We start from the raw sequence: 72,089 nt of genomic DNA on the forward strand, positions 1-72,089 counted from the left end.
ACATTTCACAACTATAATAATTTGATTGTTTATTTGATCGATGCTTACTATTATGCTTTACTTCTATATACTATCATTTATAAATGATATTCATTATAGCGGTAAACTCACTTAATATTTTGTAAAAAAATATATTCTGTTTGTGTTATAGCATTTTAATATTAATATTTAACATATTAAATTGCTTTATTTTGAAGTTGTAAGAATGAACATTGTAATGGATGACTTCTACATCATCCATTAGCATTAGTTATCCATCAATGTATTTCATTCTTAATTCCTCCATTACTCTTTGTAACCTATGTAACTCCCATTGTAACCTATGTAACTCCCGTTGTAACCTAAGAAACTCCTAAGGCCATTATCTTCACTATTTACTATTAAAGATGGCATTACTTAGTTAGTTGAGGTTCATTATGTAATTAGTAGAAATTAGAGGAGTAGTTAGCAAATAGGTGGTTAAAGTAGTTACAAAATATTCTTCCCTTTCTTGTATAAATACCAACTAAACATGTTAGTTACAGGTAGAAAAAGAGTTAACAATTTACAGAATACAAAGATGAGTTTCTTCTTCTTCTAATCTTCATCTATCTGCACATTGCAGATTACTCCATTTCTCAAAGCTTTCATGGTATCAGAGTCAGTGAGGCAGTAAACGATTGTGCAAATCAACAGACGAATCCATGGCAACAGTTGATAATGAGCTGCCGGAAAAACTAAGCCATAATCATCCTCTGTTCTTGAACACCATTGACAATTCTGGTGTATTGCTCAGTTCAATTCAATTGACTGGAGCCGATAACTATTCAGTGTGGAGTCGAGCATTAAAGATTGCAATTATAGGTCGAAATAAGTTGGGATTTATCGATGGTTCATGTCAAAAGGAAGCATATGGTCCAAATCTGGTGAATCTGTGGGAAAGATGCAATGCAATTGTATTATCTTGGATCATGAATTGTGTTTCGGAAGAGTTACTTGGAGGCATTGTTTACTCTACAAATGTTGCATCTGTATGGAAAGATCTGGCTGAGAGATATGATAAAGTTGATGGATCTCGTATCTTCCAACTACACAAAGAAATTGCCACTGTGAGTCAAGGTACTAGTTCAATTTCAACATATTTCTCTAGATTACGTGAACTATGGGTAGAATATGATAGTCTAACTCCTGTTCCAAGTTGTGAGTGTGTAAATTCAAGAGAATTTGTGAAATTTGTACACAATCAGAAGTTACTTCAGTTTCTTATGGGGTTGAATGACTCATATGAACAAGCTAGAGGACATATATTGATGATGACACCTCTACCTTCATTGAACAAAACATATTCAATCTTAATTGAAAGAGAAAGCCAAAGAACCATGTCACAAGTCTCTAGTAGTGCTAATTGTTCTGAACTAAATGCCATGTTCACTTCTGGAAACAATACTAATGCTATGGTGCCTAGATCAAGACCCTACAACAGTTCTAGCTATGATCCAAATGCTTTCTGTGATTACTGTAAAAGAACATGTCATACACAAGCTGTGTGCTATCAGCTTCATGGTTTTCCCCCAGGATTTGAAAGAAAGAAGAAAAATCCCAACAATACATATCAGGGGAGAGGAAGATCAAGTAATGAGTATCATGGAAGAGGAAGGTTTAACAATGACAGGAGGCAAAATATTACTGCTAACAATGCAGTAAGTGATGGTGATATAGGTGTTAATAGAGGTGAAAATTCAAGAAGTCAGGGTTATGGAAGAGGAGCAATAAACACTGAACATATTGAATATCAAAAAGGCATGACTATGTTACGGGAACAATATAATCAGATTCTACACATGCTTGGACAAACTAATATGCAGCAAGAAAATTCAGAAGGAGCATCTACATCACACTACAATGCTAATGTAGTCCAAGCTAAGTGCTCCTCAGCAGGTGAATCAACAAGTAATGAAGCTGCTCTGATTGTAACATCAGTCAAGAATGGCTGGATAATAGATTCTGGTGCAATAAATTGTATGACTCATAACTCAGATATCCTTACTCATATGCATCCACTTCCTAGTAACAAACCTAGAAATGTTCAATTACCCAATGGTGAAACAAACCAAATTACTCATATAGGATCCTGCAATATAACTTCTCAAAACACTCTAAAGAATGTTCTTCTTATTCCTGAATTTAAATTCAATTTACTATCAGTTTGACAAATTACTAAAGATCTTAAATGTGTTGTGTGCTTCTTTCCTAATTTTGTTACTCTCCAGGACCTCTCCAATGGGCAGGTGAAGGTGATTGGTAGAGAACATGATGGTCTTTACATATTGCCTAACTACTCCATATCTCCTCTCAACACAAATGAAAAATGTTCATCACATTTAGCTCATGAAGAAAGTCACTTCACAGATACACAAGCTTTATTGTGGCATCAAAGGCTAGGACATACTTCTTCCAATGTTCTGGCTCATCTATTAGATATTTCACCCAGTAAATGTTCTAAAGATCTACATAATTGTATCATTTGCCCTTTGGCAAAACAACATAGATTACCATTTCCAAAAAGTACTACTGTTTCTACTACTTCCTTTCAGCTATTGCATATTGATGTCTGGGGTCCTTTTAACACTCCTACCTATGATGGACATAAATTCTTTGTTACTATAGTTGATGATTGTACTAGATTACTATGGTTGTTTCTAATAAGAATGAAGAGTGATGTTTGTGTTGTTCTGAAAAACTTCTTCATCCTTGTTAAAACTCAGTTCAATGCAGTAGTTAAAATGGTTAGAACTGACAATGGATCTGAGTTTGTAAATGCTGAGTGTCACAAACTATTTACAAGCTTAGGTATTATTCATCAGAGAACTTGCATACATACACCTCAGCAAAATGGTGTTGCAGAGAGAAAACACAAACATATTCTTGAAGTAGCTAGAGCAATAAAATTTCAAGGACATATTCCTATCAGGTTTTGGGGTCATTGCATAATTGCAACTGCTTACATAATAAATGTGTTACCTACCCAGTGCTACATGGTAAATCTCCTCATGAAGTGTTTCATAAAACTAAACCTACTCTACAGCATTTAAGAGTTTTGGGTTGCTTATGTTTTGCAAAGAATATGTATATACATGATAAGTTTCAACCAAGAAGTATTGTTGCTGTTCATATGGGATATAGTACTACTACTAAGGGTTATTTACTCTACAATATTAAGGAAAAACAGTTCTTCATTAGCAGAGATGTGGAATTTAGGGAAACCACATTTCCATTTGCAGTTTCTTCTACTACTGAATGGCACTTGTTTCCTTCTGTTAATGTTCCATTAGAAGCATCACAGGCTGTGTCCCCATCTGGTGTGGTTGAATCCACTGAACAATCTACAAAAATGTCTAATGATCAAATTTCTGAAGTCAGAAGGTCACAAAGGAGTACCAAAGCTCCTCTATGGATGCAAGATTATGTTGCTTCTGTTCATCTCACTCCTAACAGACCTCTATATTCTATTGACAAATATCTTGGCTATGATTATTTGTCTAAGTCCTATCAGGCATTTCTTTCCTCTTTTGGTCATGAAGTTGAACCTAGTACTTTTGAAGAAGCATGTAAAGATCCCAGATGGGTTGAAGCCATGCAGGCTGAAATCTCAGCCTTGGAAACTCATCAGACTTGGAAAGTAGTACCTTTACCTCCACACAAAAAGGCCATTAGTTGTAAGTGAATTTTTAAAATAAAATATCAAGCTTCAGGGGAGGTTGAAAGATTCAAAGCTCGACTAGTTGCAAAGGGATTTAACCAAAGAGAGGGACTAGATTATAAAGAAACCTTTTCTCCTGTTGTTAAGATGGTTACAGTTAGAAGTGTGTTGGCTTTGGCTGCTATTGAAAACTGGCATATTCATCAAATGGATGTGTCAAATGCCTTCCTCCAAGGGGACTTGTTTGATGAAGTTTATATGAATCTACCTCAAGGTTTTCAGCTTCTTAAGGGATTTATTGTGCAGGGGGAGAAACCAGTGTGTAGGCTCACTAAATCCCTCTATGGTTTGAAGCAAGCCCCTAGACAGTGGAATGTGAAGCTCACAGATGCACTCATCAGGTTGGAATTTACACAGAGTCATGCAGATTATTCATTGTTCATTAAGAGAACAAAAACATCATTGGTTATACTTCTAGTATATGTTGATGATATGATGATTACAGGTAATGACCTTAATCTTATTCAACAAACCAAAGAAGTTTTGCAGGATACTTTTAAGATGAAAGACCTGGGAGAACTCAGATATTTCCTAGGAATTGAATTTGCTAGATCACAAAAAGGGATTGTCATGCATCAAAGGAAATATTCTCTTGAAATCATTTCTGAAGCTGGACTTGAAGCTGCTAAACCAGCTTCTACACCTATTGATCCTTATGTAGAGTTGACTACAAAGGAGTATGATGAAATAAATGGAACAGGAAAAGAAGATAAGCTACTGGAGGATCCAACAGCATATAGAAGATTAGTTGGAAAATTGTTGTATCTAAATGTTACCAGGCCTGACATTGCTTTTGCTACACAGACACTGAGTCAGTTTCTTCATCAACCTAAACAATCTCATCTCAGTGCTGCACTTAAGGTTGTAAAATATGTCAAGGGACAAGCAGGACTAGGTGTATTATTATCCAGCAAGAACAACAAACAGTTAAAGGTCTGTTGTGATTCAGATTGGGGAGCTTGTTTACACACCAGAAGATCTGTTACTGGATTCATAGTTAAGCTGGGAGATTCACTAATATCATGGAAATCAAAGAAACAAGGAACTATATCTAGAAGTTCAGCAGAAGCTGAGTATAGAAGCATGGCAAGTGCTGTTGCTGAAGCAGTTTGGATAACAAAATTATTCAAGGAACTTAGAGCTGATGTAGTAACACCAGCCATCATTTATAGTGATAGTAAGTCAGCTATACAAATTGCTGCCAATCCAGTATTACATGAGAGAACTAAGCATATAGAACTGGATTGTCATTTCATAAGAGAGAAAATTCAGAATGGTCTAATTCAAACTGAATATCTGCATACCAAAGAGCAAGAGGCAGATATACTAACTAAAGGTCTCAACAAGTTTCAACATGAATACTTATTATCCAAGTTTGGAGTATTGAATCTGTTCACTCCTACAAACTTGAGGGGGAGTATTAAAGATGGCATTACTTAGTTAGTTGAGGTTCATTATGTAATTAGTAGAAATTAGAGGAGTAGTTAGCAAATAGGTGGTTAAAGTAGTTATAAAATATTCTTCCCTTTCTTGTATAAATACCAACTAAACATGTTAGTTACAGGTAGAAAAAGAGTTAACAATTTACAGAATACAAAGATGAGTTTCTTCTTCTTCTAATCTTCATCTATCTGCACATTGCAGATTACTCCATTTCTCAAAGCTTTCATTTACTACATCCATTATCTTCCTATTTATTGCTAGGAAGACTTCTTGTAGTATAAATAGTGATAGTCTTCATTTGGTTTTAGACACACACAATTCATAAGAGAAAACAAAGAGTGAAAGAGTTAGTCTAAAAGAGAGTTCTTATTAGTTGAAAGGAGGTGTTCTTTTTTGTGGAGCTTTGGACTCAACTCTTGTCCAGAGTTGTTAAGTTATACTTTGTGAAAGCTGTTGTATCCTGGAAGGGACAAGTCAAAGAGGACTACTGGTGGACCGGTGAAAACATTTGCTGCAGTGGGCTTGAATCTCCTTAAAGAGAGCGAGATATCCGCGCCTCAGCCTGAAGAGATTACTTTCTTCATTTTATTTTCAATTGTAATCTTGCAATTTTATTATCTTGTAATTTTTTTCACTATCAATTTAAAAATAAAATAGTAAAAGAGCTTTAGTTTCACAATGATCATCTAATTAAGTGTAGTACATAGTACAAACAAGAAAAAATGTATAATATATATAAATTATTTTTAACGTGATTTCAGTAATAACTATGATCGTTAATTTTGAGTGTGCATTAGTAAATACTTAAATTTGATAAAATTAAATAAATAGACACATTTCATCTTACATAACAATTTTGTATCATATGTGATGTCATACGTATACTATGTCATGTAGACCATGTGTGTCTATTTAGTTAATTTTATATAAATTCAACTATCTATTTATGCACACTCAATATTGAAGGGCATAATTATCTAATTAGACTAAATTAAGAATTACATTTATGTATTTTGAAGAAAAAAAAGTAATTCTACATAAACTCTAGCATGTACCCTCAAAACTTGGTTATGACAGCTATTTGTTGTGATAATATTGAAGTACTATAATAATTTAATTTATGTTAAACAATTGTAATGACATTACTTTTTTATAATAGTAGAGACATTATATTTATGAGATTAACTTATATCCATTGAAAATGGATAAAAGAAATTACATCATCAGCTTATTTTTAGAAATATTTTATTTTTTAAAATATATTATTTATTATTAATATTTAAATAATAATAATAATAAAAGTGTTATATGATAACTTGAACTCTAAATTAATTGTATGAAATTTTCTTGGTTGCCAAAGATAAGAAAAATTTTTGCTGTCTTTTCTTGTACTCATTATTTTTACCTCATTTCCTATTAACTCCATGAAGCAATTTGAGACAATTATCAAATGGTAGTTTTTTACTTTTTTCCTTAAAAAAAATCTAGACTACTGATTTCATAAAAAAAATTATTCATAACTTATTAAGTCTTCTTTCTAACATGAAAAAGTTTTTGAATAGATAGCTTCCATTGCTTCAACTTTTCTCTTCTTAGTTCATTTTATCGACAATACCAAAATTAATTGATAATAAACTTTGATCCATGTACATTCATATGTATCTCAATTTATTTAAGTAATACTAAAAGTCGATAGTATAAATATATTTGAACGTTATTTTGAAAAACAATCTTAAATTTATAGAGCGTCTTTATAAAAAAAAAAAAAAAAAAGAAGCTAGACGAATTATTAATCTTTAAATATGAAAATATGATAATTAAATTAAAAGAAATAAGTATTTCTAAAAAGGAGCTGATGATGTAATTTTTTTTGTCCACCATTAGTAGATATAAGTTAATCTCTATATTTATTATAGCGATTCACTATTTATGATATTTTGTTTTTGTTTTTTAAAAAAGAAGATGTTATTTATAAATAAAATAAAATAAAATTATGAAAAACGTCATTAAAGTTATGTATACAGTAAATTTCAAAAATAAATATCTAAAAGAAAAAAACATGTATTTAATGATGCCTATTAGTTTATAGTCATGTTATTCATGTTTACTTTTCCTTTATATTCAATACTCTTTATTTTTAGTTAAATTGGTTGGCAAATACCTTCATTCGTTTCAGTGTACAAAATTATTAAACAATTCTTTTACGCATTTTTAATTATAACGTCTGAACAAGATCTATACATTATATGATATCTCCTTATTGCAACAATAATAAAATTTTCAAACTAAAATTGTTACTTTAATGGAGTTAGATGTCATATATTCCCTATAAAAAGCCAAGGCAAGAGTTGCATGTTCACTTGCTCCTCCTTTCCATTCACGATCACGATTAGTTAAATTTTATTTAATCTACATTTTCTTCGCTTTATTAAAAATTAAATCACAACTTTTATCATGATAAAATTAGTGGAAAATTTAAAAATTCTAGGCTCATAAGAGAGTTCAAATGTTATTCACGCAATGTACGTAATAATAACCTGTTTTAAAATATTTATATTATATTATTTTATATTCCAGTAATTGTTTACCTTAAGTTTTGGTGCAATTTTTTCTGAACAGTTTGATATTATTTGACAGGTTATAATACGTAATTCACCATCTTTGAACCAGTTCCAACATATTATAGATTTATCTATTTTGAGTTACCATCACATACATAGAGTAAGCCTTTATATGCAATCATGTTTAAGTAAACGTAACTTAATTATATTTCAAGCAACTTGATTCTGTAAACAATATTAGCACTAGTATTATTGGATTAAAAAAATAGTACTTCATCCTACTAGATTTATATGTTTTTTTTTAATAATTGAAAATTTTAATTAATTTTTAATGTTAAAATTAAATTAGATTAATTTAATATTTAAAAATTTAAAATATTTAAAAATTATACAAAAAATACTATAGATTGTAATTTTTTTGATAACAACAATAACATACACCAAATAATCTTTAGGATCTACGGAGGGTAGATCGTGTATGCAAACCTTATTGCCACCTTAGATGTAGAGAGATTGATTCTGATAAATCTACAACTCAAGAAAAAATAATCCAAAGCAGTCCAGAAAAAGAAGTAATAGGGGTATAAGAAATAACATATAGTAACATGAAATGATATAATAATCGAAGAACAAGACAACAAATAATTATAAAAATCGAAAGGCTAAAATCTATCGGAGTTGTATTATAGTAAATCAACACAATGCTACTTACTAACCTTGTATTATAAGTTATGTTTTCTGCAACTTCCTATCTAAAACCATATCTTCGATAAGTTGGATATGTATCATGTCATGTCTAATCACTTTTCCATAATACTTCTCTGATTTACCTCTATCTCTTCTAAAATCTTTCATAGTCATTCGCTCACACCTCCATATTAGGGCATTCAAACATCTCCTTTCACTTGCTCGAACCATCTCTTTCTCACTTCTACCATTTTGTCCTCTATCGAAGTCATTTCCACCTTATCTCGGATATCCTCATTTCCAATCTTATTTTTTTTAAAATATCCACACAACCATCACAACATTCTCAATTCTGAAACTATCAACCTCTAAATGTGACACTTCTTAACCAACTAGTTCTCTTAATGTTAATTAAAATTCGCATATTCTAAATTTCGAAAAACAAAAAAGGGTGCTGGAGGAAGTATACAAAATTTTGGAGGTAAAACATGAGATTATTTCACTACACATTTGGTTATACCTATAAATTAGTTCCAGAATGCATTCTGTACTAAAATAATGGGATTAATTAATAAGAAATGTCCTTATTAATTCCGTTCTAACGATCAATATTTTTAAAGGCGGGAGAGTAAGACGAGACATTTTATATAAAATAGAGTGAGAGGTAAGTTTCGAGACACGAGATGTAAGTTCCATGGATCCTACGGGCGTAGTCTCATGTATATTTAATTTTATAGTTTTATTACTAACAAAACAAACAAAATTAAACCTCTTAATGATTTAAAAAATAAATATTTATAAATAGCCTATAATATATAGAAATTATACTATGATATTTAATTGAGATCAGTATTAATAATCAATAAATGAAGAAAAATATATATTATAATTACTATTTGAGAAATTTTATTAGACCAATAATTAAAAAAATATGATTTCAAGCCAAAAAGTTTTACAAAATAAATCAAAAAAATGTCCGTGCCTACATTTTTACACTCAGGACATGCATTTTTATATTCGAGGCTTACGTCTCAAAATTTAAAACTTACGTCTTATAAATCTATGCTCCAAAATATTTTTTATACGCCCCGCTTCGAAACTCGACCCAATAACATTTTTGAAAACACCGCTAATAACCAAAGACTCCCAAACTTAATTTAGAATATTCCATTTTCAAACTAAATAATTGCATTATTATATTTCAGAGACTAAAATTTAGTGTGATATTCAAAATTAAATTTAGTCAACTGACCCAAGTGAAATATTCAAAATTACAATTTGAAATTAAATTTTAGTGTACATATTATGGATTGGTCAAGTAAAAAGTGATTGTAGTAATAAATTACTATTGAAAAAAAAGCAAATCACATCCAACTATTTATGGGTGATGGAAGAATGCTTGTTACCTACTTCTCCTCTTTAAAGCCTTTTATAAGTTCCCACTCCCACTCTACTTCCTCAACTCTCTCTTCCCCATTCAACCCAAGATAGATAGAGAGAGAGAGGGGAACTAGAGAGAGAAAGCAACAGGTAATAGCTATACATACACATCTACATGTATCTATCTATCTATCTAAGTTGTTATGAACAGTTTAAGCTTTTGTTGTATATAGGCAGAGTGGGTACCAACTACTGAAAGCTTGATTAATCTGTGATCGATCTGTTGTTGAACAATCAATGAGTATGGAGAAGCATAAATGTAAGCTCTGTTCAAGGATATTCACAAGTGGTAAAGCTATGGGTGGTCACATGAGGTCCCATTTGAGGACTCTCCCACTTCCACCAAAAACTCCGCCGCAGAAACAGGATTCCGGTGGAGGCGGAGGCCGGAGCGAGTCAACTCTGTCGCTCTATTCGTTGAAAGAAGAAGAAGATGGGGAGGAAATCGGGGAAGAGAAACATTTGGGTTATGGGTTAAGAGAGAATCCGAAGAAGAGTTCAAGGATTGTAGATCCTGAGTTTTTGGATGCTGGGTCAGTTGTACATGACAGGGATCAAAGTGAAACGGAGTCAACAAAGAAGCCAACTCGGAGGAGATCTAAGAGAACTCGAAGAATGTTTGTATCAGATGAAGCTGCTGTTGATGATCATCCAGAGGTGAAAAAAGAGAAATCAGCTGAATTTGAACCTGTAAGTTCGTTTTCCGATACTTCCCCTGAAGAAGACATTGCTGTTTGTCTAATGATGCTTTCTAAAGATGTCTGGAGAAATTCGAAATTTAGGGATCAAAATTCTAAGGAGAAGTACCAATGTGAGATTTGTAACAAAGTGTTGAAATCATCTCAAGCTTTAGGAAGTCACAAGACGATCCACAAGAAGAACAATTCTGAAGAACAGAACCAGGGTAAGTCGAGGGAATTGAGATTGAAGAATGTGGATGAGAAATTGCATGAATGTCCATTTTGTGGAAAAATATTTGGGTCAGGACAAGCACTTGGTGGACACAAAAGAACACATATATTGAGTTCATCGATCACTGCTTCTTCTTCATCAAAAGTTGGTGATAGCTTAATGGATTCAAGTTCTGCTAAATTCCCATTTGGGTTTATAGATCTTAACATGCCTGCTCCAATGGAAGATGAAGATTTTAGCCATTAGAAAAAGCAGAGCGAAGATTATGGGAGGTCAAAGTTGTCACTCTCATTTTCTTTTCTTGTTTTGTTTTTACTTTCCATTAGTATTAACTTTGTTCGAATGGGTTCTGCTTGATATAGAAAAAAAAATATTGAATTTTGATCCATTTTTAGCTCCTCTATTTTAGCGTTAGTTGTAAGTCACATTGCTTTGAAACCTTCGCAAGCAATCTGAAATCAGTTGTAAAAACAAACTGCTGACAGAGATTGGCCTTGGGGCCCTAGTCTCTGTCTATGCTGGCCACTGGGGCTGAGGTAGGTTGGGTGGGTGAGCACCGAGCAGGGGCGGAGCTAGTAGATAAGGCGAGAGGTTTATGCAAACCCTATCAAAATCATCTTTTATATATATATACATAGTACAATTTCTGACTCCGCTATAAGGAGGTGGGGATCCAACTATTGTAGGGGTAACATAAAGTGATTGAAATTTTGGTTTGCCTTTAATTTGATCCCGACTTACATAACAATGATAGAATTAATTTGCGTGTAACTCAACTTATTTCTCTAAATAATTTGGCATGGATTATGTGTTTTTATCAATTTCTTTTAGGAATGTAGAAATATTCATTTGAATATATGTGGTATGGTCATATGAGTGTTGCTTGTGAATTGTGATAAAGAAAATCAGTTTTGGTCTGTGAAAATACAGCAAATATACTTATGGTACTTTTGGTGTTAACAGCTGGGCCTTGTGCTCTTTGAGCTTCTTCTGTTTTTTGCTTCTTTTAATAATGTATTTTTTTAAAAAATTATATATATTGTGCAATTGGTTTTTTCCTCTCTCATCATTGCCTTTATGGTTTAGTTAGTAGTAGTAGTTCTTCTCCATATGTGACTGACTACTAGAAACTACATCTAACTGACCACATTGCTTTTCTGTTTCTCACTACTGTTAACTTTTTGTATCAACATGATTTTTTCCATACTGTCATAATTGTAGCATCAATTAGTTAAAAAGCCTAAAGACAGTACATATATAGTATGAAAAAATAATTATATTATCAATATTGTTTAACTATTACTTCTATAACACATTGTTAGAAACATACAATACTGACATTGATGCTTAACAGACACAAAATAATACTCTAATTTTTTTAATCATAAATTATTATGTCATGACAAGTCTCTGTCTGGAAAACAATTTTGATACATAATAATTTCGATCGCACCTAAAGTTACATAATCACTTTGAAATATGTGTACTTGATGATTGAAAGTATGGAGTTTTGTATTAAAACTATTCTCCAGAAAAATAAAAGGAGAAGAATATCGATTAGAAATGGCTTTAATATTAATTATATTGATTAACTTTTAACTCAGGAGTAACGGATATTGACTGATTTTAATTACGAAGAATGAATTTGGACCTTTATCTTATATATATATATATATATATATATTTGGACTTATTTCGAGTAAGTACAAAATATCAAAAATATTTTTTTACAACACCGGAGGTAAATTAGGCCATGTAGGTGAGAAATCGTTCCATTTTGCCTAAGCCTACTTGGAATGTGCGCAAAATCGTTATCTTTTTCTAGTTAATTAAGACCTATTGATCCTCAAATTTATTAGTATTGGGGATTGGGTTGTTACATGAGAATTCAAAAGAATTTATTTATTTTATTCAAATCATATATATGTATATTATAATATTTGATCGTTATAATAATTCATAATCTTTAAATTTTGATATTATTTTGAATGTCAACTATATACATTATACTCATAGTTTAAAAATATTTTACACTACCAAATGAATTCTGATTAAATTATAATAGAGAGTGATAGATGATTACCATATCAAAAATTTATTTGTAAAAATATGAAAAAACTCAAGATTTAATAATTAAAATAAAAACAAAAATACAAAATAAAGAGCAAAGCTAGTGGCAATGACATGCAATTGTTAAGTTAGTTGTCTGTCACAATTTTACTTATTAAAAATTACCATTCATAAATGAATGAATTGAATGGCGGATTTTTCTAGTGATTGACTTATCTCTTTATATATATATATATATCTTCATGTGTTATGCAGTAATGTTATTAAAAAAATTATAAATTGTAATTTCTTTGATCATACTAGTTTAGTATATATATATATATATATATATATATATATATATAAAAATATTAATCAAAATTTAAATTGTCTAATTTTTAAAAAATATATAAAAAATATTTTAAAACGATGAGAATACTATTCGGTCAGAGAAAAAGGATTTTAAGTTTCTATTTGCTGTTATTCCTTTCTTTAATTGCATTTGCATGTGGTTGCTTGTTTAATGTACTAGTATTGTATTTCCTTAAATTAGGTCCCAAAGATTCTTTATTAGAAATTTGGAACCCATAAACCCCACAAGAAAAAAAGGATTTCTTTTATACAACTAAAGATTAAACAGTGTTGTTTAAGTAATGTGAGGTCAAAATCTCAATTTTTACCTTTTTCTGTTACACAAACTTTGTTCTAAAGCAAAGTCTCCAAATCAATCTCATGGAAAATTTTAGAAGTAAAGCATAAATAGTGTGATATTTCATCTCGTCGTGCCACTTAGATCCGGTCTAGTATAATTAAGTCAAGTAATTTTCAATAATCTTATAGATTCATGTTATCTGTTATATAATAATTTATGTTTGAAATCTATTTAAATTATATATTTATTCTAATAATAAAAACAACAAAATCATCAATTATTTATATTTTTAAAAGCTATCAAACAAAATAATTAAGTGTATCCAACCTACATTTTCAAGAAAAAAATAAGACCAGTGAGAATATGCGGACTTCCCAACTTTTTTACCTGCCAAACCTCGTACTTGTACTGAATTATTTAAATTAATACTAATTTTTAAAAACCCGACACTTTTGAAGAATCTGATTAAATATATATTTTTAATTATTTGAAAACCTCAAAATAATTTTTTTTTTTTAAAAAAAACCAAAATTGTATTACTATCATGTTCTTTGGTTAAATTTTTATTTATAACCCAATGGTGTTTTTAAGTTTGATCTATTTTGGAAATTGCTTCAGGATTTGGAAAAAGCAGTTGTGAGATTACGCTCGAAGAAGTTTGGCGGGTAAAAAAATCAGAAAGTTCGCTTATTCATGTTAATCTTAAAAAAAATTTCTTGAAAATATTAATTTGATATATTTAGTTGCTTTATTTGATTGTTTTAAAAAAATAAAAAAGTTGACAACTTTGTTGTTTTTATTATTATAATGAGTATATAATTTAAATGGATCTCAACCATAAATTATTCTATAGTACACATGTCATAAATCTTTAAGAATATTGAATATTACTTGACCTAATATTACTTAACTGGATCTTTTATCCCATGAATTTAATAGAAAAGTTTTTGAATTTTTTTAGCTTTATAATCTTTTTTAGAGAAAGACGCCAAATACTGATGTTTGAATTTACTAATAAAGTCTTTGAACTTTTTTTTATCTTCTAAGAATTCTAGTGAAAACTTATTATCTTGTAAATATGAAGCATTTGCAGACATATTTATTATCTTGTAAATATGAATCATTTGCAGACATTTTATTTGCATACTAGCTACTAGGAAACTAGTACATAAAGGAATACATTCATATATCACTAATTAAGTGAATTATTAAAGTTTTAAATAATATTAAAAGAATTCGTTGACAAATCTCTCTTTTCTTTCTTATTTAGCATTTTCACCAACTTTAATGCAATAAGATTGATTTGATATACATTTCGCAAATTGTATAAAATTGTAGCCGAGTTGTTAAATATCCCATAATACGACGCTTCGATGGAATTTAAAACTGTGACAAGGTGATATTGAAAAATGACTAATGCATATTCCTATCACAATATCATGTCACTTAGGCATCGTTAAAACAAAATAAAAAATGTTGGTAACTTTTAACAATCTTGGCCTAAGCATGCCACAACTCAAATTGACTTTGAAACACATAAATAATAAGGGTGAGGTCACATTTATCCTTAGTTAGAGTATATAATTTCGATTTTTTAGCATAAAAAAATCTCGTATGTTACATTAAAGTATCTAAAAGTGTTGACTCAATTTCTTTTTATATTTTTATTCTCTCCTTCAAATGCATTTGAATACGTAATACATATTCAAGAAAAAAAAATTGATTCATTATTGAAATATTCAAAAATTAAATTCAAATCTAGAAAAATTGAACTAGGCAACCTTCAACCATGATATTCAAAGGAATAGAATCTCATATTCTCTTTCATATATTTTTTTTTTTCATTCCAATTTTTTCTATTCCTTTCAATATGCCTTTCTAGAACAATGTGTTGCTATTAGTCTGTTTAATACATTAATATAAATTACCCTCGCGAGACATGTTCAACACAATTGTATACAAAAATTATTTTATATTCTTTTTAATAATTTATAAGATTGAAATTCTTGACCTCAAATTAATCTTATTCTTCCCACATCTAACAAAATAAAAATACAATTATTAGACTTAAAATCTTTGGCTGTAAACGTGTTGACTCTTAATTAGTTCAACTAAATATATGTAGTTCCTAAAGTTTGGCTAAAATTGAATTTTGTTCCAAAATTATGTTTTACTTGTTGGTGTCTGAGTGGTCCTCAAATCAACATTTTACAAAATATTCCATCTCGTGCAAGAATCATATGATGAAGTTGTAAGGGTGAATGTGGAAATAAAAAAGAAAAACAGGGAAAGTCAAAATAGCTAACAATGTTGTAAATTAGTTGGTGCAAGTTATTATTATTACAAGACTGATTAATTTCTTAGGATGTTCGTATTCATTAAAGAAATTTAAATTTGCAAATAAAGAGATTTTGTCTTCATACTTTTGTTTGAAAATAAAATAAATAATTTTATCTTTTTTTTTTCAACTTATATATTCCAAAAGGTTAAAATAACAAAATAATAAATATATTAGTAAAATCACTTAATTTTATAGAGATAGATAAATTGTTTTTGATAAAACCTTCGGCTCAAGTATAGCAATACTAAAATAGTAATAAAAAAAACATAACATCTAATAAGAAAAATATAGTAAAGTCTAAAAGAAATAATAATAACAATAACAAAATAGTGTAATAAGAATAATTTAGTAAACATACGTATCGTAAAATAGAATTAATAACTCGTATAGGAAAAAACTTCAGTATCTACTTTCTATTCTTATACATAATTTTTACGTTCTTCTATCTAAAGTGAGTATTTTTTTCAAAAAATAGTAATATAATCTTCGCAAAACTCAAAATCTCTAGGTTTTTTTTCGTCTTTTTATTTTTTTTAAGACATCAGAAAAAAAGCTGTCACACTCGTGACTCCACATTTGAGAACGCTCCACAGTGTGCGAGATTTGTGAAACCAGCTCCTCTGCTTCTTCTGCTGGGGAATTATTCAACATTCAACAGATGTAAAGAATTGATTTTGAGTTTTCTTATTGATCAGTCTACCCGATTTGAACTGGGGAAAAAAGGATTTGCACAAGGAGTGAATTCAATCGTTTTTAGTGGCTCTTGGACGGCCAACACCATTTATATAGACAGCAGAGTAGTGGGCACAGCTCTCTTTGTATGTGATGCTGATTACCTGTCCATTCCCTGCCGTGAGTTGATAGTATGAGAGCAAAAGGTATCATAAATTCAAAATTAAGTAGCTGTAGATATGGGTGTGGCGAAAGTTTGGAGGTATAGTTGTGGGGTATTGGCTAATACCCAGAAGCAGCATTTCTTCTTTACCTGTTGGTTATGGAGGCGATCGATCCCATATACCAAAGTTTGTGGGTTCATGCTGTTTGCCTTAGGTTTGATTTCCCTCTTCACCGGTTATGTTGCATCCAATCTTGAATTGTACTCTCAGAGACTCGCCAAAGCTGCTTGGTTTTACAAACAGGTAATTTGAACTCTTGGCATAAAAAAATGACCGATTTAACCTTGTTTTGACCATGTTTCTACAAAGTTCTATTTTTGTTAATGTGGAAAAGTTAGTGCCGCTGTTTTGCCATTCTCTTCATGTTTGTGAGAGGGTAATTTTAAGGGAAATAGTGAGTAAGTACAATGTACTCTGACAGGTAGCTCAGACTGTTTTACATATTATATTAGTAGTAGTGGAAAATTGTAAATGTGAAAGTTTAGTTTGATAGAGCAAACATCACATGGGGTTTCACTTTTGAATAGCTTAATGAATTTTAATTCTTGAAGGTTGTGTGAAATGGAATAGTGTCAAACATGTTGGGACATCCCAAAGGAAAAAGTATAAGTATATAGATTGGGACGGCCTAATATTTAGGCAGTTGACATGGTTGCACCCAAAGCTCTCGATTTGAACTTATGCATTGAATGTTAAGCAGTATTGAAACATAACAATATGTATAAATCTGTTACATGTTCTCATTATCTTGTAAAAAAAATGTTCTCACTATCCTAAAGTAGTAGTAGATGCATTGATGAACCGATAGGTTGAACCTCCAAAGCCACTCTGTAAAAGACTTCTATTCTCTTTGTAATCTTGCCAAAGGAAATTTGTTCTCTGTCAATACTTTTTTCTACCTGCAAAGTTAATAAGAGTTAGTCAAAGTTAATAAGAGTTAGTCTACCACCTAAACTGTTTTCTACCTGACAATTTTTTATCATACCTCTATATATTCTCTCCTTCCAAATTTCTTTTAATTTGTTTTTGGCACTTTCTTTTTATTTAGTTTTCTCACCAAAGGCATCTCCAAATATTTTGTAAAAACAACTCTTCCATTTTATTATTTTTCGCCAAATTTGACGTTTAATAATTTCAAAAAAAAAAGTAAATTGTATGAAACTGCGTAGAACAGTATAAATTCACTTTCAATTCGCTTTTTGCGTTTTGGAATTTTAGAATTAAAAAGAGAATTTAGAATCTCATCTTATAAATTTGCCAGTAATGAATGAGTTTTAGCGGTTGAGGCCTAAATTTTAATTATTATTTTTTAGGTGAGATTCAAGTTATTTCTTTCTTTTCAATAATTTTTTTTTAATTTTTTTTATGATCTTAAACTAAAGATATATATACCAAAATATTTTTTAATCTGGTGTGTTAAACATATCATGTGTGGAAGTTAAATTTAAAAATTGATCCATCAAACAGAAACATTCTTTAAGGTTTCAAAACAAATTAAAACATTCTTTATTTTTTAAATTAAAAAAAGCTTTAAATTTTATTATTACAAAAAAAAAGTTAGGCTTCAGAGTTCAGAGGAAAAACTAAAGTTTCTGGCGCCAACACTAGCAGGCTAAGCAGCTATGAAGTTGAAATATTAGTTTTTGCTTTGCCTCTCCAGGTATTTTGAAGCATCACACGTTCTGTTACTTGATATATTTTAGGATGGCGATGCACCAATTGATATTTGGAAGTCAACGTATTCAACTTCTTACTATGGATGCAGTGAGAGAGGCCCTCGTTTTGCTTGTACGTATAACGTAAATGCTTGTGCATGGTTTCTTTCAGATATTTACTGTCCTAACCGTTTATGATGTTGTTACTCATATCTTGTATTGTATTTAGGCAATGCTATCTTGGTTTATCATAATCTGAAAGTTAAGGGCTTTAGAGGTTTCGATTTCAATGCTTTGGACATCTTAAAGGGGCTATGTAAATTGGTTATTTACATCTTACGTTATGATCTTAACGATTATGTAATCATATGATCTACTGACATGTAGATAAAAAGTAGAGTATGTCTGATTGAAGGATTGAGTGAGAAAAGGTCAGGGAGAAAATTGGTTTCTCCATGCCAGAAGTATATAGCTTTTGTTTCTTATTATTTGGCATGGGAAGGATGTGAAAGAGAGTGAACCTGCCAGCATCCAACTTCTAAGGATTGATGGGATTTTAACATATTTACTTTTGTTTCGCACATTTTTTTATTCCTTAAAGGAGGAAGTCCTTTTTCGTCTTTGACCATGACTCCCCTGCCTTTCTCTTCAACTGCCTGGCTAAAGCATAAAGAAAAGTCCTGTTACTTAAGTTGGTGAATTTGAACTCGAGGTTGTGTCTAATATTGCTATTGAAGTGTAGATATGGAAGCCTGGTTAAGTTGGTGATCAAGATGTCTAAACAAACCCCGCCATGCCCCAATCTGGAATCTAGAACAAGAGAGAGATGGAGGGAGGGAGGAGGGGGGTTCGTTAGTAGTTTGCTGCCCTTACTGAGTCTAGAACAAAACCTCCGTATAACGTTAACTTGGGAGCATGCCACACCTGATACTGAGAAAGCATGTAAAAATTGTCAAGAAATGATAAATTTCTATTAAAATCTATTGCATGTATGTAGCTAATTTATGAATAAAAGTATCCTTATTCAAGGACTCGCACATATGTAGTAGTTAATCAATTACAGTTGGTCTGAACTCAGCAGTCTCTAAATGACTGCATTCATAGATCCATATAAACCGAAATACTGGAATGCTGCATTTTCCTCGAACTGTGTGTGCCGCAGAATTATATAACTTCAAACTGCGTATTTGACTTTGTGTCCATGTTCCACTAACAACTCAAACAAAGGTTTTTCATGGGGCTGCAACTATAAATACTTTGGTCTTTTCTTGTGCCTGTTCCATTGGATAATCATTGCATGTTACACCACATATGGATTTCATAACTTGGATGAGCCGATGACATTTATAAACCAAGCTAAACTTATTACCTCCAACAGCTAATTTCTTCCAAGCCATATGATACACAAAATGGTATTCCAAAGTCCAGCCTTGTGATCATTAAGTTGTAAGGGTCGTAAGTGACAAGTCATCAAGCAGTTTCTTGGTTACCAAAATGTTATGCTCCTTCTAGCAAGAGACAACAACATCAACTTCTCTGCCTCTATCCCAAACTAGTTGAGGCCGGCTATATGAATTGTCTACATTGCTCCACTCCATTTGGGCGCGTATTACGCTACTCAATAATTTGTCTTTTATGACAAGTCAAACATTCTGTTAAACTAGGGATCCCAAAATTGCACGACTATCTGTACATATCGTGCAATCTCTAACCATGCTTAAAATATTATAGTCGTACACAGGACCTGATGGAAGTGTGTCATTAACGACTATCTTTATCTCCAGCTAGTATGTTTCTTTATTTTCTTGTACCTTTTGTTGCGATCCGTTTTCGTTAAGTCCACAGGAATTCCGCGGATATTGTAGGTCAATTTAGATAACTTATTTCTATATAGTTTTAGGTCTACCACATTCCCTTTGACATCTTCAATAATCACGGGTGTTGCACAGACATCAGTGCATTTGTATGTCCTACTTAAGAGAGTTTCTCTCATTTTCTTTCTCTATATATCCTACTTGCACCTGTAGTCTGATTTTATCCTTTTTAATCTTGATTTAGTTTTCTTTCCAACAAGAAGGTGAACAGAAGGTAAATGATAAGGAGATTTGCTGCATTGCCTGTTCTAATGTGTTTTGTCCAATTTATAATCCGGCTTATCTTGTGTTCCATCAGTTTGTTAAAGCAGAGAGTAGCCTTATTGTCACATGTCATCCTCATAGATATGTAGAAGTGAATAGAATATTGTTCAGGTCTGCCATTGCATTGGATTATACTGTTTTGCCTTGTTTGATATGTGACACAAACAGGAGTTAAAACATAGTTTTACTAAAATTTGATGTGCACTTGCAATTGATCATTTGTGATAATTGCCAAAAGGCTTTCTCCTGCCTATTTAGCTTTGAACTTCACTTTTATTCTTCTGTATCTCATAATTCTGGTATACTTCAAATTTTACTGAGAAATTTCGGTCTGTAACTTTTCTCAAATGAAATGTAGCTGCTACGAATGTGCGATCTTCAAATCGATATCTACTTATTGCAACTAGCGGAGGACTCAACCAACAAAGAACTGGAGTAAGTATGATGTTCTTGACTTGATATCATCCATCAACTAGTCTTTGGTGTCTCTCAAACAGCTTATGTTTGCTCATTTAATATCTGTATCGTAATAGTCTAACATTTGGAGTCTATCTCGTGCTTACCAGATAACTGATGCTGTAGTTGTAGCGCGGATTCTTAATGCCACTTTAGTCGTACCTGAGTTGGATCATCATTCATTTTGGAAGGATGACAGGTTGGTGGACATTTTGTACTTATTTTGAGGAAGTTTATAGTGGATCGAAATAACAGAAGCAAGTTTGACTCTCTCTCTCTCTCTTTTCACTGAGATATCCTGTTATCCTGCAGTGATTTTTTCGACATCTTTGATGTTAAATGGTTCATCTCTTACCTTGCGAAGGATGTCACTATTGTTAAAAGAGTTCCAGAGAAGGTCATGAGGTTAGTGGGAAAACCTCCATATACCATGCGCGTTCCTAGAAAATCAGAACCTGAATATTACTTGGACCAAGTATTGCCAGTACTCTTAAAGAGACGTGTAAGTAAAAGAAAAGCAGAACAGTTGAATCTGTTTTTTAAATCATATTTGTGCAATCATTTACACACCTATACTATCTGGTTTTTATCCCAAACCTCATATTTTCCAGAAACTATAAGTGAACTTGAAGGGAATGTGATCACTCCTCTAGATCTCTTATTCAATTAGCTATTTAGGCAGTCAAGTCGCCGAAACCTTAGTTACGTTTTGTTTCAGGATTCTCGCATCTTTACTTTCCTAGAAATTAACTCGAGCACATGTTTGGCCTATCTATTCTCAATCTCAGAGATACCAGATATGGCACATATAAATCTGTTTGGAATCATTGTTCTGGCGAGTAAGTCATTTCTATGTTTTCTCTGGGAATGGCTATATCATGGTCCTGTTGGAGCATTTATCTCTTGTTCTAAAAGCTATATCAGATGGCTGGTGTTGAGGTCATAAATTTACATGATCAAGACATTTTCTGGTGTTTATAAAGGTCTGTATGGATAATGGTATTCTGGAATGGACGATAATTTGTTTCCTTGATAATTGAGGGAGTGAAGGAGGCAAAAACTGGGTGGAAAATTTATCACTGACATTGAAATGCATGTAATATATGTTTTACCAAACTTAGAAAGCACGTTTAGCGATCAACCAAATTTCCTCAATGATAGTCTCAAATCCATTTTTATAAATGTGTATCATACTTGTCACCAACTAGAAATTTTACAGCTTGACACAATCTTGTTAATGTTATTTAAATTTTACTGGAGCTTTCCTTGTTTTAGATGTCCTTCAGTATATTTTAACGACTTCAAGAAGTGAAATGGGTACAGTTCATGATACACACAATTTAAAATTTTATTATCATAGAATATACAAGTCAAAACATGATAGTAAAAAGTAGATGTTTATGCTCAGGTTTTATTGATGTTTGACCTCCAAATTGTTGTGCAGGTTCTTCAGTTGACAAAATTTGATTTTCGGCTTGCTAATGAACTTGACGAGGAGCTACAAAAATTGCGTTGCCGTGTGAATTATCATGCTTTAAGATTTACTAAGCCCATAAGGAATTTTGGTCAGAAACTTGTAGTGCGCATGCGAAAAATGGCAAGACGTTTCGTTGCAGTTCATTTGAGGTTTGTTTGACTTGTAGTGTTGCGAAATTAAAATTTGGTTTCTTTAACTCTGCTTAGCAATTTTCAAAGCAAAGCCAGAATTTTGGAACTCAAAATTAGTGCTGCAACTTTTAGGATTTTGTTCTTGATATGATGCCATAACAGGAGATACTTCATTTTCCCTTAAAACCGCCTTTTTGTGGTCAAAGTTCCAATTCTGCTTTATGATGGCAGTAGCATTAATTTTTTTTTTACAGGAACAAGGGCTGTATTGGCTAAATCTCCTTGTACCTAACCGAAAGAATGAACAATCCCATTTGTTTACATTTGAAGCTTAGAAGAAAAGAAACTGATGATTTTCCTATGTTGGTGGGCTTAATATTCTGAATAATTTTATTCATAAAACGAATCTCAAAATGCTGTACAGTTTCCTGACAGAGATCCTTCCGGCTCTAGTCATAATTTTAGGAAGTGCATATCAGCATGAGGTCAAGTTTGTGTGTTCTGGGGATAATAGAACACAGTCCATGGGGATAATAGAACACATTCCTGGTAATGAGAACTTGGACAATTGCAGAGTGAGCCGCAAAATCCATGTTTTCTTTTGTTGAAAGGAAAAAGCTATTTTGACCTTCTAACTTTTTTTTTTAACTGATAAGCTTAACCTTCATACTTTATAACTATTTTGACCTTCATACTTCATAAATCATAGCTATGTTGCTCAGACTCTTCAAAAATGTCGACGGGTGAGTGTCTGATCCTCCAAAAGTAGTGCATTTTAGAAGGATTTGACATGAGTGCGGCAATATTTTTGGAGCAACATAGATTCATAGAACTCAAATATTTGTGCTAGCTAACTAAGCATTAGATGTGTATTTAAATTATAATTTGTACCTTTTTCCTTCGGTAACATAGAATTTCAAATCTTTCTGATGTTATTCCTTATATATGTCTGTGACCCAGGATAACTCCTTTTACATTTATGCTTTCCATTGGCTTATTTATTTATTGTGAGAAATATATTGGAAGAATATTATTGAATTGTGTATATTAATTGTTACATTGAGACCCTATTTATAGAGACTACATTGGAACCCTTTTTCGACTAGGATTCCTATTCCTATTCCTATTCTTATTCCTATTCCTATTCCTATTCTAAGTAGGAAATACTTTTAAATACTTATTTCTATTCTAACACTCCCCCTCAAGCTGGTGCATACAAATCATATGTACCTAGCTTGTTACAAATGTAATTAATACGAGGACATGTGAGAGACTTGGTGAACATATCTGCAAGCTGATCATTTGACTTCACAAATTTTGTAACAATATCTCCCAAGAGTATCTTTTCTCTGACAAAGTGACAGTCAATCTCAATGTGCTTCGTCCTTTCATGAAACACTGGATTTTCACGATACCGAAGGAACTCATCATATTCAGCCTGAGCAATATGAGCACTATTGGATGGTTGATTAGGTTGAGCACCATATGCTACTGGTGAAGATGTCTATTTACTTGCGCAATTTCGAAGGAACTCATTATATTCCTTTAGAACAATAGGATCATAACTGGGTGGTGAATCATGCAAAATACGAGTGTGTCCAGGTTTATGACAATGACTACACTTGGATCGAGGTTTCCCAAAACGCCTTCCCCCTCGACGATTCTCCATAGAGTGGTATGTACGCTTTTCTGTGGTTTGAGATGAGAGAATAGAGGAGTCAACAATGGGTGATGAAACTTCTTTGTGACTGGGAGGTGCAGCAAGACGAAGCAAACGAGAGAATAATTCATCAATGGAGGGAACTGTAGGACTGGCTAGAATCTGCTCACGTACAGAGTTATGGTCAGTAGGAAGTCCAGCAAGTGTAAGAACTAGAAACAATGCCTTTGCTCTTGTTGCTTTTCCACGTTTGTAGTGATAGGCATTAATGTTTAAAATTCCTCCATGACTGCCTGTACTTGTCCCAAGTAAGTAGACATATCGGATTCTTGTTTCTTTAAGTTGGTCATCCGAGATATCACATCATAGAATCGAGATATGTCATTAGTGTATAAAGCACGTGCCTTTTCCCAAACTAAATAACATGTCTGGAATGGGCGAAACAAGGGCATCAACTTAGAATCAATAGAGCGCCAAAGGAAACTACATAATTGGGCATCCACTTTCTCCCATTGTGCTTTGGCTTTTGCACCATCATCACTAGACTTTGTCTTTTCATCTATGACACAAGCATTGTTTGTTAAGTGATCTTGAACACCTTGACCCTTGCACCACAACTCAACTAAAGAAGCCCAAGCTAAATAGTTTTAACTTCCTATTAATGGTTCTGAAGTGATTGTAAGGCTTGAACTTCCAATTCCTGTATTTTTGGAGCCAAAAACATCACACCCGGAAGACATTTTATTTATTTTTTTTGCTGGAAACTGCCGAATCTACCTACAGTAGCCTAAAAGTTCTGATTTTGCCGGAAACTTGTCGGAAATTGCCTGAAAATCACTGGAACCCTAACTCCGGTGATCGAAACTGGAGAAAACTGCCCAGGTTCTGGTCGGAAATACTGGGCGACCCAACGGGAAAAAAATAGCTTGAAATAAAATGACCGGAGCAGCACTCATGTGGCGGCATGAGCAGATCTCGCTGGAAATTCTTACCTCCGATCGGCGCGTGGGGGCGCGTGAGAGGGTATTTTCCGGTGGGTTTGGCTGGGGTTTGGTCGCCTGAGCTTCCCGAGCCTCGTGACGTTGTCTTTTGCACGACACCTTCAGAATGAAAGATGACACAAATCAATCCCACCGTCTTCACCGAAATTTGACACCGGTAATTTGAAATTCTCACCAATGCTGTGATACTATGTGAGAAATATATTGGAAGAATATTATTGAATTGTGTATAATAATTGTTACATTGAGTACCTATTTATAGACACTAAATTGGAATTTTTTTCCAACTAGGATTCCTATTCCTATTTCTGTTCTTATTCCTATTCCTATTTTAAGTAGGAAATACTTATTAATACTTATTTTTATTCTAACATTTATATTTCAGGTTTGAACCTGATATGCTAGCATTTTCTGGGTGCTACTACGGCGGGGGTGACAAGGAAAGATATGAACTGGCTGAGATAAGAAAAAGATGGGCTACTTTACCTGTAGGATTTCTTTCCTAAAGAATTATGACTTTGTACTTACTATTCAGCAATTTAGGTGACTTTTCCTTTATCATATTAGAGCTTGTAAGTGTTAAATATAATAAGAAGTGCGACTTCTGAAGCAATAGTTTTCCCAGAAATGCGAAGGCCAGAGCGTAATCTTCTCCCTAGGGTGGGGAAGGGTGGCCTACTCATTTGTGTACTATGGTGTCAATCTGGGATTTTTGAGTTGTCATTTATTGCCATACCAGTGAACTTTGTTAATCTGTCTTGCTGAGCAACTGTTTGCGGCACCTTGTTCTTCGTTATTCTATGTGAGTATTACACCGTTAGAGGGTACTGGGTTTCATTATGCCTTATTTTGTTAAGAGTAACTTGGACAGATGTTGTATGGTATTTACTGGATTAATGAATGATTGTTTTACACCTATATCTTTGTTGTTCCATTTGTAAAAGAAATATCCACTCAATTAAAGTTGTATGAATAGCCAATACCACTAAATGTGGGTCTTATTATTATATGCTTAATATAAGTGATCATATTACTTGAGAAACAAGAGAGGAGTGCAGACAGCTGGTAGCCCCCCCCCCCCCCCCCCCCAAGAAAGCCTCTCCATTATTTTTGATAACGGAAGTTCTATCACTTGTGGCCTTCAGGAGCTGATCCCTGATGAAGAGCGAACACGTGGAAGATGCCCCTTAACACCCCATGAAGTTGGACTTATGCTGCGGGCGCTTGGATTCAAAAATGACACATACCTTTATGTTGCATCCGGTGAAGTATATGGTGGAGAAAAATCTCTGCAGCCACTAAAGGAGCTGTTCCCAAACTTCTATACAAAAGAGATAGTTGCTGGTGATGAGCTGAAACCTTTTCTTCCCTACTCTTCTCGTCTTGCAGCAATCGACTATGTTGTGTGTGATGAAAGTGATGTCTTTGTAACCAACAATAATGGGAACATGGCTAAGATCCTTGCTGGTAGTAGGTGAGGATTTTCACTTAATTTTCTTTTTAGCACTTTCACATATCTGATCTAATATTTGTTCATTGGGGACATGTTTTTCATGCTTAATGGTGCACGTGTCTAATTTATTGAACTACCACATTAAGCAAAGAGGGAGAAACAAATTAAGATCCTAAAGCCCATTGTACTGTATGTCCACCACCCCCGCCACAACATACCAAGTGTGATGCCACAAGTCAGGTCTGGAGACGGTAGGTATACACAGACCTCACCCCGACCTACCTTGTGTAATGTAAAAAGGTTGTTTAAACTTAGCAATCAATATGGAGATCAAGTTTGCTGATTCTTAGTACTTTCAGATTAGATGTGATTTAAACGCCGGCCTATTTCCTTGGAAATAGGTTAATACTGGAACTAGAAGTGTTCAATTTCAACGTCTGTTCGTATGCAAATGGACTACGAGTTAAGAGCTGGTCTTTTCATAATAATATATAGTGGCAACTGAGAACTATGTAAATTGGAACTTCATTACAAATAGTTTCGATTCCAGTTCCTATCTTCTTTTTTTCACTATTGAGCTAATTGTTTTCTTGGTCGTACCATAGGAGGTACATGGGGCACAAGAGGACCATCAGACCAAATGCCAGAAAACTCAGTGCTTTGTTCCAGGCTCGAAATAAGATGGACTGGGACACATTCTCTAGAAAGGTGAAATCATGCCAAAGCGGATTCATGGGTGAACCTGAGGAAGTGAGACCGGGCCATGGAGAGTTTCATGAATATCCATCCTCGTGTATCTGTAAGACACCATTCAATCATTCAAATTTCAGAGAAAAATACAACAATCATACTTCCAGTGTAAATCCAAGTCTTCTGGATTCAAGATATGAGTACATACACAATATCAGTGACCTTGATGAGAAGATCTTGCAGAAACTATATTAGTGGAGGAATTTTGACAGGACAGATAAAGATATTATTATAAGAGACCCCTAGGACCCGGAGAATCAGTTCAATTGTAAAGACGCAACACGTCATGGACTTGAACCATGTCATGCAAAAGCCATATTATTTATATTTGGAGGAGGGTAGAGGGGCAGGAATATACTCCCTGAAGTCTCAGACCTTTGTGCGAAGTGCACTCTGGCCACAAGCCTACAGAATGAGTGAATCGTTGATCTGACTGTGTAAGTTACTTGGGTAAGTGTTGTACCATTGTCATATTGACATTGTATGTAAGTGCCTTCTTTTGGCAGAACTCGAGGGGCTGAATCCTTGCACTTGACACTGTCATTGTCCAGATTTCGTGTTTTTGGTTCATCGCTGTTTTTTCTAGAAAGTGATTTTTGATGTGCTACAATTGTTAATATACTTTTCTGTAAGATATGTAACAGCAAAGAAGAGAGAAAAGAAAAGAAACTCAGTTACCACTGTTTTTACCTTTGTATTCAGGTTGTTTTTAACTTCTTCTCAATACACCATCCAATGTTTCAACTTTCAACATCCCAGGTGAAGTAAATTATGAAAACTTCCATTTCCAATTTTCATTTCATCTCTATAATAAATAACTAAGAAACATCAACACTAGACATGATAGCTTTGTAGATGTGTATGTGGGTTGGTCAGAGTCATTTGAAAGCTATTGCCCTCCTTGGTTACTTGCATAAAATAACTGCTAATGTATTCTTTCAATACCTTCTTTGTACGGTCAGACATCTTGATAATATTTTTCAGGTTATGTTATATGTTTCTATAATAACATTTTAATATAGTAACAAAAAATTATAGGGACAAATAATATCGCTACAAAAAGGTTTGACTAAATAAAATCTTTACCTTTTAAAGAGCTAAAAATTATGTTTTTGAAAAAATAATAATTAAGTGGTACTGCACTAATCCGATACCTACCACACGAACTTGTAAACCAAAAAAAAACAAAAAAGATGTACGCAATACATATATCAAGTCTTACCTTATAAGTAATTTATTTTAAAGAAGTATTTACATTGAATTATTATTTTCTATGCCATGCAATTTATATTATTAGCGGACGGTGGGGGATGAAGTACCAGGGTGATATTCTGCTAATAATTTATAATAAAAGTTGAAAATAATTTTTACTTTTTCATGTTTTTTTTAAAGAGGAGAGAATGGACACATTAGGCCTCCTCATGTAATAAACTCGATTAGAAGGTTAATCCCTATTAGATTTTGAACTTGAGATCTCCATTTTGAATCTGAGCCACCCAAAGGGTTCAACTTTTCCATGTTTGGTAGTTAAAATGTTTCGAGAAAACAAATTTCATATAAAATTAAAAATAATGAATTTCCTAATGAAGGTAAAAGAAATAAGTTTTATGAATGAAATTCTAAATTAATTATCTCCTCCGATCCATCCAACGAACCCTCAAACCCTCTCTCTCACCTCACAACCCATTCCCATAATTTTTCTTCCTTATGTATAAATATTTTTCGAAAAAAAAACATTTTCCTCAAATACCAAACCCACCTTAGGTATCATTTTCAAAAGTTTAAGATAATCCAACAGTGGGCAATAATTTATTAAAGAGAATAATAATTGGTTAAGAATTGGGAACTATTCCAAGCACATCCATCATTATACTTAAATTAAATTATCATTATCATAATCATCAATATAAATATTATCATGATTCTCTTGCACCTTGGCACGTCATTTTAGTTATTCTAAAGAGGAAATATTTTTTTTTTCGCTCATGACGACATCTAGTATTTGTACTATTATGGAGTTTACCTTTTCTTCTCCTCTTATTTTTTGGCTCTAAAAAAGTTGGAGGATCATTTTTAAAATTTTGTACTTTCATTAATTAAGCTTATCTAAATAATATATTTAAAATTCATTTCTTAAAGGGAAATGACCCAAATATGTCATCGAACTTTGCTCATTTATGTCATCCGTTAAAAGTTTGGCTCATCTATGTCATTATTGTTCAAGAAAAGACTCATTCATGCCATTATTTTTAATACTGATTTTGCAAAATCATTTTTGACACGTGGTGAATTGTTGTTTGATCACGTCATCAATTTTTTAATTAAAAAAATTATAATTCTGAAAAAAAAATTGAATTAATTTTTTTTTGATCTTTTTTATTAAAAAAAATGATGATGTGGCCGAATTATAATTGGTCACGTGTCAAAAATGATTTTGCAAAACTATTGTTAAAAAATAATAGCATGAATTAGTCTTTTCTTTAACGGTAATGACATAAATGAGCCAAACTTTTAAATGATGGCATAAATAAATATTTTCTGAAAGTTCAATGACATATTTGAGTCTTTTCCCTTTCTTAAGTACCAATGCGATGTAATGTAACTTACTGTTAGAAATTAGAAAGGATAAAAGTCTCACATTAATTAAGGAATGGATTGATGGTCTACTTATATAAATTTAGACAGTTATTTTCTCGTGAGCTTGTTTTTGCGATTAAGTCAATCCTAGCTACCATATTTTCATATGGCATCATAATTAGACAATTTATGTTTGAACTCTCGATCCACGACAAAAACACCATTGAGAGACCAATTTTGCAAGAATTTCTCCACAAAGTTGTAACCTTTTTTTTTTTCAAGAAAACACTCTTGAGTAGTTTGTGATATAAAATATTTTTTAAAAATAAAAGTTTTATCTTATACGCACTAATATTTTCCATAAATTTTTTTAATATGGTCGGCTATTACAATAATGACACATACTATTTGTGGTGCGTAAAAATAAACAATTTTTAGTAAATATTTTACAACCATACCAAACACAACCTCATTATACATAAAACTTAATTATAATTATCATGATCATGATTAACACTAATGTAATGATTCCTTTGTGTGCTGGAACGTCATTTTAGTTGTTCTAAACATGAAAATAAAATTGTTCTTGACAACAGACATCTAGTATTATACGTTAGTGGAGCTTACTTTTTCTTCTCTTCTTTTTTTTTTTCTTTCTTAATTAAAATTTTTTTTTATCACTTTTTAAATGTTGTATTGGTTGAGCTTATCTAAACCAAGTATTTTTTGAATGTTCATTACAATGAAATATTACTTAGGGTCTGTTTGGTACCAAAAATATTTTTTCAATTTTCTTTTATATTTATTCGATCAAAATTTTATATAACATTTTCTCTGCAAAACAAACTTCTTTAAAATGAAAAAGCTGACTTTGAATATGAGAAAAAAAGAGTTTAACATTTTCTCTGCAAAACAAACTTCTTTAAAATGAAAAAACTGACTTTGAATATGAGAAAAAAAGAGTTTCCTAATTGACATTCCAGTCCTCACCATCCCACACCCAGCTCTATAGCCCCCTACTCCACACACACACCCCAATTTTTGTACAAACCCTTTATTTAAAAATAAACTGAATATTTATAAAAAAAAAATTCATTATAAACAGATTATTATAAAATTTAAAATTCTGAATCCTCAAAGTTTAACCAGATTATGTAAAAATAATATTTTCTATTTATTTACCAAAACATTAAAAATTTGATAAATATTTTCTATCGTACCAAACACGCCCCGAGACATCTCAATGAGACCATTTATACGTACTACTATAATGTAATGAATATAAATCAAAAAAAGCGTATGGGCGGTTGGGCGGCGCCAATCATTTGCCGGAGTCTACTAAAAATAGGCCCCATGGTCGGCAAAACCTAACAAATTACTACTATTATTTTTCCAAGTCTACTGTGGATATATAAAGAGAGTTTATGTGAAACAATGAGAACCATCAAGTTTTAAGTGACTTCAAAATTGAACTTTTAATTTAAGTACATTCTTTAGTGAGAGCCCAAAAAAAGAAAAAAATGGTGAAGATTGCCTTTGGTAGCATTGGTGACTCTTTAAGTGTTGGGTCATTGAAGGCTTACTTAGCTGAGTTTATTGCCACTCTACTCTTTGTATTTGCTGGTGTTGGATCTGCTATAGCTTTTAGTAAGTCACATTTTCCCAACGTTATACACGTTATTTATTTGTGCATATCTATAAAATGTTATTTTCACGACTTGAACGTGTGATAATTTGATCACATGGAAACGAGACAATCTTTGTCATAATATAGAGTATTAATGTAATTTTTCCTTTTTTTGCAGATAAGTTGACTTCAGGTGCAGCTCTTGATCCAGCTGGTCTAGTAGCAATAGCTGTGGCTCATGCATTTGCATTGTTTGTTGGGGTTTCCATGGCAGCTAACATCTCAGGTGGACATTTGAATCCAGCTGTCACTCTGGGATTGGCTGTTGGTGGAAACATCACCATCTTGACTGGCTTATTCTACTGGGTTGCTCAATTACTTGGCTCCACTGTTGCTTGCCTCCTCCTTAAATATGTCACTAATGGTTTGGTATGTTGTTTCACTATGAACATACTATTGAATTAATTAAATAGACTCTAATGGGCGACCGCGACCGTGTTGTACTAGGCTTATAAGCTGATCAAATTAGGACTATTCTTTTCAGCTACTTATAATCTCCTAACCAAACGGGATCGTTATTGGATTTTTGCAGGCTGTTCCAACTCATGGAGTTGCTGCTGGGATGAGTGGAGCTGAGGGAGTAGTTATGGAGATAGTCATCACCTTTGCACTTGTCTACACTGTTTATGCCACAGCAGCAGATCCCAAAAAGGGCTCACTTGGAACCATTGCACCCATTGCAATTGGTTTTATTGTTGGTGCCAACATTTTGGCAGCTGGCCCATTCAGTGGTGGATCTATGAACCCAGCACGATCATTTGGGCCAGCTGTCGTTGCTGGAGACTTTTCTCAGAACTGGATTTACTGGGTCGGACCACTCATTGGTGGAGGATTGGCTGGGTTTATTTATGGAGATGTCTTTATTGGATGCCACACACCACTTCCAACCTCAGAAGACTATGCTTAGAACAAAGAAGAAAGAACAAGTCTTCAACAGTGTTTTCTTTCGTGTGTTTTCAAAAATGCAATGTTGATTTTAATTTAAGCTTTGTATATTCTGTTACGCAAGAAGTTTGTTTCCAATGAAATATCATGTTTGGTTCATTTTGACAACGGATGGTTTTGAAGTTTTGACCTTGCTTGCCTCGTGTGTGAAACTTACCATAGTTTGAAAAATTGAAATGTTAAAACTAAAGTCATTCACCCAACAACTTAAACTGAAAATAGCCAGAATTGGTATAATATATGTATAACTCATGTACAATATGTGTGTAATTGAAATATTAAAACTAAAGTCATTCACCCAACAACTTAAACTGAAAATAGTCAGAATTGGTATAATATATGTATAACTCATGTACAATATGTGTATAATCTTTGTATACCATCTAGGAAAAGCAAACAATGAGTCTGACCAACTATTTATGTAAAGGTCTAAAAAGTTTGTTGAATTGGTACAAACCAGTCAATTCTTCAGTTTTGCTTAATAATGTGTTGTACAAATTAGTTGTATAATCGTATACTAGTTTCACAAGACTAACATACAACTTTCCTGTATGACAGACTAAATTTAGAGAGAATTATGTTGAATACCCTCGTTCTCTCTTCAGTTATACTTAAAATACAACAGTCTTTTCTTTCTCATATGGTAAAACACGTAGTTCGCAATATGATTTAATCGCTTTTACTAGACACTGTTTCTCAAGATCCTCAGACTTCTGAATAAAGCTTTGCAAATTATCTCTGTGGGTAACTCTTTCAACCTGAAAGAAGATAGGTTTAATTTGTATAAGCCTGATGTTGAAATTCTAAAATGATGGTAAACATAGATCAGATGATACATGGATCTCTTAGGGGGCGATTCACTAAGATGGTGTTAGCTTTAATCAACAGAAACAGCTACGGTGTTACCATCAGAACATAGGTTGGGTAATATAAGGTAGCATCGAAGCATTCGAGTTATTAACAAGATCCAAACTAATGGCTTTAAGGGATCTATGATTATGATTGATCGCTATGAAGATGCAGATCTTAGAGGAGGTTCTTGTGGGAATCCTGCTAAACCATACAACTTATTCTAGACCATGAAAGAACAAGTTGGAGCATGACATGATACAAAATGATCTCCACGATTGTGGACAATGTATCAGAGGCCAGCATGGAAGAAGAGACTAGAGTGGGACACAACTAAAAATGTCTTCATGATTGTGGACACATTTCAAAATGTCTCCACAATTGTGGACACATTTCAGAGGATAACATAGAAGAAGAGGCTGGTGTGGGACACGACCCCGAGGTGTTTTAAGACATTCTATTTATAGGGGATTGTTGTGAATTAGTATAAAGAAGTTACATATCAAACAAGCATACTCTTGATAACGTCACAAAGTAATGATCCATAAATCATGATTGTTGGCACATCTTTAGCTTCATGAAGCAGCACAAAATCAAAAGAAAGAGAAAAGCTAGTTAGGACTACCATCATAGAGTAACAAGCTGTTTAATACTGAAAATGCAGGTCGAATCCTAAAACTAATTTGGAGTTATAATGCACATAAGAATAATTACCATTTGCTCGATGATAGGGCCTGCATCAAGTACTTCACTAACAAAGTGACTTGTTGCACCGATCAACTTAACACCAGCTTCAAAAGCCTATCAAAAGTTAAAGAATAAATGCTTTAACTTTGTAAATTATCAACATAAAATTCCACAGAGATGAGTAGAAAATGACATCTAAAGAAAGGGGTCTGGAAATTGAACCTGCTTAGAAGGACTCCCACCTTTGAATGATGGCAAAAGGCCATGATGAATATTAATGATATCCTTTCCATAACTTTTTAAGAACTCTGCAGAGAATACCTGCAGAAATAAGTGCAACTTTAAATCACAAAAGCAACTTAAACAGTGAAGTGCAACGTTTTTAGGACTTTGTAATGCTGAAGATCATAATTCATCTAAACTGTAAACAACTAGTTTAAATCATTCAATCCGAACCACTTAATACAAACAATAGAAAACAAGTTATGTGACAAATAACTTGCGGCTGGTGACCAGAAGAATAGCCGTTATAATCAAGAGAAAACACAAGAATTCGATGTCCCAGAACTTTGATTACCTGCATGTATCTTGCAAGTACCAAAAAATCAGTGTCATGAACTAAATCCAAGATCTCTACTTCTCTTTTCTTCCCCATAGTTGTTGGCAAATAATAGTATGGAATTCCATGCCTTTCAAGTAACCGAATCACATGAGCATCTGGACCTCGATCATGGTTGCTGTTAAACAATGAAATCATTTTTCACATGATAACTAATTCTTTTAATAGAAAATAACTAGTATAGTGAAGAAATTGCTTATGCTTAACCTTATTACAGAGGTTATGTCAACAGGAAGCCTACCATTCTGCCACCTGTGCAATAAATCTACAAGACAGTGGTCCTGCACCAAGTTAACGACATGTTTAAAATAGAACTTCTAAAAAGGTTTATATATTTCAGCACAGTTCACATAATCAGCTGTTGACCAGCGTTGGAATCAGAACCTGCTTCGAAACAAGAACTGCAATCTTATATTTGGGATCTATTTCAGGAACACGGACGACAGACTTCATTGCATTGAACATCTTTGATAGCTTAAAGAAGTCCTCATCCATTTCTCCACGGGGCCATCTAGCGGGGTCAAACGTAAACTCACTGTCATTGAAGCAAGAATTAGTTGCATTCTTCTTATCACTTACAAAGACTAATATTCAAGGTATCTGACTAAGTGTTACTGCTAGTTCTGAACATATACCACATAGTACACCTTATAGAGGCACATAAGTACCATTGGTTTATTACATCTTGCTAAATGAACATTTGGCCCCTTTAACCACAATAGGAAATGAAGAAAAATACAGCTCATTTCAACATGCTTCATAAGATTTTAAATGACACATAGTATTAAGTTCTTCCTAAATAAACAGATCAAATTCAAAAGATAACTGTTCAATCTTCACTATCTAGTGTCTTCCATGCTAATATAATGCAAGATGCAATTACGTAGCATAAGGATAAGGTACGACAAAGCCAAATTTTTTCTAAGCTAATATGTATAGTCTCTAGATATGCAGGAATATAAAGCAGTGACATGCTTAAACATCCCCTTTTTGCGAGGATTGCTTGACAATATTTTGGGTTAAGGTGAAGTCCCACTTTTATTGTGCTTCTACATTATTTTTATATATATATATATCGCTAGGATCGGAATCCTACAAATTTTTCTGATACTCAAATGTAAAGACCTAATGTAACACAGGATGGATTGCTCAAACTTAGTATTCATTTGATTACATAGATAAATATAAATCTGTTTATGATTTGCTACTCTCCTAGCACACGAAGTTGATCGACTATCAAATCACTCTCTACTGATGGAAGCTTGTAGCTGCAAGATTATATAATACGTCATCAGAATGGTCCTCTAACATCCTTATCAGCCACAGGTACCTATGTTACTACTTATGCTACTATGTACAAATCAAGAATGATTCATCAGTCTGTATTACTGCTATTAAAAAAGTTCTTCTTGTTGTTTTACTGCTATAAATAAATAATCAATGTTTTCTTCTCGTTGTTTTTGACATCAAACATAGTTAATAAAACTCATCATGATCAACCATAAATTGCAAAAACAAATTTCTTATTAAGGAGGAATGAAGAAATAATGTAAAAACATGTGACACTATGCAACTGACAGAATAAATTCTTCAAATCGTTGCCTGGCCCCGAAATGAGAGACAATTACAACTCAAGAAAGTAAGAAAAAATACCTTCTTGAGTAAAAGACATTGTTGTCTTGTGGAACAAAAACATCCGCAGTGAGAATATTTCCGCCCCTCGAAGCTATGCAATCAGATAGTTTTGCAACAATTCCTACTTCATCCTATTAACATAAAAAAACAATTCAATTGTCGTCTCAGTAAGATAATTACTGGTGGTGCTGGGCATAAGAAAACTTACTGGACAATGAAAGACATGAATGCCATGTAAGAGGGAATTTGAGGACCCAAATGGGAATTTTACAGATTTCAGTGACCTTTTTGAATATTTACAAACTTGTGGACCAAATTTTGGGGATACCAATCTCCAGAGGAGGTTCATGTCCTTCGCTTACACTTTCCAAAATCTGTTGCTATGTATCAGTCAATTTATAATCTTATCTTTTAATATTATAGTCTTATCTCACATTTGCCCAACTTACAGCTTACAACTTCAACCATAGCCACAATCTCAGAATTAAGACCTTTGGACAAAACTAAGTTGGTGAGTCGAAAGAAGAGAATATTTCATGTCGTTAGAAAAATTATTTAATTATATTTTCAATAATTGGGATATTCACATCCCATCATTTATATATTAAAATCATTGTTTGCTTAAGTGAAATATATATCATCTACTAGAATGTTTCTATCTGAAATTTGAATTTGAAATCTCATAATTTTTCCACTTTATTATATATATCATGTCATATTCAATTAAAATCAGGGGTGAATTTAACGTATATAATAGAGATTTTTGAGAATGTAGTAGTTTTTGTGGGAATTTTATATTTGTACTTTAAAATATATATATATATATATATATATATATAAATATAATTTGATACATCATACATGATATACTAAGCTCATTTGAACTTGGCTACACATACACTCGAAGTTGAAGCGTGTGAGAACGCCAATCCATCAATTTCATGATTACGAGAAATTTCCAGTGCTTTTGTATTTAAACTAGGCCGTACCATTTTCATATGTTCCACGATGGGGATATTATTTCTTTGTTCAAGTAAAAGTGATATTGCCAAGATTCCTGTGAATGATTCTTGATTGCTTCGTTTGTTACAATAGGAATGTGTTAAGAAAATCCAGTGATTCTTTGTTGTGCTCTGTTCTTGGGGTGTATCAAACCAATAACAATTAAGTTGTACGCAAATCTTATCACCTAGGGGTGTATCAAACCAATAACAATTAAGTTGTACGCAAATCTTATCACCTATTTTTCTTTTCAGCTTCAATGCTGTTGGAGTTTCAGAGTTGAACCTAATGGACTCTTTAGTTAGGGGTAGCAAATGGACCGATTGAACTAACTCTAGATTGGTCAAGATGGATGAATAATCAAATGGGTCATCACCAAATCCCTATCCAAACCAACCCATAGTTTTAGTATAGACAATTTAACTTATAACATATCTCGATGATGTTAAGTTAGAGTTGTCGATATCCTTGACTAAAAATATTACAAAATGAAGCAGCTCAATCTAGGAAGAATAAGTTTTCATAATTTCTACTAGTAACAAGGTTAGCAACGATCATGAAGACTGAATAACAAAGAACCCCATAAAGCAAATGAAATTTGAAATATACAACGAAGGATAAATCTTTAAAAATAAATAAATAATAATAATGCCTTCAAACAAAAGGTGATTTTTCTGTTAATTTTATGAAGATAACCCAATCTTCCCTCAAACTCGTTGAAAAAATATACTGGTAATCCTTTGAAGATTTTCAAGCATTTTGTAAGCAACTTTATTTGGAAAAGAACCCTCAAAACTGCTTAAGGAAACAGATGTTAAATGAAACTCTTTTCAAACACTTGGTAAAAAAATTGTTACCCTTGCTCCCCGAGGCCATGAGGAGGAGAGGGCTGTGTTTCCGCAAGCATATGTCTGTGTCATCATATCCCAAAGTTATCAAATTGACTAGGTATAGTTTCTGAGCAAAAGAAAACCTGAGTTCTCATTCATACGACCCTTAAAATGGAGTTGCCTCATACTATTGTAACAGAATGAAGACCATTTCAGACTCAATCTACCTAAAAAGTAATAACTGTGAAGTGTTTCCCTAGAAGGCTTTTCTATAATACAAACTTGCCACCCTTAATTTTGTAATTCAAATATTGTAACTAGGAATCATGCCACCTGCCCAGGGCCTCTCCCATGCGGACACGGTCTCTCTTTTTAATACAAAAACTGAATTCCGCTGATGTGCTTTTATCTGCAGAAGGTTGTGAGATCGGAGCTTGGAAGACTAGAACCACTGTTGAACCCATATTGAAAGCTGCTAGCTGCAGAGTTAGAAGGTCAAACTTGAGTATTTATATTGAATAGAGAATTACTTGATTGAAAAAGCTAACGGATAAAGGGACTATCACGGCTCGCAGAACATTAGAGCAGAAAATTAATTATCTATCCCTAAATATCACCACATTGCTCTATTGCTTGTTAATTCTCATCGGATCAACAAACGAGAGAACCTTATTGTAAGATATATTTTTTTTAACTTGGTAACTTTGTATTATATCACAAAAGTACATGGGTTGTACTCAAACCTTATATGCATATTCACTCCAGACTCCATTACTCTATTTTTATATTGAATCTAAAACATCAACTATAGAGACATGAGTAAAATTGATTACACCAATGACATAACAACAAAATGCAGTTAAGTTTAACGTCATGCACCTATTTTCTATGCCTTCTAAACATCTGGAATTTCTCTTTCCAGATTGCCCATCATATTGAAGCAGCGATAATTCTCCATCTAATTCTGTCTTTTGCAAGGACACTTGCTTCCAGTAAGATATAAGGCCTCTCAGTAAGATATTTTGACATGCTATTATTTTGACAACAAGGTATTAACATATAAATATACACTATTTTCTATGCCTTCAAAATGAATTTCTTGGCTAGTGCCACAATTGTTCTAGCTAGCAAGACCCTACAAGTCCTCCAGAGAAGTTCAACTCTCCTCATTTTCTAGTCAGTCAATTGTTCCTGTTTATATTACTTTTTGAAATTAACTACGCATGCACATGATAGCTCAACCAAGAAAATGTTGAAGATGAAGAAATGGCAGTCAACTAGTTGTACGTAATATATATAAGTTACAAATCTTATTAAAAAGGAGGAAATTTAATTTTTAAAAAGAAAAAAGAGAGAGGAGGAGATCATTAATCTAGTTTGGTGCTATCTGCATTACAAGCCTAATAGTCAAACGACAAATCCTTGCAACACCATGTCTGTTCACGAGCAGTACAAACCATATGATATAAAAGAAAGAACAGATTTTTGCTGTTCATTGCAAAAATAGGATTTTCTCATGCAAAAAACATCATCAACTTGCCATTAATTTGATTTTATCATGATAGTTTGCATACTCAAAGATGCCACAAAATTGAAATGTTGCATGCATTTTTCTGTTCATAAACAACGTCAAGACTTAAGGATCATACCTCATCTCCTTTCTTCAGCAAAACACCAGTGCCTCTAGGTTCGTATACCTGTTCTTCAGGAGGTTCTGGATGTAGCAGCTTCTTCCATGGTCTATTTGTTCGCAGGGTTGGTTCAATGAAAAGCTGAAACATCAGAAAACAGTACTGAGTCAACTAGAACCAAATGAAGGCAGAAGGCCGTGGTGGGATCTGCAATGGGTATCTATCATGTTCTTCATCCATACTATTGGTGGATTCGTCTTCAATGAGCTAATTGTGATTTCCTATGAGTTTTCCACACTCATTATTATCTCTTGGTTGATTAGTTACATGTAACATGAGTCAGTTGGGCTTAGCTAGCCTGGTTACTACCAGGGTTTCTAATGGCAAGCTTGGTGACACTGCATGACCAAACAAAAGCTGATCCCTATCCTGTTGTTTTGGTCATCCAAATCCATTTTTTATCTTTCTATTTCTGCATTACAATTAGCTCACGAAATTGTCCTTACTATTTTACATTTTAAATTCCATAGTCATGGTGCCTACAAAAAAGTCATAGCCATGGCAATGTACTCAAATGTCACAACTTGCATAGACAAATTATTTAGGTCATTACTAACCCATAAGGAATATTTTTTTTGTGAAACTACAAGGTAACCATAACATTTTCACTAGCTATCCAATTGTACATACAGTGCAAAAGCCTAGAGGACTGGTGACAATTTTTTGTGCAACTAATTAAGGAATAACCCCCCTTCTGAGTTTACCCAAATTGAGTAGCTTGATAATGAAAAAGCTCCAGTGTCAGTCTTCCTAAGAACATAGTCTAGAGAGGAAAAAATGGAAACTTGTATCCAAACAGACAGCTGGCACACTTCGTTATACAAAATTAGTGTATTGCCACCGCACAAGTATCGTAGCTAACCTCAATGGAACCAATATTCGTTGCACCTACGGCTGCCATTGCCATAAAACCTTCTTGCCATTTACCTTCAAGCACAACCTGATAAATGGTTAAAATAAGCATTCCATGAGATGATACATTTATGCATAACTTTCTTCTGTTGCAAACAATAACAACAACAATAAGAACAACTGAACTAAACCACTGGTGTACTAAGCAAGCAATTCTCCACACGGGGTAGGGGCATGGAAACATATACGCAAATATTGGGAAGATTTTGGTCAACAAATTCTTTCAAAGTTGGGAATGGCCTGAATGAGATTCTGGAAAGATAGGTGGCTTGGGAATTTCATCTTGAAAGAACTTTGCCAAACTCTCTTCCTAATAGCACGTGATCCTGACACTACAATTGCGCAGATCAGAGAGGACAATCAATGGAATCTACTTTTCATGAGAAACTTCAATTATTGGGAGCTTGGCAGTCTGGTTGAATTAATGGGTAGACTGGAAGGTTATAACATGAATCCGCAAGCTACGGATATCATCTGTTGGGGTCCTAAGGCAAAGGAATACACTATAAAGAAGGGGCATAAATTGTTGCACGCCCAGAATGATATTACAGATTTATGGCCATGGAAACTAATCTGGAAAACAAAGCTACCACCAAAGGTAATATGCTTCAGCTGGTTGGCATTAAAGAATGATTGTTTGACAGTGGACAATCTTTGTAGAAGAAACTTCCAGCTGGTCAGCAGGTGTTATTTGTGTCAGGAAAGTGCAGAATCAGTAAATCATCTTTTCTTGCATTGTGCGGTGGCTGCAAGCATATGGCATATGTTCCTTCCCCTATTCAATTTGAACTGGGTGATGCCTCAAACTATCAGTGAAGTTGTTGTGAGTTGGGGCCACTTGACAATTGATCGAGCCATCAGGAACACCTGGAGAATGATTCCAGCATGTAATTATTGGTGCCTATGGACAGAAAGGAATCAACGGTATTATGATGGAATTTCAACTCATAATCACTCACTCAAAGCTAAATGTTTGTTCAGTCTATTTTGTTGGTCCAACCCGTCTTATGTGAATAGTTACACTGCTTTCTTAGATTTTATTAGCTCTTTAACTCTAGGCCAGACACAGTCATGTTTTAAGCCTTGTCTAGATTTTTTGAATTGGTGGCTCGCTCCCGTGTCTTAACTGCTGTCATGTAACGGAGCTAGCATATCTTCTTTTGTACTCTTTGCATCTTCTTGATGCCGGTAATGAAACAACTTACTTCATCAAAAAAAAATCAATAAGAACAACAACTACTAGTACCATTACTTTGTGTACCCACCCTCTTATAGAGAAGCCACCATCTAAAAAATATCAGGACAATCAGGGAATAGAACGCAATTTTAGCATAAGGTAGCCAGAATTTACCCTTTCATTCTCCACATATAAATTTCTTATTGTCCTCGTAGCTCGTTCATTCATGGGAAAGAGACGACCTATCAAACAAATGTATCGAATAAATTAACTGCAGGTAGGAAATTGAATAGGAGACTTTACATGCATCAGATTTTCTTTTTCAATGGGAGGAGATGGTGACTTTGGAAGTGGACTGGTACTTTGATACCAAGTGAAAATGATCCCAAAGAAGTGTCTTGAAAGATCGAAAGTTATTTATTTTGGCCAATTAGACATTCAGAAGAACAAGTCACAAAATTCCGTAACAGCCAACTCAGTCGCACGAGACCTTAAGTTTTGCAAATTGATAATATTTGATAAATTTTCCAGCCGGGTTAAGTACTTGACTGTATACAACCACAATGGTTATTATGGTAAAGTCCTCTATATTAGTTGTCAGACACATAATACCTTTTCATAATCATATCAAACACTGTTAGCAGATGCATGAAAACAGAGAGAATACTTGTCACTGACCCCTCATTTGTTGAAGCATAAATATTGATGTATCAACATATTATACTCCCCAAAAGAGCCTTTCTGAGTGTAGCCTTTGCATATCATTGTAATTTGACCATTTGGGGAGGGTGGGTAGAGGGGGCTAGGTGAAGTGATCAGGGATAGGTAAACAGAAAACAACATGGACAATGAAAGCCTACTATGATGGATGAACTCCTCTTAACCTATGGATGCAAATGCAAGGACTTACCAGAGAAATGTCGACGGCCAAGAACATTCCAATCAGCTGGTGAGTGTATGCGATGATAATCTCCAGGACTCAAGTAAATCACACAGTAAAAGAGACCTTTCATTGGGCTGCAATAAGTTAATTTTCAGTTTTAAAATTTAAGTAGCAGTCTCTCGTTTATCATCAAGCAATTACAATCCAACGCGAACAAAAAGTAGAAAATCTAAAAGGAGAAAAGAATAAAGGTTCAGCTGATGACTAACTACTACAAATTATTAGGCACCTGCTAACTAGACATACTGGTTATAATTTGTGCAGTAGTATAGATGCACTTTTCTTTTGTTGGATATGTCTAGTATTATAGCTGCTCATTTCCATTAGAAGATTATTATGATATTTGGATAAGTACGTTATCCAAGAATGGTTAAAGAATATAAATATACAGTTCTAAAAAAGTACAAGAAAGAGTTATGTTTTTAGACAAAAAATAATATGGAAGAAGGATCCCAGAGCAGTTCAACAAGTACCATGGCAGCTAAAGATACTAAATAGCCTATTTTATCAACTAAATAGTCTATGCATCAACAAGTGGAAACAGACATTTTGATAATACATTTGAAGCGTTTATATGTTATAGTACAATGTAGATATCAGCATATTACACGGTTAACATTCCTGTGGTTACCGTGCTGGTGCAGGATCTCGAACTTTAGGAGAAGCCAATGAAACTCTCCACCAGGACTTCTGATTCGTATCATCCATAGAACCTTCTTGCCCACCATCTTGATTTGTGTTGTCATCAACCACATTCATGGGAAGGAGGGAGCTGGCACCAAGAAGCGAAGAAACAGAATAAGAAAATCCTTTGACTTGCTCAATCATAGCCCCAACTTCTTTCAACTCTCCGAATTGTAGAACAGTTCCATCAACTGGACTAATCTACAACCACATACCAACTCAGAAAGATCAGCAAATTTGATAATCTGCAATATTTTGAAACATCAAGAGAATCAGCAGATAACTAGGAGCTGGTTACCAGTTACCAGACAACAGGGATCCGGATCAATAGGTCGGGTACCCTCTTTCAATCTTCTGACAAAGAACTCCCGTAAAGATGCATATTCTTCCAAAGGCAGTGCTACTTCTTCCAAGTCTGGATTCAAAAACCGAGTTTTATAAATATTGGCATCGCCAAAAGTTTAGTTTTATTTGCACTGTGTCACAGAAGAACTACAAATATCTAAAGCATCAAGATGTAAGAAGAACACTCAAAGCATCACGAAGTAGAAACTAGAAAGACTGTTTACTTGAATGAAATGCTCTAGCCCATCCTTTATACACAGAAGGGCGCAGCCACATCGGGAGTTCCTGGACGAACAGAGCATGGAGTCAAGTTTTTGCTGAATCTTCTGTTATTTAAAATTGATAGAGACTTACCACATTGGTCAAGGTACCCCAGAATCTAGAGATGGAGCGTAGAGGAAGTAATCTCATGAAAGTAGCCTACAATTGAGAAGGCAAATTATTTCCAGTAAGTTCAACATGGAAAACTACATAGAATAATGTGGTAAGCTAAAAGATCAATAGCATAGGAAAGAAGTGAATTCTTACCTTTACATCAGGCTGGAATTCTAAAATTCCTTTCTCTCTTGCGTCTTCAATCTGCGACTCAAAGAGAGTTAGGACCGCTCCATGGGAGAGAACATATCTTAATCTGATTTCATCTTTTTCAATGTCATCTGATTTCACAGAAACCGAAAGAGAGCCCCAATATAGTTCACCTATTTCACTAGGTTTATGAGTTAGAAAAATACCTTCTGATCATCATAGAGACGTCGAGCATGGAGAAGACCAAGCATAACTATAGTTGCGACTGTTGCACCAGGCAACAAAAGAGTGTTACCTGCATAAACCAGAGCCGTCAAATTTCAGCTGCTGTGCCAAATGATAATATTGTAGCAGGTGAATAAGTAACACGATTAAGCACTATCAAGTAATATTGAGTATTATACATAGTTCTAAAAATGCAAGGAACCAAGAACCAAACTGAATTTTCAGCAGTTAACAATAGCTGTTTTGGACATGTAAAATATAATCACGAAAATCACCATCAGACATGTTAAAGAATGACAATAGTCCCACATTGGTGGTTAATGAGATGGGTGGACTCCTTATAAGGCTTCGGCAATTCTCCTCCCTTTGAGCTAGCTTTTGCGGTGTGAGTTAGGCCTAAGACCTATTTTCACATGGCATCAGAGCAGGGCCCTTCTCACCCAATGTTCAGATCCCCAAAATCAAAATTGTCCACGCACCAGATGCTAGCACTGAGCGTGAGAATGGGTGTTAAAGAATGACAAAAATCAAGCACTGGGCGTGAGGTGAGATGTTAAAGAATGACAAAAGTCCACATCGATGGTTAATGAGATGGATGAACTCCTTGTAAGGCTTGGCAATCCTCGTCCCTTTGAGCTAGCTTTTGGGGTGTGAGTTAGTCCTAAGACCTATTTTCACAAGACACAAGCTTTATATATAAGGCCATTAATAAACAAAAAACTACAAAAAGAAGAAAGGAAAAGCAAAGAAGGTGCAGCTCACTCCAGCTATCAATTCCACTTTCACTAGAGTTAGTTTGGAATTTGCCACATCAGTCGTTGTGCTCTGTTTTATTTATGTGCTAATTCATATACCAATATGGTTAAGCCACAAGACAATATTTTATACCAACTTCATTCCAATCCATTGAGTTTATTTAACACAACACTTCACGTTGGTAAAATTTCTCCTGAATCCAAATAGAATATTCACCTGAGTATTTTAGGAGTATTGACCTTCCATTAGAATCTAGTTTCCAACTTTGAATGTTAACTTTGACCAAGAAGCGTACTCAAATGATAAACATAATTCTACTAGTTGACACACAACAATTCTTAGTAGTATAAGTTTAAAATCAAGAGCACAAGTATGGAACGGTAAGGTATCTTCAATTAGTCTATCACACCTGCTGCTCGTTCTTTTTTTTTATGACCGTGTTGTCGGGCCAACTTTTGCACACCTTGACTGATTCCACGTGATACCTGGCACCTCTCACCAGCAACAGGTATCGATCAACTCTATCCACCAAGGTTAGGACAAATAGGAAGACTCCTAGTGTTTTTTGTCTCCATTGAGTTTTGAACCATAGACCTTAGGATTATCAACCACTTTATTGATCACTAGGCCACACGCCCACGCCCAAGTCTCTTGTTGTTCATTCTTAAACAAGCACTTATTGTCCAAGCCATCTTTTCTTCATATAAGTAAAAGTTCTAATAAAAACAAATAATGTGTATCCTCTTTAACATTGTTGATCATACAACTGTTCTCTAAAATTTTGCTTTTCACTTTGGTAGATACTATGGTATAACATAGAATCTCATAGTGCTCCTCCATCTCAACCATCTTATCTTAATTTTTGGTCTTACCAATTTATCTATCTTGCCATCCTCATGAACAGTAAGCCTTGAGGTTTGGTGACAAACCTTGGGTCAAAAGGTTTCAAGTTGAACAGGACCAAAAACTTAATACTTGTAGTGTAAGGTAATATGGAGATTGACAAGGTGTCACACATTGTATTGGGGTGAGGTAGATTAAATAGAGGCTCACATCTGGTGTTTGGTGAGATAAGAATGTACTACCTACACATAAAGGTAAGTTCTATAGGGTAGTGGTTAGACCGACTATGTTATATATGATGGAGTATTGGCTGATCATAAATTCTCATGTCCAGAGATGAGAGTGACAGAGATGAGAATGTTGAGGAGGATGTGTGAGTATATATAGAAAGACAATGATTAGAAATGTAGATATTCGGGTCAAGGTGCAAATGACCTCGGAGAACAAGATACAAAAAGTGAGGTTGAGATGGTTTGAACATCTGAAGACGAGATGTGCATATGCCCCTGTAAGAAGGTAAGAGAGGTTGGTCGTTGTGGACTTGAGGAGGGGTAGAGATAGGTCAAATAAGTATTGTTGTGAGGTAATTAAGCATGATGCGACACAACTTTAGCTCACCGAAGATATTCCCCTCGATAGGAAGGCAAGGAGGTTGAAAATTAGGGTAGAGGTTAGTAGATAATCGGACAGATTTCTTTTCCTTCTCTATGTATTAGTATTATTTTTCTTTTTCATTATTTTCACATTTCTATTAGTACATGTTGTTCCTTAAGCCTTGATTATATTATTATCTTCTTGATGTTTCTACTTGTTGCTACTACCTTTATAGCTCTTTGAGTCTGAGTCAATTGGAAAAAACCTCACTATTGTTTGTGTACACTCTACCCTCCTCATATCCCACGTATGACATCACACATCATTTGTTGTTGGTGGTGGTATCTAAGCAAGCTTGGACGCACCTTCACTGTTCCACCAGATACAACTTAATAAATCAGCCAGAAATTTACCTATAGAATGAGAACTTAGATATTCCGAATGAGAAGTATTATTAGTTGTAACAAAATATATTGCACTATGTTCTCACCATTAACAGTATAAATGATTCTGAACTAAAATGCAACTCAACTGAAGTTCCATATACAATTTTTTTCAAGCAGAGAAGTAAAAAACAGAGTTGTACCCTGAGAGCTGCTGTTACTACTACTGCCGCCACGATTAAGCGAAGCTCGAGCTTCAGTGGCTTGTACCTTACGAAGAAAGGTAGTGAAATGGAAACGCTGCGCATGTAGATGACTGAAGCGTCCATTGTAAGTGAAGCAAGGAATTCTCTGAGAAGCCCTAAATTTCATCTTCTTCTTTGTCAGGGTTTAAATTTCTGAATTTTGCGCTGAGTTTTTTTTATTTGGTCACAAGAATTAACAATTTATTAGGGCTAACTTTGGCTAATGGAATAGAAATTCACTGTGTCTATTTTTTTCTGAAGTACAAAAAAAAAAAGGGTCAAAAATATCCTACAATTTTGTTTTATCAGTTGACTTTACACTGTTATTAAATGTAGATTACTTTTAAGTCTTAAATTAATTAAAATTATTTGAATTTAATTAAATTATCCAATTTTAATCAACCCACTTAATAACATAAATCATTTTTTTTACCCAAATCAACTTTATCTTCTCCACCAGCACCAAGTCACCACCTACTCCGAGACCTCCTGCACCACCACCGCTAAAACCACAACCAGTTCCCCTACTCTACCTCCTCCAAGTCAGCAGTGCTCTCATAAAATTATAATCACGCAAGCCGACATATGAAAATACGAGAACGCATTCCTCTAACGATCTATACAAAGATCTAAACGAATAAAAGAAGCCAACAATTTCAATTTCACAGTATAATAGTCCCAATGTTGCCCCTGTTTGAATCCCTTTTTTAGTATCATGTCCCTTTTTTTATAGTTTCATTTTCTTCTCTGTAAAGAGATTGAAAGAGGTCAAGAGTTGTTGTGGTTTTGTTATCGTTCATTAGAATTGACCAAAGATGTCATCTGAGTATGTTTTATCTTATATTAAATGCACGAATATTCAATGTGATGCCAAACAAGTGTGTTCAGGATTGCTTAGTGACATTTAAATATTCAATCATCCAAAATTCACCACACAATACTTGAATGCGAAGCTGATATTCTAATTGCTCTGCCAATTGCTTGACTGACAGTTTATTACATTGAACCTCTTACATGATGAGTCTAGGTGAGGTATACAGACTAATCTATTCATCCACTTCCAGCCAGAGAACTGCACCTACATCATGAAGTTGCTAGGAGAGGGTGATGGCTTGGTGGTGGTGGTGATAGAGAAAATGAAGTTAATTTGGGTAAAAGAAATAAATTATGTTATTGAGTAGATTGGGTCGATTGGATTAAAATTAGGTAATTTAATTAAAATTGGATAATTGTAATTAATTTTAGGACTTTCCGTCCAAGGAGGGATATATTTGTTAAGTTTATCGACTGCAAGGAAAAAAATAACTTACTTTTAATGGCAGGGATAAAGTCAACTAATAAAACAAAGTTGAGCGATATTTTTGATCCTTTTCTCTAAAAAAAAAAAAATTGGTAATAGATTTTTGGTTGCTTTTTGTATTGCTATGTTTTTTTCCCTCAACCATGTATTAGTAGTTTTTAGATGGAATTCAAATAATTAAGTCTAAAATAAAGTGATTTTTGCTATTCTCTTAGTTTCTTTTTTGTTATCATATATATTAAAAATATTTTAGTTGTGTATTCAAATATTAAAATTGAATTAATTATTTTTTTCAACTGTCTTTAATATTAATTATCTAAAATTAAAGGATATATTAATAAATATTAAAGAATTAATAAGAAATCTTTCATCAAACAACAGTTTTATTAATTTTTTCTTAGATTGTGTGATTGTGTCATACCTTCTCATAATAATTAAAAGGAATAGAGAGAATGTCATTTATTTTATGAACATTATATATATAAAACCATTTTTTTAGGTTAAATTAAAAACTAAATTGTAATAATAAAAGAAATTGATATAAACGTCTTATCAATCTAGTATATTCACAAACCAAAAATCAAACTAGCAATACATAAAAAAAGAATATTTTTTTTTAATTATCAATTTAAGCAATCAAGAAATAATAAATCACTTTTTTTCTAATTCTACCCCTTATAGGACTACTTTAATGTTTTAAAAGGTACTGGTCAATTTGAAGTTCTAATACTACAGTAAAAATAATTATTTTTATTTTCAAAAAGTGTAAACTATTTTAGTAATGATGATTAATAGTAGAATTATATTAATTAAATTAAAATGTATATTAATTTTTTCTAACAGGACAGAAGGAAAAAATATTTATCCCAAGAAAGTTTAAAAAAAAAAGAAGTTTTACACCACACATTAGCAAAAACAGTTCAATTAAAACACGATTAGGTGTGGAATTCAACGCATGGAGAGGCAGGAAACCTCACAACTTCCTTATTCATTCCCGCTAGTGATTCCATATCGGATCTAATCCAACTAGTGCACAACCATAGATATCAAGTGTTAACTTCAAAATTAGCACAAGCTATTGGGTAAAAAAAATGCAGTAGGAAGAAACAATCATCATCCGAAGAATGGCGGAAGAATGAACATGATTATTATTTACAAAATGGAAGTGCAGTGCTAGAGAAGCTTCTTGCTTTATGCAACGGAAATTGCAGAATTCCTATCCGATACTTCACTGCCTCTGAGATCGACAATGCAATTAGTCACTCTCAAAACGAATTGGAGATTTTCGATGGACGTATGGTTGCAGGATCAATGGACAAACGCCTCGTTTTCGTAAGGTTTTTCCCTAATTATTTTAGGAATTTCTTCAACACTTTTCGAGCTATAGCAATTACTGCTCAGATGAGTCATCTCAAGAATGTGCTGAGACTTGTTGGTTGCTGTCTACAATTTGAAGAAGCAGTTATGGTGTATGAATATGTTGAGGCTATAACTCTTTGCGATCTACTTTTCAGAGAGGGTGATCATAAGACTGAAAGATCATTATCTTGGGGAAAGAGATTACGAATTGCCAATGAGGTTGCTTCTACAGTTGTTTTTCTCCATACAGAATTTACTACACCCATCATCCACAGAGATATAAAGCCTCACAAAGTGATGATAGATCAGAACAACAGCGTTGCCAAAATAATACACTTCTCATAGTCTATATCATTACCTCAGGGGAATTGGAGGTACAAGATGCTGTACCGTGCGGGACATTTTGGTATTTAGATCCAGAATATGCCTCCCTGGGTATTGTTACTCAAAAAACTGATGTATACAGCTTCGGAGTTCTTCTCTTTCAGTTATTAACCGGAAAGGAATCTCTTGATAGTATGCAATCCAATATTGATGAAGGTAATGTTATCGATAGAGTGGATTCTAGAATTATGAAGAAACAACAAATTTTATAGATCCAAATCCACCAACCTTGGTTGATCTCTACATTAAAGAGAGTAATGCAATAGATATAGCAGACCTACCTTTTTGGAACAGCAAGGTATTGAGATTCGACAACAATTGGAAGACTACTTGGATGTTGTCAAGAAATGCACAACATACAAATTAAGGAGAAACCAGACCATATATGATTCATGTTGCTAAGGAATTACGCCGGATTGAGAACTGCTACCGTGCCCTCACTATTAATCAAAATTAAATATCTGTTTTAATACATGAGGTATAAAAAGAAGTTTGTTTATACCGTCGTATTTATGTTGAATAATAGATGAGATCTGTAGACAATGAAATTGCCCATTTAGTTTTTAGTTGTTGGATTGAATCTAATTGATCTTTTTGTTTGAATACTAAAAAAAAGTGAGACCATGTTAGTTTTGTAACTTACATGTAATTACCTTTTAGTAGTTTCAGACTATGCCACGACTTGAAGTTTACCCTTTTCCTTGTTAATCAGGCAAGAGACATTTCAGTGCTTGCGAAACCAAGTATCCAAAATCCAAATACTTCAAACACAAGATATAGGTGGTTGTTTTCTGAGAAAGGTAAAATCAACACCACAGGATACATGTTCCTTATTCGACCCATTAAAACTAAAATCTAAGATGGGATTGTAACTTTTCAGCTCATGCTAAAGGTCCTTTTTTCTAGGAAAACAGACAGATTCTCTGATCTTAACATATTGATTGGTCTTGTATAGTCAAGCTGGAGAATTTAGCATGAGCTAGGCCAGGTTCACATAGTTGTTTTTTTTTAATGCTAAGAGGCTCACGTAGTAATAATTGTGAGAGTGCAATGACTATTCGGAAGCCACAACTCTAATCCCAGCGTTTATACAGCTACTATATAGATGGTGATTACTACTGGGTAGGCACATAATTAAACAGCATCTTTTAGGCCTCACAAAATTTAACACAAAAGCAGTGTGCATTTCTCTTGATTCCTAAAAGAAACTACTTTGTTATCACAAGCATACAATATCAAGTTAGTTCAAGAGAAGGGAGATTAGTGACTTATCTATAACACCAGCTTGCTGATGCTGCAAACCCTCCGAAGGTTTTGAGTCAAAATTGAATCTATAGAGAAAGGAGAAGGGGCTTTAACAATAGATATATGTAGATGATAAAGTTTTTGAGAATCCACTGAAACGAGCAAAAGGAAATTGCCTTCTTCCACTGGAAATAAACCATTTCAGTCGCTGGAATAATTAGAGTAAGCTTTCGGGATAATTTCCTTGTTTTAGCTGGAGACAAGACAAGCCATGGAGCCAATTCTCAAATGATCTAAATTACTAATAGCTTATTACAGGTCCACGAACCTTGCTTTAACTAAGAAGCAAAAAGAGGAAACTTCACATGGCATAAGGTGAAAGACAAAAAACCTAAGAGAGATAAAACCAAGAACTGGCAATACAAATTGAACCCCAACAATTTAGAATCTTAGATTGACATGTGCGTGACTAACAACTACCAAGTAATTAGTGGAAGACAAGAGGCACAAGATTTTCAACTTCGATCCTGGGATACGCGATAAAAATCGCCTTTAAAGGATCAACCAATCCACGACGTGCGTCATGTATGCTCATCATTATTACGCAAACTTTGCAAAGTCATATCTAAGGCGACAAAATTTCATGTCATATAAACTCCTGATTCAAAATCTTCATGATTTCATTGGCTCCAAGAACAATATGATCTCTTTTGAGGAACCATTCCCAAGTTTCTGTTGGACTAAGTTGTAGCTTCGAGGGTCTTCATTTCAAAACCATGTTCTTTCTTGGGACAATTTAAGGATGGCGGGGAATGAGGTGGGTGAATGTATCTACTTGCATAAAACCAGATACTAATTGAACACTTAAACCTTAATAACATAAAGATCTAGCAAATGCAAGCTCTTCAGTTCTCATAAAACTACAAGATGTCAGTAGGTGGTAAACTGTAAACATATTGCAAAAATGATTTACCCATAGGCATAACAAAACTTTATTTAGACATACTTTTAGGGCAACTGATTCTTTTATCCAAATCATAAAGCAGCCACCATAACACAGCCTATCCAATTTTTTTTTTAAAAAAAAGAAGATAAATATATAAGTACATAACACAGCCTATGCCCATTTTATTTTATTTTATTTTTAAAAAAAAAAAAGATAAATACATAAGTACATAACACAGCCTATGTCGCAAAGCAAAGCCGGTCTCATGCCCAGATTAAAGAGAAACAATGCTAAGTTGACATTCACATTAAAACAATCTAATTATAATGAATCAATGATACCCTTCGGAGTGGCCAAGTGGTTTGAGCTTGGGACTTCCATGTTGGAGGTCTCAGGTTCGACACCCCTTGCCAGCGAATTTCCAAGGTTGGGATTGGTCCTAAAGTTGGTCCAGACAGAGTTCTCGGTCATCAAACAAAAAGCAAACTAATTATAATGAAATTGTGATAATCCTCCAGATCATATAGAGTCAACCCAACTATATTCGTATGTAGTTTATACATCGATTAATACTGAAACAAAACACAACAAACACCATATTTATTATGCAATAATAATCTTTAAAGTACAAACTTTAAAAAGAACTGAGTCAATTACCACTTGGAAAACTAAGCTTCTCGTGCAGAAATCATTCCAGCCTTTCTTGCATAAGCGAAAATGCCACCAGCTTCAATGACAGGACCAGCATCACCAATAGGCTTCAATTTATACTCTTTTCCAGTTGTATGATTAATCAACCTACTCTCTCCAATTTCAACGGTCACCACATCACCAGTCTTACACTCCTCACATATTCTCTTTTCCGATTCAAGCGGATAGACTTCACCAGTCGAAACTGAATTCCTGAAAAAGATCCTCGCATACGACTCCGCCACCACTGCCGATACACCAGCTGCCCCCAGAGCAACCGGCGCGTGCTCACGCGATGATCCGCATCCAAAGTTGTCACCACCTATGACGATGGAGTACTTTGACGTCAATTCACCTGGTTCGACGAAACGGGTTTGGTACGATGAGGGAAGTCCACATAGAGCATACGACCCGAGTTTCTTGTACTCATCTGGATTTGAAGGTACAAGGGTTAGGTATTCTGCTGGGATGATTTGGTCAGTGTCGATATTGTCTCCGAGAACGTAGCAGAGGCCGTGAAATGTGGTGGCAGTCTTGGTAGTTTCCGGTGTAGTAGAGGCGGCGGCGGAACGGAGAGGTGCGACAGTGTAGTTTTTCGGAGCTGAGACGGAATGGGAGATTAATGGATTATGGGAGGATATTGATGGGAATTTGACGGAAGGGAGAGGATTCATAGAGGAGGCGCGTGGTTGGAACGAAGAGGATTTGAAGGTGGTGATGGAACTGGAAACAGCTGTTGAAGCCGCCATTGATTAAAGCTCGGAGTGGCGGAGAATGCTAATTTTTCGTTGAAAACAGTGTACTAAAACGTGGGCAGACATCTTATTAGCTATATATTGGGCCTTAGAATTTTTTTAGCTATTGGGCTTACAATTAGATCAGATTAGCAAGAGAGCTGCCAATATTATTGGACCAGTGCGACTACTTTTGAAAAATTACTTTGATAAACTTCTTTTACTAAATAATTACTAATTTTAATAATATTTTTTATTTATTATCAATTATAGCAATATTATGTTAAATTTCTAATATATATTAAAAGTGAATTAAATATGCAATATATATGTATTATAACTATTTTTATAAAATATATTATGCTTGTTCAGTAAGAAGTTGACACATTGTATTATAAGTGTATTAAAATATGTGATAAGTGTATTATCCATAAATAAAACTTGTATTATATTTGAATAACAAATTATTTTTTGTAATATAAATTAAAAGTGATAAAAGTGAAAAAATATGACATTGCTATAAATGATAAATATTTTTTATTTATAATATATTTATGTATGTTTTCCATCCTAAAATTTGGTGGAATCCAGATACAATCCAAAACGTTCTAATACATCTTGTTTCAATTTTGAATACATCCACCAACGTCTCGATACATTATATAGCAGTTTGGATACATCACTTAACGACTTAATACATTGCATATGTCTCGATACATCGCGTAAATTGATGTATCCGATTGATACATCACATAAAGTAATGTATACGAGAATATGAGAAAATAGGTACTTTTGAATGGTAGAAAATTTTAGAGCATACGATAAAATAAAAATTGTATATTTAGGTAATTTGTTATATTTAATATCTGGGACGGTGCAAAAAAGTAAGAGAATTTCATAAAGAGTATTTTGTTTATTGAATTCGTTGTTTTAAATGCTCAAAGTAAGATGAAATGGATTCTTTTGTCAGCTGATTTTTTTCTTGAATTCGTGTTTTGAAAGTATATTATGATATTCAAAGATTGTTTGGATTGTATATTGTGATAATAGTATGAAAAACGTTCATTGATCAGTACGTACAGTTATGTACAATTTCATTTGGAATCGAATAACAAAATTTTATTCTAATTTGAATTTGTTGTTGGTTGTAGATTTGCTATATAATATATAAACGTATACATAATTTTGATTTTTTTACCTTTTTGAAATTGTTGAATTTCAAAGAGTGATTTATATGTCTTTTGATAAAACTGGTCTGTATTTGTGTGTATATAAATATGTTCTATTTATTTTTCAAGTACAGACATGTCTTCTTGATATTTAGATTATGCATTCCGACAAATGGAAAGATGGAAATTGTTACGTTAATTATACTATTAAGGAGATTGTCTTTAAGGAAAATGCAACATATAATGAGTTTGTATAATAATGAAAATTGAATTCATTTGGTGCAAAACACTCGGTTCGAATAAGTTTTTTTCTGAGTTGTATAGTAGAATTGCAAATCAATTTGATATCGATGTGACTAACAAAATACTAATAATACAAATATAATAGAATATAATAAGGGGAACTTTCAGATGTAGCCACTAAAAACAGCTTAATTACTCTCTATAGCTATAACTTGATAATTACAATTCGTAACTAAATGTTTTAGGGAGGAGAGAGGCGAGCGAGATTGAGAGAGAGAAGAGAGGAGAGAGAGAGGGAAAAAGTGCGAGAAAGGTGAATTGTATATGTATATTTATTAGATAATTGTATATTATACATATGTATTTGTATATATAGCAAGCGAGATCGGGAGAGAGGCGAGCGAGATTGGGAGAGCGACGAGCGAGAAAGGGCAGAGTGGGAGAGAGGTGAATTGCATATGTATATTGGTTAGATAATTGTGTATTATTATATGCATTTGTATAAAAAGCAAGCAAGATTGGGAGAGAAAGGAGAGAGACAAGCGAGATTGGGAGAGGGAGGAGAGAGGCGAGCGAGAGAGTGGGAGAGAGGTGAATTGTATATGTATACTGATTAGATACTTGTATATTATACATATGTATTTGTATATTTGACGCAAATTGTACAAGTACCCCCTCAACCTATGCCTGGAATCTCAGAGACACACTTAGGGCCCGTTTGGCCATAAATTTTCCAAATAATATTTGACAAAATTTGGCAAATAATGTTTGTCCATACAATTTGTCATTATTTGGCAAATATCCCAAATTTCCAAATACTAGTTTTTTCTAGTATTTGGGCCAAATATCATTATTTGGGATATTTTAAAAATTAAAATTTTATCCCAATCTTTTATCTTTTACAAAAACACCCTCTCTAGTATTTGCTTGCGTTGTATTACATCATTTTTTGCGTGAACACCAAAATAGTGATGAAATATTTAGTGAATATTAAATAATGATATGATTGTTGATGAAAATTATTAAAAATTGGCTTTAGGTAACAAAGTCATGTACTTTATCTACTTCACGATGTATGGAATAATTTTTGTTGCACTCACTCCAAATTACCACATTGCTTCAGTGTCATGGACATTATTTGTTATTGTTGTAACTAACATTCAATTGACTTGTAATACAAACTTTTAGTTAGTTTTGATAGTTTTTAAAACTTGTGTGTATAAATCATATTTTTCTAAAAAGGTGAAATATATTTCCCAAATTTCATGGCCAAACACGTGGTGAAATTTCACCCAAATTTTCACTCAAATAATATTTGCCAAGAATATTTGGAAATCTATGGTCAAACGCTAGCTTATATTATATTAAGGTCCTATTAGCCCCCTGAACTTATTTTATTAATAATTTTTTTAGCCCTTTTCGGCCTACGTGATACTATCTTGTGGGTCCAATGTTGTTTGACTTCTTTTTTCAAGCTAGTGTCACGTAGGCCGAAAAGAGGTAGAAAATTACTTATAAAATAAGTTCAGGGGTAATAGGATCTTAGTATAGTATAAGTGTGTCTATGAAATTTCAGACAAAGATTGAGATGTACTTGTGCATTTTCTCTTTTATGAATAATCCCAAAATATATATGTCATTATCTAATTAATTGAGAAACATATATTTATTTATTACTATTATTTTATCATCCGTTAAAATCATTTTAAGCAAGTTATATAAATTATTATTTTAAGACTTCACGTTAATTTATTGCAATTTATATGATATTAACTTTTGTTAATATTTTTAAATTCTCATTATTTGAGGTAAAACATTTATCCATCAGGTATATAAATTAGTTTTTAAAAAAGTTCTTTCTTACTATACTAAATTGTTCTCCTGATTTTAATGAATATAATGACAAAATATAAAGTTATAAATTTTTATTATCCTTATATCATTTTGTAAAGGATGAGATGATTCATTCAAATTTATATCAAGTAGGTTAATGTTTTTGTTTGTTAAACACCTAAAAAAATAAATTTATAAGTGTACTCAAAATTAATCTACAGATGGATTGGTACGAAAATTTTTTAATATACTGAGACTCATAATTTTAATATATTTTCTTGAATGATTTTCAAATAAAATTGAAAAAGAATGTCATTAAATTAATTATTTAATTCGAATATATATATTTGATATGATATTGAAATAATCACAAAACATCTAATATTTTATTATTATTATTTATCATGTTTATTTGAAAATGTTAAAAAATAAATTTTATAATTTGAAAATTAATTTCAATTACTATTATAAATATATAAAATACCGTAATATCAAACCCGTTATTAAATTTTTAATTATATTAAATCCGCACCACGAACTTTAAATTATCTAGTTATTTTATATATAAATAGAGAAAGGAGAATTGTTGAAGTGGCTCCAGATGTTAGAGTTGGATAGTGAATTGAATTGACAAAATGTGGAATAGACGATTTGTTGAAATACATCTCAGATCCTACGTGTCCAAGTAATAACGGACGTAAAGAATTACGTCACATACAATATTGATCATACAAGTCAAATTGAAAGCGATAGCCTAATAAAAATGTGCAATACTCTGTTAGTCATTCGTTTTTAAAAAGATTGACCTTTTTTTTTTTAATCTATTTAAAAGAAATAATTTTTTTTTTATAATAACAACTTTTCACCTGACATGTTTAAGGCCACAAGAATTAAAGTTAATTTTGTATGTTTGACATAACTTTAATTTAGAACTACGTGATCAAATTAGACTACACCATCTTTTGTAAAACAAAGGGAGTATATTAACTAAATAAATGTTTTATCGGTGAAACAACTTCCATGAAGGTTCCTAATAAATTTGCGTAAATTCCAAATATAAACCATATTTCACACCTTCAAAAATAGATGCACCAACGTGTAACAATAAATTTATAGTATGAGTTTCAAATTTGTCACTAAATAAGGTAAAAATTTACTGACATGTTCATATATATATATATATATATATTACGTTTAACTATTAGAATCTCTAAACACTATTAAAAGATATATTTAAAATTCAAAATCAATAAATTTTCAAATTAATTGACATCGTAGTATAAACCCTTACAATTATCATTATGAAAATGCATGAGATCTTCAAGTTGTGAAAAGAATTTTTTCTGGGATAGAAGGAATAATTATGTTTTAGTTGAGGGGCAGAAATGATTAATAGGAAAGGAAAAACTGATCAAATTACCAATTATACAAGTAACAATAAAAAACACAAATATAAATAAAAATGAAAGTTTAAAAAGAGAGGAATATGGAACCGAGGGAATTTTAAAAAAATGAACGCCATGTGAGAGAGTCACTCGGAGTGGTAAAACGGGACCCACCACTAAAACACTTTAGTCAAAATTTAAGTTGGTCTTTTATTGAAAAATTTTATGGGAAAAGGGTACATATACCCTCTATCATTTAGAGTTGGTGGCTCATATATACCCCTATATCCTTTTTTTCTAACAGAAATGAAAAAAAATAATTTTAATTTAAATTTTTATTATTTTTTCTAAAAAATATAATCTCATATGAGTAAATTTAATTTTCGTCAAACATATTTTTTTGACTTTTTTGTTTCAATAACTAATTTATAATTATTATTTTGATAATCCAATTTATTTATATTTCACTAATATTCTTGTAAAACTTATTGTAGATAATCAAATTTTTTCTTCGAATACAAAATTAAATTACAATACACAAAAAAAAAATAGTTTAACTTTTTTTCTCTTTAAACTAAGGAATGAAAGAAAAAACAAAATAAGAATAAGAAACTCAAATAATTATAATAAAAGAAGTCAAAAAATAATTGTGTAAAAAAAATTAAAATATACCTTGAACTTTGATAGAAACATCATATATATCCCTAAATAATTTTTTTAAAAAAATTAGAAGTAATAAATATAGATTTAAAACTAATTTTTTAACTTGCGTTAAATGAAGAGTATATGTGAGCCATTTTATAACGGCAGGGGTATATATGAACCGTTTGTATAACGGTAAGGGCATATATGAGCCACTTTTATAACGAAAGGTATATCAGCTTCAAATGACAAAGTTGAGGGGTATATCAAACCTTTTTCCCAAATTTTATTACGTATGAGGTATGATTAGTTCTAGTTGTATGAGGAGTTATTTTATTATTATTATTATATCTTATTAATGTATGTGTCTATAAATAATTTAAAATGTAGTAATGTTATAATTAAAAATATTTAAAAAATATATTATGCACTTAATAATATATTTAATTTATAATAATAATAATAATAATAATAATATATAATTCAATGCCTTCTATATTTATGATGGTGGCAAATATTATCATTTTATAATTTTTGCTATGACAATTTCTCATTTATCTGATGCTAAAATTTTGAAAATAAAAATAAAAATAAAAATGAAGAGAGGTATGAAGTAACATGGTACTTAAATTGCAAATAAGTAGCAAAAATTTGATATGACACTTAATATATTAAACAATATTTAAATGATAAATTTAAAAAGAAGTTTTCGTACATGGGTATTTTTTTAATAAATAATTTAAATTTTGAAACTTCTCAATTTGTTTAGAAGTACATAATGAGAAGTTTTAAATCTATTTATTTAGTTGGATAATTATTATATTTTCAAAATAGAAATTAAAATACCATATAAATGTTTTTTAATTTAAAAGTTTTTCAATTTCTTAGAAATAGGAGTGTAATGGGATGTTTTAAATCTCCCGATTTAGTTGGATAGATATTTGTTTTTCCAAAATAAAGATTAAAATATCATATATTTAGTTAGATATTTTTTTAATGTTTAGTACATTATTCTTATTATTATTAGTAGCAGTAGCAGCAGCTCGAACTTTTTAATCTAAAAATATACAAAATATATATTAGAGATTATATATTATTAAAAATGTTTAATTTTAAAATGCAAATATGAAAAAAAAATCTGATATAAAATTTTAAAATAAAATAATATTAAAATGGTAAATTTCAAAAGGAACTTCTATACGTGGATTTTTTAAAAAAATTAATAATTTTAGTTTGAAAGTTTTTCAATTTATTTAGAAGTAGGAGTGTAATGAAAAGTTTTAAAACTTCCTATTTAGTTGGATAAATTATTTTATTTTCAAAATAAAGGTTAAATGTCATATTTAAGTTGAATGTTTCTATTTAAAAATTTAATACATTATTATTATTATTATTAGTTCGAATTCTTTAATCTAGAAAATAGAAAATAGAAAATATATATTATAGGTTATATATTTTATTAAAAAATGTTTATTTTAAAACACAAATAATAAAAAATATCTGATATAAAACTTAAAATAAAAAATTATAGTAAAATGATAAATTTTAAAAGAAACTTCCATACGCGGATTTATTTTTAAAATAAGTAATTTTAGTTTAAAAGTTTTTCAATTTGGTAGGAATGTAATGGGAAGTTTTAAAAGTCCCTATTTAGTTGGATAAATTATTCTGTTTCCAAAATGAAGGTTAAAGAGTCATATTTAGTTGGATGTTTTTTTTTTAAAATTTAATGTATTATTATTATTATAGATTATAGTTTATATTTTATTTAAAATGTTTAATTTAAAATTTGAAATGCAAAAATAAATTTCAAATAAAATATAAAATTTCAAATAATATTAAAATAATAAGTTCCAAAAGAAAAATTCATCAGTGGATTTTTTAAAAAATAAATAATTTTAATTTTAAGATTTTTGAATTTATTTAGAAGTATAAGTGTAATGGAAAGTTTTAAAATTCCCTATTTAGTTGGATAAATTATTTTGTTTTCAAAATAAAGGTTAAAATGTCGTATTTAGTTGGATGGTTCTTTTTAAAAACTTAATACAATATTATTATTGTTATTATAGATTATAGTTTATATTTTATTCTTAATGTTTAATTTAAAATTTGAAATGCAAAAACAAATTTCATAAATATAAAATTTCAAATTATATTAAAATAATAAGTTTCAAAAAGAATTTTCATACGTGGGTTTTTTTAAAAAATAAATAATTTTAATTTCAAAGTTTTTCAATTTGTATAGAAAAGAGCGTAATGGAAAGTTTTAAAACTCTATATTTAGTTGGATAAATTATTTTGTTTTCAAAATAAAGTTAAAATGTCATATTTAGTTGGATGGTTCTTTTTAAAAATTTAATACATTATTATTACTATTATATTATTATTATTATTATTATTGTGGTTGTTATTATAGATTATTGTTTATATTTTATTTGAAATGCAAATTAATTATTTTTGAAAATTGTACTTCAAAAAATGGAAATTTTGAAATTCAAATTTAAAAACAGTAAGCACTTTCTAATTTTAGGAGTAACTTCTTTTTTTATTTATTAAAAAATAAATTAAAAATATTTATTAATTGATAATTTAAAAGTTAAAAGTTAGAGACTAATTGTGGTGCTGACACATAGGCGATATCACCTCTCTTATTATATAGATATAGATATAAATTATATATTTATAGATTAAAAAATAAATTAAAAATATTTAATTAATTGATATTAGAGATTAATTGTAGCACTAAAACGTAAGCATTATCACCTCTCATACATGTATAGATTTTTTTCAGTTTTGAATTTTTTAATTTTAGATAATCGTGAGAAGTTTTTACATATAACAAAAGTTGAACTCAAAATCATTTTTTCATTTTTTTTCCTTTTATGTTTGTAATTTTTATTTTTGGATTTTAAATAATTTGATAATAAATTATGATTATTATTATTATTAATATGTTATTGATTAATTTTAGATACAAATTTCAAATTATTTTGGAATTTTAAAACTGTTGAATTTAAAAAAAATTTGCCTTCTATTTACCCAAAAAATAGAAGTATAAATTTAAGGAATCCCATAGTGTAATTCAATAATTACATTCTGTCCCGACAAGTTTACTAATTACAAAAAATCTCTTAAATTTGTTGTGCCGTGATACTTTAGACTGTAGTGATACATGGTAAATGATACATGGTAATTTAAAACTGTTAAGAAAAAATAGGGGAGAAAAACGGTAAAATTAATGTTGTTACTAAAACAGCTTAATTTGTGGTAACAGATCATTAATCAGCATTAAATCAACACTTAATTGGATATTAATTTCAAAATTTGAAAATCAAATATTATATCATCTATTTTGAATATGCTATTCAATTTACCTAAATATCAAAGATTATATCATCTGGACGACCAAGAAAAAGAAGAAGAAAGAATGCAGATGAAAAGATTTCGGTGAACACAAACTGTTGTGGACAATGTGGACAAGAAGGGCACAACAGAAGAACTTGTACTTTCTACCCAAAAGAGAAGTGAATTAGTCGTAATGTTTCTATGATATCAAGAATAATTTATAACGTAAACATTTTAATGAATTTCAGTTTTCATTACAACTGCAAATTGAACACTTTGAGTTTAGATAAATAAACTTACAAACATGTGGTAATTAAATTTGAAGTCGTGCTTTTGATTATAAATACTTTGTTATTATTGGTGTTGATAAATATACTTGTGTCAATATTTGTTTTAAATATAAAATTTTATAAATCTTATGCTATAGTAAGATATATAAATTTAAGAATTATTAGGTAACATAATGTACCTGATACATATGGTTTATCTAGTGTATCATGTACTTTTATTGTGTGTTTTTGGTACACATTGTTTATCTAATGTATCATGTACTTTTTAGTGTGTATCATTGGTTTGCACAATGATACATCTCCATTAGATAAAAAATATAAAAATATTATTGAGGTTATTGTGTACTTTACAATGACTATAAATCATGTATCATGTAAATTTATATAATTTAACTTGTGTAATGCTTTTTTTGTTATGCTTTTCTTGAAACATACAGTAAATAACTTTACTTTTAAAAAATAATAGCAATTCATATGAATATGCTATTCAATTTACCTAAATATCGTGTAAAAATTAAGGATTATAGGGTAACATATTGTACATGATACATACGGTTTAGCCAATGTATCAGTTATTTTTAGTGTGTGTTTGGTAAATATGTATCATTTGGTTTTGCCAAAATACTAACCCGAGACAATGTAGGCCTAACAACAATGTTTGCTGTTTCTTTTTTCCTTTTTGTTGTATTTTGACAACCTTTAATTTTGATGTTTCGCCAGAGTCTTTCTTTCCAATTTTCATCGTCGGAATCATATATCCTTCTATTAATTAACGGATCCATTACTATGATGTAATAGAACAATTAACAAAAACAAAAAAGAGAAGAATATACGAATTGATGATGGATTAATAATAAAAATATGCTGGGTTCAAACTATGATGATGGATTAAGAATAAAAAGAAGAAAAGAAAAAAAATGTAATGGGTTAAGATGAATGAACATGATTAAGGAAAAAAAAAGCTGAAACTTGATGGAGTAAAGAAGAAGACGGTAGAAGTTAATGGAAGTTGTCCTGCTTCCTGATATTTTTACTTTTTTAAATTTCAAATTTTTTGAATTTTGAAATTCAAAATTTCAAAATTTGGTCTTTTAATTAAAATTAATTAAATTTAAAAATTCAAAATCAAAAAGCTGATTAAAAGATTGAGTATTTAAATGGATAAAATTTAAAATTCAAAAACTGATTTAAGAGGTTGAGTGTTTTAATGGAGAAAAAATAGGCATTAAAATGGGTAAATGTGTATTATAAGAGAGAGAATGTTAAAAACTTACACTAAAATAAAAAAAAAAGAATTATGTAATATTTAAAAAATGTAGGGAAAATTGGAGAATATAAAAATTATAGTTATGTATTTAAGTTATTTTTCCAAAATAGAATCCTTGTAAAAGTTTTCAGTTTTCTTTTTTTAATTATTTTTGAAAATTGTACATCAAAAATGGAAATTTTGAAATTCAAATTAAAAAACAGTAACCAATTTCTAATTTTAGGAGTAACTTCTTTTTCTTTATTATAAAAGAAATTTAAAATATTTAATTAATTAATAATTTAAATGTTAAAAATTAGAGATTAATTATGGTATCATAAGCGATATCACCTTTTCTATCCTATAATAGATAGATATAAATTTGTGAGACCCATGGTTTCTTTGCCTTTTATTTCTCTTTCCTACACTCTCTCTTTGCTCGTTTTTTCCAATAATTTTAGAAAAAACGAAACAAAATGCAAAAGAAAGTAAGAAAGCATGGGTCCCATAAATAAGATATAATAACGATAATAAAATAACCCTTCATACAACTGGAACTTCATACGTAATAAATTTTGTCTTTTTATTTGTCAAAGTCGGGTGCACCTCTGGGCCCTGTTAAACGAAAGCGACACATATATTCATCCATAAACAATTTAAATAAACAACCTGCTGCTTCATATATATAGGTACAGACCATCTTCTTAATTAGTAGTAGCAAGTGTTGTGTGAAATTTTGTTCCTTCACTAATGGCGGAGGCTATAAATCGCAGAAGCAGTTATGCCCATGGCCAAAATGGGCACATCCATTTCACAAGTATTACAATTATTACTCATCAACACCACTACATCTTCATATCCCCTTCTTCTGATGAGCGCAGAAACATACTAATCGCTTTCATTTTCCCAGCTATGGTTGAGCTTCTCCAACTCAAGTACCAACCAACTAATTCCTCCCCTTTCGAAATCCACCCTATAAAAATGTATTCCTCCCTGGGGTGTTTCCTCATTTATTCTTTCGCATGCGATGCTCAGATCAAATTCAGTTCAACCAATTCAAAGTATGCTAAAATGGTTGGGGCTATAGTTGGTCCTCTAGCATTTGCATCTTACTTATCTCTTCTTTCCCCTACATTTTCCTATGTTTTCTACTCACTATCTATCTTATACTCTGCAACTCAAACACTACGCCTCAACGTGCTTTATCATAAATTTGTGAATTATTTCAATAAACCAATAATACATCGAGTGTAATTCATATCTAGCTGAGGGTGGTGTATACGCAGATAGATCATTCATTTATCTCTATCCTGCCGTTGGATAGAGGTAGAGGAACTGTTAAATCATATTTTGTGGTTCGGCTTGTAATAATAGTAGATATAATACTCCATAGAGTGAAAGCCTATCGAATGATTGGTTTGAGCTACATTTGGACTGACAAAATCTAAGCTCACATCAGTTGGCCCAACTCATTATCTACTTCTGTTTTTAGATATCTGAATTTGTTCAGGAAATTTTATAACCTAAATCAGATATATTTCACTTTCCAAACATATTAGTACAATCTATACTTTTAAAATATTTCATATCTTATCACTAATTGAGAGATTTCTACCATAAATACAATTATTTTTGTCATCAAATACACAAAAATAAGGAGAGAGACGCAAGCAAGATTCATATGTATCTCAGATATATGTGAATAACATCAAATAAATATACAAATACATGTATCTAGTGTGATTCGCATGTATTCGGAATATGACATGCAAGATGGGAGAGAGGTGAGCGAGATTTGTTAACTGTCCCAAATACACTAGGATACAATATCTTAAAACAAATTACACCTAATTTTGATCATATGTATTCGAGATACATGTTTCTACAAGTATCAAAAGGCACAAAAAATCTGATAAGATACGTAATATTGAAAATGCAAACTAGAATGTATCTAAGTAATTAGCTCCTAAACTAGTGGAATTCATATAAGTTGCCCTTTTATATCTAGACAATGAAAATGAATTTTAATAGTACTAGTATGTATATACTTGGGGTCGCATAAAATTTGCACTAAAACAACTAAAGACATAATGATCATATTCATTCGGATTTCACATAAAAATATACAAGAACAGAGATATTAACTTAAATTTATTTTCTGTGCATTAACTTCTCAAACGTCTCAACGGAGAAACCAAACAGAAGAGACTGAATTTGAAATAACTTGTAGTAGTAAAATTTCTATGATCAGCTTTCCGCGTGCGCGAGCAACAGCAATATGCTGATCAAATTTCAAGTTTGAGGTGATGAGATAGTACTCACCTATGATACATATGTAACTTTTAAGCGCTCTTCCAAATATTCTCCTGCGCGAATTGGAGGATATCTGTGGAAAATCAACTTCAGATTATCTGCATAGCACTATGATAATCTACCAGCAGAGAAGAAGTGATGTGAGACATAATAAGAAATTGTCATTGTCACAACTAGAAGCATCAGGGCACGCCTTATTTATCTTGATTGGTTTCTTTATGAGAATTCAAGTGGCCGATTTCTTAGAACAAGTCAATCCATCTATGAGTTTGTGCCCCTACAAACTCTTTACTTATCTTTTTCAGGATATAAAGTCCATCTCCCCTCCATTCTCCCTCTTGGTTTTGGGGTGGAGGGGGGATTATCCTGAATGCTAAAGAAAGAAAAGGTCTGTCATCAGATTATGGGAGCTAAAACTAGTATTTGTTGCAATGAATGCTTGAAAGCGTCCAAAATACTTGAACCTAAGTTTGGTATGCCGATTTGACGCGTCAGCAATGACCAAAATGTGGAACGCCATATAGGATATGATGAAGGACATAGGGTGGCTGTGAGGTGGGAATAGGCGAAACCTGAGGGCAGAAGGGCAAGGGTGGAGGCCGGTGAAGAAAAAGAAGATTGTTAATTTCCTTGGCCTAGGGAGGTAAGGGGTAGCTGAGGAGGGGGTGGGGAAGGATGAAGGGAAGTATTGGAGATCGAGGAAGGTGCAAAGGGGAATAATGGATAGGAAACAAGATGAGAGAGATGAGAGCTCATGATAAAGGTTGATGGTAGAACGGCATATTATACTCCATTTCCTTTTTACTGGAATGGCAGCTCCAGCGAAGGAAAAAAATAAATAAGTAGCATTTTTAATAGAGTGGTATCAACTACTCAATCAAAATTATGAAGGAATCAAGAAATACCAAGCATGAGAATATATACCAGCACGAAACACCAGAAATACATTTCCGTTGTGGGATCATACATTTGCATCAAGTAGGCCACAAGGGAAAAGCTTATATTTTGGACCAAAACAGTTTTTGAGAAAGACGTAATTTCAAGATGGTATATTGCAACTTCAACATCCAATTAACAATAAGATCAACTCCACAAAATGTTAATTAGAGAGATTAAAGCTTTGACCAAGGTCGTCAACATATTTTCAAAATGCAGAATCCAGCTCAAGGCTAGTACAAAATTTTGCAAGTACCTGGGAGGAGATGAATCACTACAGCAGCTCTTCAAGCATTCCACCATACAATCTGGATTTGGATCCAAAAAGAAAGCCATCTACATGTTGCAGCCGATATTTTGTTAGCTTATGTTGCATCGTTCTAATGGCAGAGGAATGAAGAGTCGAGAGTATATTTAGAATCCCACGAATTGTTCATACACTATCAGCTAGCATTTGGCATGAAATGAGATCTATTGCATGCGGCCAACCCTCCATAAATACAACAGAAAAATAAAAAAAGACATCCTGTTAATTGAAACAATTCACTTTTCAGGATTGTCTTACAAAATACCTTTTAGGATATCTTATGTGAGAATATGAAAAAAAGGATTCGCTCATTCTTTCACAATATTTACAGCTCTTGGTTAGTTGCTTATGAACATGTTGTACTATATACCATCATTTAGACCATAACAAATAGTTTCCTCTTACAATTAGGGATTCAATAGGTTTCAGTAATAATTTCATAACTCACATTACCACATGCTCTTGTAACTGATATTGCCTAATTAAATGACATATTGGTTAGATTGATGAAGAGTAGGTGAAAATTTTCAAATAGTTGAAGAGAGACAAACCGAGAGAAGAGCATTTGTAAAGTGCTAAAGGACAAAAGTTGAGTAATAAACAAATAGGCGTCCATCCTCAAGTTGTGATCAGAAAATGCCCACAAATTACACACTCATCGGTGAATGAGGAATGTGATGCGAGGCCCAAGGGCTCCTGGAGGCTCTAATAGCAGTGCAATTTCTTGTGTAATGTCCCACATGAGGATTTGGAGCCTTGTGGTGTGTTGGTTTATGGGCATTCAACAGAAATTTCCAGTGACCTCAAAATAGCGAATATATGGATTTTTTTCCTTCTATATAGCTGGTGATTGCACAATGCGGACTTGAGGGACTATTTCTCACAGATAATCTGATATCGTGTGAGATTATTAGAGAGATTGGGAAAATGTGTCAAAACCAAATGTATTGTGTAAAAAGAATACTCTGTATGATGTACACAATGTATTCCACTAATTTGTTCACTAATACATATATATGTATAATGACCAAAATTAATCTAATTAATCTAACATATCAAATCATTTGAAAGATGTTCATACACAAAACTATGCCAATCAGAAGTTCCAAGCTTAAATTTTACCTTGATTGAGATCTTATAACCAATTCTCTGCTTTCATATACCGATCGTAACATAACATGAAATTCACACTAACTCTATGCAATGGCATATACAAGATTTTTGTATAGGGTGTTGGCCAAATTCTACCATGAAACGAATCAAGCTAGTTACACTGCTTATAAAGGGAAGATTTGTGTGTAAACACATCCATTCTATATTCAGAGTTGCAGTGCTACACACCATACACAGTGCAATACATATATATTTATCACTAGCAAAGATGATAGATGAATATCCCAAACATGTCAGAGTAAGGGCCTAGTGTAAAAGAACTAACTAAATGTAAGTTCCCTAATAATACTAGCTGCAATTGTACATTGTTAAGGGTATAAATATAGTTAGTTAGTTAGTTAGTTAGTCGGTTAGAACATGTCAGTAAATTAGTTAGAGGTTTTGAGTCATGACAAGTGGTTATATATATGCTTGTAAGTAACATTGTTGAGGCAGTTTTGAAAATAGAAAATTTTACTCTCTTCTTCATTACTTCTCTGTTTCTCTCTACTCTTCAATGGAGTCTTCTTCCTCCAATTCATTTTCTTAACATGGTATCAGAGCCATACGAGCTTGGATTTGAACAATTCTTACACATTCAGTAAAGGATTTCGTCATTCAGTTGATTTTCTTCTTCTTCGATTTCATGGAGGTTCAAGGAACTGCTTCAGGAACTTCCATACCAGCTCCTTCTTTCGATCATCTCCATCCTCTGTATCTGTATCCATCAGATTCACCTGGATCGTTGAATGTTGGGATCTTACTCACTGGAAGTGATAACTATACCTTATGGAGTAAGGCTATGGAGTTAGCTTTGCTTGGAAAGAATAAGGTTGGATTTATCAATGGAACAGTGAAGAAGACACAATTCACAGGGGATTTGATTCGACTTTGGGATCGCTGTAATGCCATAGTTGTTTCGTGGATATTGTGCAATGTAAGTAAAGATCTTCAGGTGGAGTTCTCTATTGCTCAGATTCATACTTGATTTGGGAAGATCTTAAGGAGAGGTTTAACAAGGTAAATAGCTCTCGTATTTTTCAGTTGCATAAGGAAATCTTTACTCTTGTTCAAGGTGTCTCGTCTGTGTCATTGTATTACTCTAGACTGAAGGATTTGTGGGATGAATATGATTCTATAATGCCTCCTCCAGCTTGTATATGTTCTAGATCTAAAGAATTTCTTGAGCAATCACAACATCAGAGAATGTTGCAATTTCTAATGGGGCTTAATGACAATTATAGTCAGGCTAGAAGTCAAATTCTGTTAATGCCACAACTTCCTAGCATCAATCAAGCCTATGCTATGGTTAATCAAGATGAAAGTCAAAGAATGGTAGCTGGATCAAGTAGAATAATGTCTGATATGGTTCCTACTGCAATGTTTACATCTAATAAAGGTCACATGAGGAGTGATTGTAATAAACTTCTGAAATGTGATTTCTGTCACAAAACTGGTCATCTTAAGAGTAATTGTTATAAACTGATTGGATACCCTGCTGATTACAAAGGTAAAAGAGATACAATTGTTGCTGGGAATTCTATCTATAATGCAGGACATGTATATCAACAGTATCAATGTGATAAAACAGAATCAATTCAATCATCTTACAATCCTCAGATGCCTCAGATGATTCACAATCCTCATATGCAGTCATCATATTCTAATCAGATGCAAGTGCAATCTCCATATATTTCTTCTTCACAAAACAATGAATCTCATCAGCATATGCCTATGCCTTTGTTCACACCATTGCAACATCAGAAACTACTCAAAATGCTTGATCAAACTAAACTTGATGATATAAGTGGTACTGCAAATATGATAGGTAATCATTTGTCTTCAAATGCTTCTCCGAAGTGGATTATAGACACTGGTGCATCCCATCATATAGTAAGAGACCATACATGTTTATATAATTCAGTTATGGTAGAGAATGCAGGTCAAGTTCAGTTGCCAACTGGTACTTCTGCCAAGGTTTCACATATTCGAGATTGTCACATAGGAGGAGGTGATGTTCTTAGAAGAGTGTTATATGTACCAGCTTTCAAATTCAATCTTTAGTCAGTGTCTCAAATGACAAAAGACTTGAATTGCTATGTCACATTTTACCAAAATTGTTATGTTTTACAGGACCTAGGATCTGGGAAGGTGAGAATGATTGATAAAGAGGAAGATGGACTTTACACTTTCTACTCTCAGCATGGTCAGTATAGTCACAAGATATTACAACCACAACATTGCATGACAACCATTCAGGGTGTGGAGGTAAATGCAAATATATGGCATCAAAGGGTGGGACATGTTTTTATGGGAGTCATCAGAAAGATTTCAACATTTCACAAGTTTGGTAACAAGTTTGCTTTACATAAATGTGATATTTGTCCTCTTGCTAGACAGACAAGATTGCCTTTTCCACACAGTACTAGTAGTTCTACTTGTATTTTTCAGCTTTTACATATGGATGTTTGGGGTCCCTATAGAGTTGAACAAATGATGGTATGAGATATTTTTTGACTATAGTTGATGACTATTCTAGATGGACTTGGACTTTCTTAATGAGACTTAAATCTGATGTTGTTAGTTTGCTAAAACAGTTTGTTGTTGAAATAGAAACTCAGTTTGATAAAAGGATAAAAAAGGATAAGATCTGATAATGGTACTGAATTCTTCAATACCAATTGTGATGATTTGTTCAAACTTCATGGCATCATTCATGAGAGATCTTGTCCATATACACCTCAACAAAATGGGGTGGTGGAAAGAAGACATAGACATATTCTAGAAACTGCAAGGGCTATCAAATTTCAAGCTGGTTTTCCTGACAAATTTTGGGGACTATGTATTCATGCTGCTACTCATGTGTTGAACAGAATTCCTTCTACAACTTTAGGGAATGTATCATCTTTTGAGAAACTATATGGAAGACCTCCTCTTTTAGACTACATGAGAGTCATTGGATGCATGTATTTTGC

General features: G+C 32.5%; 7 protein-coding genes and 1 pseudogene across 12 annotated transcripts in view; 4 read left to right on the forward strand and 4 right to left on the reverse strand.

Moving 5' to 3' along the window:
* Positions 1–9,828: 9,828 nt before the first annotated feature.
* On the forward strand, positions 9,829–11,170 carry LOC101246259 (zinc finger protein ZAT1). The gene is made up of 2 exons (XM_004242235.5): positions 9,829–9,960; positions 10,044–11,170. The coding sequence occupies exon 2, from the start codon at positions 10,108–10,110 to the stop codon at positions 11,026–11,028; it is 921 nt and encodes a 306-aa protein (XP_004242283.1). The 5' UTR covers positions 9,829–9,960; positions 10,044–10,107; the 3' UTR covers positions 11,029–11,170.
* A 5,104-nt stretch (positions 11,171–16,274) lies between these two features.
* On the forward strand, positions 16,275–28,138 carry LOC101251896 (O-fucosyltransferase 29). The gene is made up of 9 exons (XM_004241950.5): positions 16,275–16,963; positions 18,424–18,508; positions 20,872–20,948; positions 21,080–21,168; positions 21,282–21,471; positions 22,414–22,595; positions 25,624–25,726; positions 26,384–26,712; positions 27,297–28,138. The coding sequence occupies exons 1-9, from the start codon at positions 16,736–16,738 to the stop codon at positions 27,634–27,636; spliced, it is 1,623 nt and encodes a 540-aa protein (XP_004241998.1). The 5' UTR covers positions 16,275–16,735; the 3' UTR covers positions 27,637–28,138.
* A 3,323-nt stretch (positions 28,139–31,461) lies between these two features.
* TIP (protein) lies at positions 31,462–32,758 on the forward strand. Its single transcript, NM_001287774.1, has 3 exons — positions 31,462–31,665; positions 31,824–32,074; positions 32,238–32,758. The coding sequence occupies exons 1-3, from the start codon at positions 31,539–31,541 to the stop codon at positions 32,610–32,612; spliced, it is 753 nt and encodes a 250-aa protein (NP_001274703.1). The 5' UTR covers positions 31,462–31,538; the 3' UTR covers positions 32,613–32,758.
* Positions 32,759–33,087: 329 nt separating this feature from the next.
* Positions 33,088–37,268, reverse strand: LOC101251299 (formyltetrahydrofolate deformylase 1, mitochondrial-like). Of its 2 annotated transcripts, none has more exons than XR_003247233.2 (8): positions 36,649–37,268; positions 36,459–36,571; positions 35,190–35,340; positions 35,013–35,086; positions 34,764–34,923; positions 34,429–34,507; positions 34,214–34,300; positions 33,088–33,408 (listed from the first exon to the last, which is right to left on the reverse strand). XR_003247233.2 is itself a non-coding variant. In XM_004241948.5 (8 exons), the coding sequence occupies exons 1-8, from the start codon at positions 36,787–36,789 to the stop codon at positions 33,262–33,264; spliced, it is 972 nt and encodes a 323-aa protein (XP_004241996.1). In that variant the 5' UTR covers positions 36,790–37,268; the 3' UTR covers positions 33,088–33,261. The 2 variants fall into 2 exon arrangements, 1 of the variants encoding a protein (XP_004241996.1); XM_004241948.5 differs by having other exon boundaries at positions 34,409–34,507.
* Positions 37,269–38,400: 1,132 nt separating this feature from the next.
* Positions 38,401–47,894, reverse strand: LOC543838 (phosphatidylserine decarboxylase). Of its 3 annotated transcripts, none has more exons than NM_001247237.2 (12): positions 47,554–47,768; positions 44,756–44,844; positions 44,553–44,603; positions 44,379–44,444; positions 44,249–44,309; positions 43,985–44,094; positions 43,627–43,880; positions 42,963–43,069; positions 42,227–42,294; positions 40,826–40,903; positions 39,922–40,044; positions 38,401–38,751 (listed from the first exon to the last, which is right to left on the reverse strand). In NM_001247237.2, exons 1-12 carry the CDS (start codon positions 47,720–47,722, stop codon positions 38,590–38,592), a joined length of 1,338 nt encoding a protein of 445 aa, NP_001234166.1. In that variant the 5' UTR covers positions 47,723–47,768; the 3' UTR covers positions 38,401–38,589. The 3 variants fall into 3 exon arrangements, with proteins under 3 accessions (NP_001234166.1, XP_025887090.1, XP_019069685.1); XM_026031305.2 differs by lacking the exon at positions 38,401–38,751 and adding an exon at positions 39,157–39,254 and having other exon boundaries at positions 47,554–47,894; XM_019214140.3 differs by lacking the exons at positions 38,401–38,751; positions 39,922–40,044; positions 40,826–40,903 and adding an exon at positions 41,505–41,776 and having other exon boundaries at positions 47,554–47,870.
* A 2,093-nt stretch (positions 47,895–49,987) lies between these two features.
* LOC101245959 (serine/threonine-protein kinase ZRK4-like) lies at positions 49,988–51,242 on the forward strand (annotated as a pseudogene).
* Positions 51,243–53,330: 2,088 nt separating this feature from the next.
* LOC101250813 (3-isopropylmalate dehydratase small subunit 1) lies at positions 53,331–54,414 on the reverse strand. The gene has a single exon (XM_010324594.4). The coding sequence runs from the start codon at positions 54,266–54,268 to the stop codon at positions 53,498–53,500; it is 771 nt and encodes a 256-aa protein (XP_010322896.1). The 5' UTR covers positions 54,269–54,414; the 3' UTR covers positions 53,331–53,497.
* Positions 54,415–66,451: 12,037 nt separating this feature from the next.
* Positions 66,452–72,089, reverse strand: part of LOC101250518 (2-oxoglutarate-Fe(II) type oxidoreductase hxnY) — an 11,296-nt gene continuing 5,658 nt past the window's right edge. For all 3 annotated transcript variants that reach the window (XM_010324592.4, XM_004241945.5, XM_010324593.4), the window contains 2 exons: positions 67,912–67,991; positions 66,452–66,792 (listed from right to left, as the gene is read on the reverse strand). In XM_010324592.4, the coding sequence (XP_010322894.1) occupies positions 66,729–66,792; positions 67,912–67,991 (144 nt within the window). In that variant the 3' untranslated portion in view covers positions 66,452–66,728. The remainder of the gene's footprint in view (positions 66,793–67,911; positions 67,992–72,089) is intronic.

The sequence above is a fragment of the Solanum lycopersicum genome, chromosome 6 (genome assembly GCF_036512215.1).
Source record: "Solanum lycopersicum chromosome 6, SLM_r2.1".
Classification (NCBI taxonomy): domain Eukaryota; kingdom Viridiplantae; phylum Streptophyta; class Magnoliopsida; order Solanales; family Solanaceae; genus Solanum; species Solanum lycopersicum.

Excerpts from the sequence above, each read along its gene's own strand:
- LOC543838 (NM_001247237.2), bottom strand. The coding sequence starts at position 47,722 with ATGAAATTTAGGGCTTCTCAGAGAATTCCTTGCTTCACTTACAATGGA. Across the intron at positions 43,881-43,984 it reads ATCCGGATCCCTGTTGTCTG|ATTAGTCCAGTTGATGGAAC; the intron begins GTAACTGGTAAC and ends ATGTGGTTGTAG. Across the intron at positions 38,752-39,921 it reads TGCTGAAGAAAGGAGATGAG|CTAGCAGCTTTCAATATGGG; the intron begins GTATGATCCTTA and ends CTAACTCTGCAG.
- LOC101251299 (XM_004241948.5), bottom strand. The coding sequence starts at position 36,789 with ATGAACCTCCTCTGGAGATTGGTATCCCCAAAATTTGGTCCACAAGTT. Across the intron at positions 34,301-34,408 it reads GTGGGAGTCCTTCTAAGCAG|GCTTTTGAAGCTGGTGTTAA; the intron begins GTTCAATTTCCA and ends AACTTTTGATAG. Across the intron at positions 33,409-34,213 it reads GCCCTATCATCGAGCAAATG|GTTGAAAGAGTTACCCACAG; the intron begins GTAATTATTCTT and ends ATCTTCTTTCAG.
- LOC101250813 (XM_010324594.4), bottom strand. The coding sequence starts at position 54,268 with ATGGCGGCTTCAACAGCTGTTTCCAGTTCCATCACCACCTTCAAATCC.
- TIP (NM_001287774.1), top strand. The coding sequence starts at position 31,539 with ATGGTGAAGATTGCCTTTGGTAGCATTGGTGACTCTTTAAGTGTTGGG. Across the intron at positions 31,666-31,823 it reads TGGATCTGCTATAGCTTTTA|ATAAGTTGACTTCAGGTGCA; the intron begins GTAAGTCACATT and ends CTTTTTTTGCAG. Across the intron at positions 32,075-32,237 it reads AATATGTCACTAATGGTTTG|GCTGTTCCAACTCATGGAGT; the intron begins GTATGTTGTTTC and ends GGATTTTTGCAG.
- LOC101251896 (XM_004241950.5), top strand. The coding sequence starts at position 16,736 with ATGGGTGTGGCGAAAGTTTGGAGGTATAGTTGTGGGGTATTGGCTAAT. Across the intron at positions 18,509-20,871 it reads GAGAGGCCCTCGTTTTGCTT|CTGCTACGAATGTGCGATCT; the intron begins GTACGTATAACG and ends AATGAAATGTAG. Across the intron at positions 21,472-22,413 it reads CAGTACTCTTAAAGAGACGT|GTTCTTCAGTTGACAAAATT; the intron begins GTAAGTAAAAGA and ends ATTGTTGTGCAG.
- LOC101246259 (XM_004242235.5), top strand. The coding sequence starts at position 10,108 with ATGAGTATGGAGAAGCATAAATGTAAGCTCTGTTCAAGGATATTCACA.